This window comes from Calypte anna, chromosome 9 (genome assembly GCF_003957555.1).
Source record: "Calypte anna isolate BGI_N300 chromosome 9, bCalAnn1_v1.p, whole genome shotgun sequence".
Lineage (NCBI taxonomy): Eukaryota > Metazoa > Chordata > Aves > Apodiformes > Trochilidae > Calypte > Calypte anna.
In genome coordinates this window covers 14,255,865-14,327,651 of record NC_044255.1, presented here as the reverse complement: position 1 = coordinate 14,327,651, position 71,787 = coordinate 14,255,865, and the positions used below count along the sequence as shown (strand labels likewise).

Genomic DNA, 71,787 nt, shown 5'->3' with positions numbered 1-71,787 from the left:
GGAGAAGGGTTCTGGCTCTCCCCATAAGGAGCCTTTAGTCCCCTGTGACCATGGACGCGGCTGCATTGCCTCAATTCAAAGGTGTGCATCTATTCTGATGTGCTGCCACCTGAAGTAACAAAAGCAATCCACAGGAAAATGTGTAGGAACTTGGCTAGGATGCAGGAATCTCCTAGCTCCAACTATTCACTCCATAGGAACCACCAGAGCCAGAAGGAGTTCCTCTGTATTTAGTAAAGCTCAACGCATTTCTCTCTAGGAAGTTTCTCTGTCCTTGGTTTCATGAAGATTTGTAGCATCCATCCATAGCATCCTGAGGCAGGGATAGGCTGAGTGAAACTGGGAAGTAAATTAGAGAGAATGGATATGAAGGGCAGTTAGAAGCTGCATGAGAAAGCAAACCATCTCTTTTCTGGCTTAATTTCTCCCTGATACAAATGTAAAGAGGCCTTTTTTCCAACACACTGAGCCTTAGCCACAGCTTTGGATTTGCTAAAGAATCAGTTTGTGAAGAATCAGGAACATACAAAAAATATATTAGTGAGGTATTTAGCACGAATATGAGCAAATTAAATCAACTGTGGGACTATGGGATGACCCCACCCAAACCCACATGTGTTCTATAGGTCCCGGAAACAAAACTGAGGGCTCAAATAGCATCATTGTAATAGAGTGAGCTCTCTTTTTTTGAAACATTTAATGATAAATGTTTAAACAGCTGCCCTCATAGGATTCAGGGAAGGAGAGCAGTAAGTTATTGTCTCGTATTAAAGCCACAACTGGACCTTGGCCAGAGCTGAAGAATTCATAGGTGACTTGGGTACATTTTTCATGCATTTTGCTGAATCCCCTGCATGGCGTAACTTTCTCTGTGGGAGATTTAGCCAAACAGTCTGAAGAAAAGAAAGAAATGTGGACAAACCAGCTTCTGTGATTTATTGCCTCAAAGCCATTCAGTAGAGATTGTCCCAGCTGGTAATAAACTACATATTTCCTACTTCAGTCGAGGGGAACAAGAGTACTGGATGCACATTTTGCCCAGATAGAGATCTCTGCTCTTAAATTTATCTCACACACTTAAGACAAATGAATAGTAGTGTCAGTATTATCCTGTGCTTAATTTCTTCTTTATTTTTTTGTTGTAGTTCTCTTCTCCCCCTGTTTTCTGCATCATTTGAGGATGGATGAAATTTACAGAAAGAGAAAAGGCTCATCTCTTATTCTCCAAGATAGGAAGTTTCTTACGTTAGCCTTATATGCAGCTGCAGGGTTGATAAAGCTCATAAATCAATAATCTTGGAGACCAAGGTAGAGTAAACCTTATTCTTCTCATATCCTTAGTAACCTTAATGCCTCATTTGGTGTGATTCTAGAGAATACAAATACTCAAGGAATACTAAGTTGTTGTTTTTTTCCCTCAGCAAGGCTAACTATTCTTTCCTTCTTAAATGTGGACAGACATTACAGATTCATTAATTAAAACCATTGTGAAGACCTAAGTATAGACCATTGCTTCAGTTCAGACCAGGAGTTTGCTTTGGGAGTAGATAGATTTGCATTGTGGTGCCATCTTAAGGATGTTTGAATTAGTGTTTCCCTGGATGAAATTTATCTGGAAAATGTGCTTCCTTTTTCCATTCTGGTTACTACTGGGAAATCAATCCCTAGAGCCAAACTCTGGGTGACATGAATTAAAAGGGGAGAAAAAACCCAACCAAATAAACCAAACCAATCAACAAGCCAAATCAATCCAACCACAAAATGCGTTTTTTGTGTATGTCAAGTCCTCAGCAAAAGATTTCCTGGTCTGTGATTCTGCTTCTCTTTAATCCTGCCTACTTGCTAATGCAGACATAGTCTTAGAAAATCTACAGATGATCCTCAGTGAATTTGAAGGCTTCATGGCTAAGCAATTTCAGCATAAACCACAAAGAAAAAGTGAGAAATATAACGTGAAATTCAACATTTTGTTGTGACAGATAGGAACTCCTTAAAATAGGAGTGGTCTTTCAAAATTTTTGTGTAAATAAGTCTTACTTGTACAACATGCTAAATTTGGTGAGGCTGGGGAGCCCTCTTTGAAAAGGGAGCAAACCCAAGTTTCCTCTATTGGATCTCTATGTGCTGCAGAACTTCTAGAGTAGTTTTGCATTGTGCTGATTTTCATGCCAAAGCATATTTTCCACTGGGAAGAGACCCCTGGATTGAGAAAACCTTTTATTATGCTTTTACCCTCTGGGGTGCAATCCTGCCCACCTGCAGCACCAGCATCCAAGCACTCCTGCTGGCTTGTCCTTCAGCCCTGGGGTCAAGAACCCACTGAGCATCCCATGAGTGCAAATCCCTGTCTCCTCATCTCCCATGCCATTTTCCTCTGCTCCCTCTTCAGATGGCCATAATGAAATCATTCATCAGAGCTGCTTGCAGGACAGCAGCTGTAGCATTACAGGGGCAGAGGGTTGCAGTGTGTGGGAGGCTGTGCTGTTGGGAAAGGAATTAAGGGTTCCTCACCATCACACCTGGGGAGCTGTGCACCAGCCTTGCACTCTCACCTGAGTGTATGAGCTTGGCTTTTTTTTTCTAGTGACAAAGAAATAAGTGAAATCAACTGAGACTGGTTCTTTTGAAAGGGAGAGAAGAGAAAGTGAGCAAGACAAGCTGACACATGTCTGATCCTCACGAAGCTGCTGTGCAGGCTGTTGGACAGCTGGTGACTGCCAAAGAGAATGTCCTGGTCCCAGCTGAGTCAGAGGATGTGGAAGTGAAACAGCAGACACTATCCCTGCCACCTCACTACCTGTGACAATTCAATATCTTCTAGAAGAGAGCTGGCCAACAATTCTGTACAGGTGTTGCCAAGATCTCTGAGTTCAGAGTGGCAGATTGTGAAATGTTTCTTGGTTTATTCCTTGGGGCTTTCCATAGAACAACTGAATACAAACTTCTTTCTCTTCCTCTCTCAGATGCATTGACGCAGGTGCTGACACCCGATGTCAACTACCATTTCAGTAATAAGAGAATTGCTTTATCCTCAATTTTTTTATTCATGAGCAACCAAGTAACAACCATGAATACTTAGAAGAAGGTTTGTGGTGGTGCTGATTATCAGAGCATAATTTGATGTCTAGTTCTGCTATGGTTTTTTTGTTAAAATATGTTGTAACTTAAAAAAGTAAATTCTGGAAGAGGTCAACAGTTCTGCTCTTAAGCCAAAAGTCTCTTTTTGGCTGAAAGTTTGTTTCAGTTAAGGTATGTTACTTCTTCAATAACCTAGGGTTTCAACTGTTCTTTTTTTCAGGACTTGTAAGGAAATTAATTTTAAGGAAATTACAGAAATTAAGTTCATTTTTTGAATCTGTGAGGCCTGATACACTGAATTGCTGTTCCATCAGCACTCAAGGAACCCATGCTCTACCCTTTCTGGTATAATCCTCATAGATCAACAAACCTAACTGCAGTTGTTTTTTGGTAGACTTTGGGGATCAAACCTTTTACAGTCTCAGAAGAAGCTTTGCCCTCTTGTTGTCCATACTTTTACCAGGCATCTTTGGACACAGATTTCATGGATGGAAAACTAATTCTGTCTGTATCAATCAGCCAAGTTTCCTTGCAGATGCAAGAATAATGTGTGGAAGTTCCTTAAAAACTTGAAAGCCAGTGTACAGCTTTGGAATTTAAGGGTAAATTTAAATTTAGCAAAAATAAGCAACTCAGTGAATATGAATAGTCTTGGCCCCTGTTTTGCAGCTTATGCACAGCTTCTGCAAATACCCAGGTCTATAACTGACTGAAAGGAGAAACACATCTTGCAACACCCACAGCTTCTGCAGCATGGGTAGTTTCCAAAAGGGGTTTCCCACCTGAGCTCCTTGCTCATCTGTCTTCATCCTGTGAAGAGGTTACAGCACCATGCTGGCCATGATTTTCTTTCATAACAGGTGCTGATAATACTTTATTTTGCAAATGAGGCATTTCATGAGCTATCATGAAAATAAAGAACTATTACAGCTGAGGAGGGATGAAATGGAAAGAAAGGGCAAAGAATGACTTTGCAGACAAATCTTCCACACTATTGAATTTTTGCTGGCACAGTAAAAAACAAACACCAGAAAAGTCATGCTTCAGTTCTCCACCATTGCATTATCTTTTTGCTTTTCTTTTGCTTGTGCAAAATACCTACAAGTATGCTGCCCCCTTGCAACAACCTCCTTGAAAATTAAGTGTACATTTCAAAGACTGTATACAATATAATGCTTTGTGTTTGTCTTGGAGAAATATTTCTTGGGTGGAAAGGAAAAAGGAATTTAAGTAGCTAGTAGTAAGCAAAAATTGCCACCACTGCTTGGTCAAAACTCATTGAAAGCAAGGATATGTCCTGACTGTGCCAGACAGGGGTTGCATCTTATGACCTTAGAAGAGAGCTGAAGCTCTTGACAGGACATTGCAAAATAAAACATCCCCAAGACCTGTCAGCCCCAATCCAGAGGTGGGTAAATTCACACCTGTGTGTGTGACACTGCCACAGACATTACGCTGAGGACTGGCTCCTCAGCATCTGTCCCCTGACATGCACAGGGTCTTGGGTGCCCTGTGGCACAACTGTGCCTGGTGAGGCTGTTACTAGCTGGCTTGAAGTGTGCTGTGTCTACACATGGAGCAGCAGTGAAAATATCTTATTATCTGATAACTTTCCCCTCCTATTCCCCCTGCTTTGACATCTTTGTGCTCTCAAAACATCCATGAGTCCGAAAATGTTGGTATTGCATGTGTACAGATGGGCACCCAAGGCCCAGAGAGAACTGGAGACTGCTCAAGTATTGCTGCCAGTTTGTGTTACAACTTGCTCCACAAAAGTTACTGAAGTTATTACTGAGGAAAGAAGGTTTTTTCATTCACAAACTGGCAAATTGATGTTAAGTCACTTTTTTTTTTCTTTGTTCCCCACTTGAACCCAACATTTCCAAACAGGACTTCTGGTGAGCTGGCAGGAGAAATAGTGGTAAACTCATCTCCTAAGTGATGTGCTCAACTTGCTCTACATTCCGCAAGCAAATGGGGTAAGACAGATGATTTGGGTTGCCTTTTGTTGGTTGAACAGAGTACAGATGAGATGTTTAGCTCAAATAAGTGGGTAGGACTGAATTTCCTTAGTATATATTTATTCTGTCCTCATTTCTTCTCATTTGGTTTCAGGTGCCAAAGCATGATGATGAATATATGAAGGTCTTGGAAAATTAAAATCAGATGTGTATCTTTTTGTAAGCTGAGACTTACTTACCACTTATGAAAGGGAACTCTAAGTCTAGTGTAAATAGCTATCAGCCTGCTTCTGTTTGTTTTTCAGTTGAATCATTTAAGTGTGCTATGCCTCATGTTTTAAAATAATACTTAAGCTGAGTTGATGCCAGGCTGCATCTTACTTCTCTCTGAAGACATCTAAGCAGCAAGTATTCAGGAGAATAGGACAGGCACTCAACTCTGGTGTTGTCCAAAGTTTCAATGTGCCATTCACCCGGTGTTCTGCCACTTTAGATTAAGTGTCTTGCTTGGACTCTAAAGTAACCACCATAGAAGTTCCTTTTCTTTCCAAGCTGCCATAATTCTCTGTCAGTTAGCAGTTGCTGAGCATATTTTGCATTTAATTTAATAAACTAGGCTTTGCTAAAGCCAGGACTTGAATTCTTCCATCTGCAATCAGAGAAGACAGATGAGTTTCTGCAAGTTTATTTGAAGCCTCAGTTTCATGTAGCCCTATTGAAATAAAAATAAATTTTAAACATGCAGAAGAGCATATATAAAGAAGAGGTACTGACAAAAGACATACTTTTGTTTGGCTTAAAATAATTTCTGGGAAAGGCTAATTTGGCAGAATGTTAATGCTAATTTCTCATTATTTGTGTGACTTTCTGCAGCACATTCTGAAAGCTTTTCTCTTTTTGATTGTGGCCTGAAGCTGTCAGAATGGAACATTTAAGGAGAAGTTGTAATTTCAGCATATATTAAATTCTGAAATGTCTTCCCTTGAATCAAGTAAAAAAGTAAATTACTATTTCATTTTGAAAGAGCACTTGGAAATAAAAAATAGAAGCACTGAATTTTAAAAATATTAGAAAAAACCCATCATTCTGTTCTTGGCTTCACTGTTTTTTCATGGAGATGAAAACAACATTTTGGTTGACCAGCAGCTCAGTCAAAATCTCCCTTTTAGCTGTCTTTGTGCTCCTCTTCTGTGCAAGACATGCTCAACAGAATGTACAGGAACAAGAACAAAAGCAGCATCTTGATCTGGAAGAGCCGATATCCTGGGTCCCTATTCTGAAAGATATGCAGCTCCAGGCATCACATTGCTCCCTTTTCTGACACACATTAGCAAGAGCTGCAAGCTGACACAATGATAGATCTTGCCCAGGGACCTCTGATTTTAGGTGTTTATTGCTTGCTTCCATAGGGAACAAACAGAGGAAGAGATAGCTGATGAAATAAAAATTGCTCAGTGCAAAACCAATTAAAAATACATATTCCATTCCAGGTACAATAAGTGTTTGATGTCATTGTGGTCAAGAACATCACAAAGTGCATAAGAAGTCTTGGATTGGGTATGATTAGATAGGTATGTCTGGGCATATATACACACATGTATCCCCAGAGTTATCAAAACTAATTCTAATGTGTGTAATATTAAACATTCTGCCACTGTGTTTGTACCACAAAGATATTTAGGCCCTACTATCTCCTTAGGATCTATTCCCATTGAAATCTAGGCGCCTATGTAGGATGGTGTGATGTATAGAATCACAGAAGTGGTTTTGTTGGAAAAGAGCCTTAGGATCATTGAGTCCAACATCCAACTGTTGACACAGCATTGCAAAACCCACCCCTGAACCCTGTCCCTAACATCACATCTACATGGCTTTCATATACCTCCAGGGATGATGACTTCAGCACTTCCCTGGGCAGCCAGTTCTAGCGCCTGACAAACCTTTCAGAAAAGAATTTTTTCCTAAGATCCAATCTAAACTTCTCCTGGCACAACTTGAGGCAATTTCCTCCTGGTTTTGTCACTTGTTACTTGGGAGAAGAGACACCAACTGCCACTGTGTTACAGCCTCCATTCAGGTCATTGTAGAGAGCAATAAGGTCTCCCTCAGCCTCCTTTTTTCCAGACTATGCAATTGCAGTTCCTTCATCTGCTCCTGATAAAACACTCTAGACCCTTGACCAGCTTCACTGCTCTTCATATGCACTATTCCAGCTCAATCGGCCATGAGTGCTGCAGATCCAAGCAGTGGTCTGCACAGCCAGTTTCAGTGCTCCTGGACATGAAAATGTATAAGCACAAACCTGGCACAGCCCATGGCTCATATCTGGGAGGATGAGGAGGGCCAGGCTGCCTACTCTGGCATCTTGCCCCATGGCAGCAGGTTCCAGTGGAGTCCGGTACCTGGAACTTGCCAGGGATTGTATCAACATATCCAAGTTGCAAGTTTAGATGCCATTGGGAACAAGTGAGTCAATGTAGGGAGCAAAAAAGGATCTGATAAAGTCTTTGTTAAAGACTTGTTCCAGTTCTAATTAATCACATTCAATAACAATTCAATTAGTGCCATGAGTTAAAAATTACCAAGGTAGCTGAGATGGACAGATTTAGGGCTGAGACAAAAATAGGTTGGCAGGAATGAGAGGCATTGAATAGGCAATGATCTCCTGGGACATTTCTGGAAATCATTCATGGCCATTTTCCATGCCTTCATTCTCCAAATGTCTCTAGTATTGCTTTCCTTCTTGACTTAGGCCTTCCACAGTATTTCTCCCACACATTCTCTCGTGAGTGAGCGTGGAGACTCCTGACTGGTACAACCATGGTGATGCAGTCAGTGAATCAGGCTGGAGCTCTCTGAGAAACTCAGTCCCACCCCATTAAGAGATCTCTGGGCATGTAACAAAAAGACACATGCTGAAGGAAGCCCTGGAAAGGCTGATGAAGGCAAAACAATGAACAAAAGGAACATAATTACACAGGATCAGTCACTGAAAGTCTACTCGAAAGCTGCCTTGAGGAGTAGATTCCACAACAGCTGAGAGTGTTCCTGGACATTTCTTCTTGGCTTGTGGAGTCAGTTTAGCTTTGCTCTGGCAGTGCCATCACACAGATTCTTTTCTCAGCTTCCAACGTTTCACTTAATTTCTAGAATCAAGAGATTCGAGAACTGTTTAAAAAAAAGTTTCTTTATCTGAATTCAAATTTCACTGCTTAAACAACATTTAACTGGAGTTTAGACAGTGACCTTTGTACTCAGTGCATCTCCACATGGCCCTTCATCAGCCAGTCAGAATATTGACCTGTCATCTCATTTTGTATTAACAAGTATGAACAAGTTCCAGTTGAAATCAACCAGAATAATATATATAATACTTGGTAAATGGTTAGTGAACAAAAATTAATCAGAGCTTTTTTTCCCATATGTTGCCAACTGAGAGAGAGATGGGGCAGTGCTAGTGGTGAGGCTGATAGGCAACATAGGTGTAAGTGCTGAAATGGGCTCTGGAGAGGAAAGTAGTGGCAAAAAAACTCCTCAAGCCAGCAGCCAAATGCTCAGTGGGAATGATTTCTTCAGCACACAGTGCCTCTGTGCTCCTAATACAAGAGGTACTGATGTGGTGTTGCTTGATGATCCAAAGTCCACTCAAATAACTGGAAAGGAGCTTTCTATTAATTTCTTTGAGCTTTCTACTTGTCTTACAGAGGCAACTGCTTACTTGTTCAAGGCACAGCTGCATAAGCATCTCTCTAGGTTGGGTTAAAGTGCTAAAGGCTAGGCCAACAAGCAAGCAAGAGGCTGCAGAAACCCTCAGCTATCCTTTCCAGCAGCTAACAGCACGGCTGTCAGGGGTGCAATCAGTCTGTAAAATGGTGCTTCTAACTGTGGCTTGGGGCCCTGATGGCACTAATTGCTCTCAATTGCCCTGCTCAGCCCTGGGCCTCCACCCACATTCCCTGCTGGTAGACACAGGGATATTATTTAAGATCAGTCCTGGTCCTTAAGTTCTGGGTTGCGCTGGTCTGCAGCCTGGCAGTGCTTCATCCCTTCATCCAGACCTCCTTGTGTTTCCTGGACCATCCCTGGAGCTGCCTGGCCATCCCTGGATTTGACCTGTGGATTGGCTTTCTGGTTTGACTTCAAACCTGGCTCATGGCTCCAGCTTTCTCCAGAGATCTGGATTCTCAGCTGAACCTCGCTGCAGTGCTCGGGGCTTGTGGATGGGGTGCTGCTAAGCAGCAAATATGCTTTGATGCCTTGGACGCAGAGCCCTGCAGTAGCTGAAGTTCTCACATCTACTGCTTTGGCTGTGGAAATGTCCAGGCAGTCTTTGAAGTGGGTAAGTGTACTAAAGATACAACTTCCATTTCAGGAAGTTGTTTGTTGTGACGGAAGCAGGGAAGGAGCAGGAGCCATTCCTGTCGCCTGTACACACTGCTGTGAGAGGCCATGGCTGCAGCAGCCTCCTCTCAGCTACCACCTCCTCCGTCTGCTCCTCAGCTGGATGTGCTGCCCCTAACAGGACTCTGTCTTCACTGGACAAGCCTTGGAAGAGGGATAATGAGGTCTGTGACCCTTCAAGATGTCAGCAGCACATGACTAGGCTTAACCAAGACCCCATAGTATGCCAAGTTTATAAACTCTTCTTGGCAAGGAGGTTTGGTTTTTTTTTTTGGGTTTGTTTTTTTTTTTTTTTTAGTGTGTATGGAGCACTTACCTTTGTGTGGTCTTGGTCACATTTCCAGTAGTGTAAACACTAGAGTAATATCCAAGCTGCAGATGCTTTTGTTTTGCTTTTCATAAGCTCACATACCAGAGAGAGCTGGAATACAGGAGTTACCAAGAATAGACCCTATTCTAAAGTTGATGCTGTTGTCACTGGCAAAGAGACTGGCAGTATGCAAAGGTGGGTGAGGTGTGTTGGCAGATAATAAAATTATTGCTCTTGGGAGTAAATAGCTAGGATTGTCTCTGGGAATGCCTTAAGAATTGCTTAACCCACAGTACATGTCATGCTTGTTGAAAATACTTAGAGCTATTTGTTACCTCAGGAGGAATTTGCTTTCTTCACAGTCATTATAAATATTTTTCAAACCTAACCCATGTCACCAAGCCTGTCACCAAGCTTAGTTAGCTCAGCCCAGCCAGACAGGCTAAACTGTTTGGTGGGTTTTGGGAATCTGTGTTTCTGATGCATATTAGAGGGTCAAGGGAGCTAGTGAAACAAGTAAACCACAGCCTGCCACCAAAATTTGAGAATAAAATTCAATAAGTGAATGTTGGGTGGTGATGTCAGTAGGGACCATGGTAGCTACCATTCCTTATGAAGATGGTTCTAGCACTTGCATTGATTTGAGTGGGAAAAACACAGTGGTGGTGTAGGAACAGAACCCAGTTACTGCAGGACATGCTTGTCAATTTTCTTGTTCTTGGAAGAGCTTGGGGTTTGAACTACTTTTATTTTCAATATCTATTTTGTCACATGATTTAGAAGTGTTATTTTGAGGGAAAATTCCTTCAAATAAAACTATTGTGCTTTGAGACAAGTCCAGAGCCTTTGCTGTGCAAACACCAGAGATCAGAGTGCCAGCATCCCCCTTGCCTGAGCTGCAGCAGCCTGTGTACTGCTTATACTGTTCAGCTGGGATTTGAACCCCCATGTCTGACTGTTCAAAATAAGCTGGTTAAAATGCTCTGAGGGAGTAGAACAAGATTGGGGACTGGAGGCCTCAAGGGAGAAGAATGAACGCTGGGTCTTGGAGTGGCCTCTTGTCTTTGGTAACAATTCCCATGGGGGGATTATAGCTCTGTTCAGTGTCTTCCCTCAGGCAGTGCTTGCTTAGATGTCCTCAGGATCCCAATCTCCACAGCAGCAAACAGCCCAATAGCTAAATCTGTACTGTCTGAGCAAGTTGCTTTGTAAGGGAAGCCACATTCTTTCATGAGCTGCTGCCTTATCTCCCTCTTCCTTTCCTGATTTCTTCCTGTTTTCTCCTCTGACTTCTCTTTTCTTTCCCTCCACACCCACCTAATCCTTATTTTTAACTTGAACTTTTTTACTACATAGAAGTTGAAATTCTGTAACATATGGGTACTTAGTGCAAGCCACCTGCACACATTCAGTGTCCTCTATGCAGTCCATGAACAGTATGTTTGACAGCCTTGGTTTAAACACTCTGTAATCATGAAGTGCAAATATGAGGGTGAGACTTGCTAAAACATAGTGGAAACCCTAAATTGCTCTGTATGATTCCTCTCCTTCCTGTTAATGTTGTTTATTTTTATACATTCAGGGGAGCCTCCTGGACTTCCTTGAAGCTGCAGCTGGATTAATCCTCTGGATTAATCTCAGCCATATCAACTTGCTCCATTTCATGCTGCGATTTTCCTAGCACCTAGCACTGTCTCTAGGACACAGCTCTTTGCTTCCATGTGTTTTTCTTGACCTAGCACATGCAGAGCAAAATACCAATATGACAGATGTTAACATTTTAGACCTAATAATTAAGTGTGTGGAATTTGGTCTTACAGCATTTTTGTGCACAATTTATGCAGTGCAACCTAAACCTGTAAATACAACAATGGTAGTAGCAGACAGTCATAATTTAGTGTCAGTAAATGGTGTTTTGTAAGCACTGTCCTGGCAAGACATCCTCTTATGCCAGCAATTTCCCCCTTACTAATTTTTGCTACTTGTGTTTTCATTGTGAATGATCCACTAACTAGTTCACCAAGGCAGAATTGAACAAGAAAAATATTTCTCTTGCTCAGGGAATAAGTTGAAAAAAGCCAGAATAATTTTTACCTGGGTCTCACTGCTACTCACTCTCTAAAGATGTTATCACAACTGGCTCTTTGGACTGTACAGCTTGTAGAAGGGGCACATAGGTGATTTGATCCATTCCTTCTCTCTAATACAAGTGATTCAAAGTCTATGATTTTACTTTTTTTTTTTTTTTTTTTTTTTTTTAATCAGCTTTTACTAGATGCAAAAGCATATTACAGTGATGGGTAAGATGTGTGTTGAACAGCTTAATAGAAACATGGGCTCTGAGGCTTAAACAATGGCATCCACCCCAACAGATCAGATTAGCTTGCTGATCAGTTGTTTCCAGTCAAATCTGGATGCAACCTTTTCTTGGGACACTGGTAAAGGAACCACTGTATGTGTCCACCCTACAAATAAATTAGTTTTAACTGTATGGATCTCATTACAAGTTTTATAGGTCTTGGATACAAATGCTAATTCAGAAAAGGAGGTAAAAAGAAGTATAGTTGAAGACTGACATATGTATAAATATATAGAGAGACAAGCCTAATTTGCTTGTGGCTGCCACATGGCTAAAATGAATAATTTTAGATTAATCAATCTAAAATTATTTTCATTAAAAATTGACTCTATAAACAAATTTACCTATATATTTGGATAATCCACTTCTTTGTCTTCTAAAGAGCTTGAACAAATAAGGAGTCCAAAGTGAGTAGGGATTTATTAGGCTGCTTGCTTATAAAGCAGGGATATAGTACTAGGTATCACTCAGCCTCAAGGCTCAGAAAACATATGAATCTTTGAAAACATGCCATGCAAAAAGATCTTGTCATCCTGATCTTAACTAGGTCACATGCAAAGCCATTGCAAAGAAGAGATGAGAAACAGTCTGCAGTTCACATTACCTAAAGAAATGGGAAAAGAGCAGCCAGGGTGAGACTACCAAAGACTTTCAGCACTCTCATAGTAGCATGTGATGAATAACAATTCTTCAGCAGCAATGTGCATTGTTTGGTAGGCAAAAAATAAACAAACAACAACCAAACAAAAAACCCAGAAGTGAGGGATTAAAGAATGGTGGTTTTGTCTGCATGAGCAGGCTCCTCACTGGCTGTGTGTGGTGGTGCTTCAGAGAAAAGACTCCTGAGCCATCTCCAGAGAGCTCTGGGCAAATGGGGCAGTGTGAGAAGTATCTGGGAAAGCATGAGCAAAATGCCCACGTTGTGCTGCTCTGGACTTACAGACCACCCCAGTGTCCTCAGAGCATCTCTCTGGCACTGTCTCACTCTTGACTCAGGTGTATTTCTGCAAGAGGAGCAGGGAACTTGGCTACTGCAAATACCTCCTGCTGTGTTGTTTGTGGTTTTCCTTCTTTAGCCTACTAGATTTTATTCTCTCTGGTTAAGCTTGTTTATGTTCACTGCTCTTTTCTTGTTCTGTTTTAAATTCACAGTTAAACCCTCCAGCTTGTTTAACTAAAGGCTGAAGGGAGCAGAGCTTGGGAATTGGCCAAAAATTGTCCAAATTATTATAGATTCAAGAGGTGTGACCTGTGTAAATACTCAACTGCTTCCCCATTGTGGTGTGACTCATGGCCACAAGGCAGGTGCTCCCCAGCAGAGGTGTAGGTGAGCAGAGGGCATCCAGACTTCTTTGTCCTCTGATCTGCAGGGAGAGCTAGCCAAAAGTTCTGTAGATATTTTCTGGAATTCTGGAGGAATTTTTGTGTGTGTTTAACTGAGCTGCAGATGAAATTTCTCAGAATGCTGTATTCAAGATGAGAAAATACTGAGAAAGCTGATTTGAGCAATGCTCTTCTACAATGATTTGGAGAAAATTCTCAGCTTAGACAAAGGAGCTTTACTTTGTGCAGATGACTCCAAAATCAGAAAGGACCAGGGAGATGGGGAATTGCTTCACATCCTGGTCTGATTGACAATCCAGCCAGAATCTGATTGACAGTGAACACAGCTTCTATCTATGTGCCTTTTTGGTGCATAAACATAAAATTTCAGCTTACCTGGAGTGCCAGCTCTGAATACTGGGGCAAAAGGTGCCCACTCAGATCACCGTAAGCTGTGGAGTGTGTATATGTCAAACCTCTTTTGCATCTGGATCAGAAATATATGGTATGTTAATGCAAGTATGGTTAATTGAATACAGATTTCCAGCATTCATTAGCCTGGCTCCAAAGATTGAAGTTTGTTTGAGGATACTGATCTGGAAGAGATCAGACTGTAACTAGAGTGAATATTAGAGGCTTTTACTTTATTAAATATTTCCTTTATTAAGAGGGTGCTTAAAATTATTGAGAACAATTTTAATATAACTAAAGTTATTTAATTTTAGAGGAAGTGCTTGTAGTATAAATGCCATTTAAGAGGTTTCAGAGAGTTTTCTTTTCCTAGTAACTTCAAATTTAAGATTTCTCAGAGAATTACGTTTCTGAGCAGCTGTTGTAGCTGAATGGTAAATACCAGATAGTTGCTTTCATACCCTTCCTGAACACTCGTTCATCTCTGCAGCCAAACCAGAGTTGCAGTGGTGATTTATCTTGTACCTCTGTGCCATGTATTAGCAAGAAAATACACTACACCCTTCTGACCAGAAGATGGCAATGAGAAATGAGGTTTTAAACTATTTCTTATGTCAGGCGTTGTACAGTGATGCTTCTAGCTTATCACAGTGTATTTGTCAAAGCCTTCCAGCCAGTTTTTTTAATAATTAAAAGAAAGCATCTTCACCTCTACACAGATGAGCTATCAGTCAGCTCTGTCCAAGAACATCCAGCAGTGGGGAATGTAGGCTGCAGTTTAAAATCAATTTTCCTGTTATTGCTTTTTCATACCTGGTTTCTATGGACTGCACAGTGGCTGAACAGTTCAGAAATGTTCTGTAGCTGAGTTTTAAGGACATGAGGAAGACCTGACAGGTGAAGCTTCACCTGAGCATGGGGGTCTCAGTGTACCTACCCCCTTAGGGCTTGAGCTGACTGGTTTCCCAGGTGTTTACTGGGAGTTTTTAGTACTGCGGGGGATAATTTCTAGAAAATTTTTATTTTTGAAGTTTGATTCAGTAGGAATGTAGCAGTTTTAACACAAAGTTCATTGGCAGAGTTTCCTCAGCACAACTGAAAAAAAAGTTTTATGGTGACCCTTCAGGAGCTGTGTGCTTGGGAGACCTATTGCTCACTTGCCTCAGGACATCAGAGCTGTACCCTGAGCAGCTCTGAACCTGGTGTGGCAGCTCTGACTCCATCACAAGGTGTAACCCCCTGACCACGTTGTGCTGCGTTTCTTTTGCTTATAGTCCCCTCCTGGAAAGCCCTCAATCCCTGTTGCAGGAAAGGAACTACTGGGAGTCTTCGAAACTCTTTCCCACTGAGCTGTTAGGATTGTTTTTATCACTGACTCCTCATACACATCAGGAGTAGCAGAGTGGAGCTGGCTGAGGCATATTCACAGTGGTATAGGAGAAAATCTCTCTCCTCCTTTAGTATTTATATGCTAGATTGCAAACTGTGTGTAACCTATACATAGATATGTTGCATGGGTTTTATAGTAGGGTGCTGAAACTGATCAGTTCTACTGACCTGAGTGAATTATCAGTTTTTTCAGACTTTCTCATCAAGTCTGTTTCCAGTAGGACAATGGACAGCAGCACAGCCCTTGATCACTGAAGAGATTTAACAGTAAAAGTAATTTCACCAAGGGGAGAAAGTCAGAAGTTGGTGTCAGAGCCAGGCTGAGAGTGTGTCTTACTCATTTCCTTGTCTCTTGAGATAAAGAGCCCATACCCACCATTTCACAGTCCTCCTCAGGCTGTTTTTTGGTTCTTCCCCACCCACACAAGGTGGCTAGCTCCTGGACCTGCTGTTCTGCACTTCATTTTTGGGAGACGACAGTATTTGGGGCAAGGGAGCAAGTCTGGGGTGTGTTTTGCCTGGTGATGGCAATTTGTGTGCCCATTCTTATTTCCTTGTTTGTGCTCATTTCAGCTGTTATAATGAAGAATCTCCAGTATCCTCTGCTGTTCTTTAACAGCTCAACCAGATTTAGTGTCAACAAGGAAGCAGTTAATCAAAGGCTGCTGGTGTAAATGAGCAGATCCAAGGCAACACAATTAATGCCCATGTCTCCATGAGTGTCCCTGGCCTGCTGTTTGCCTTTCCTTGATTTTGCATTAACCTGGCACTGCCATCCTCCTGCTCTATTGGCTGTGATCACAACTCCAGCATTTTATGGGACTTCATACATGGAAATTCCTGTGTGTATCATTTTCTCTACTTGCTCTTGTCATTTGCCAGAGCTGTGAATCAGATTTCTTTGAGGACAGTCTGCAGGGGCTATGTCCCCAGTGGGAAAACACTGGTTAAATTATCTAAGGGGTTTTTTTTTGGTTTGTTTTTTTTTTCTTTTGTGGGATGTATTTTGCCATCTTGATTCGTGTTCAGGTGGGTTTGACTGCAGTGCGCTATGACAGGATGCAGCAAGAAGAGGTTCAATCTCCTGTCACTCCGGGTCTAGAATTATTCTGTCAGTGATTTAGCAACCTGTGCTAGCATTCCAGAACTGTGGATGCAACACACAATCATTGATTGCGGTGAGGGCTCACCAACAGGATGATGGGTGCAGGGCAGAAGCTGAGCATTTACTGCTTTACCTGGTCCCTCTGTGTCAGAGACAAGGACGCCCATTACCCCTGCCTGTTCTCTGGCACCACAGAGCTCTGTGATGGGAGTAGGGATAACTGTTGGAAAATAATGTAAAATCAGGGGCTTGTGTTCAATATCCTGTGTCCTTCTGTGCAGACAAGGATTGTGCCTGATCTTTGACCTTGGTGGCATATTTTAGCTGCAGGCTGTGTGCTAGTGAACTGTTACTCTCCTGGCGTATTTCAGGCTGCAGTGAGGAGGCAAATCTGATCTGAAAATTTCTCTGTTAAAGAAGTAAGCAAGCCCAGACATAAGTGCAGAACACACTCAAAGGTTTTTTGGACAGAAATAAACCATAGAAGGATAAAATCAGTACTGCCATCCCCTAATTTTTTCTATTTCTCTCTGGTTTCTGCTTCTTTATGGCTTATATACCTCATTCCAGCCTTTCACATGCAAAATATTTTGGCAATAGGCAAAGAATCCAATCTGACATTAGTCTGTCTAGCAGGGCACTTGCTGTGGCTACTTAAAGTTGAGTCTGCAGAAGTGACTGTCTGGGAATTCATCTGTCCAAGGCATGCACAGAGAAGCATCTGGGGTGGATGCTATCTTCAGGTTTGGTTTTTGCTTTGTTTTGTTTTCTTTTTTTGAAAGAAGAGATGTGTCAAACAATCAAATCTATTTTACACCATGACAAGAAATAAATCAAGGCTCTGATATTTTAAGCAGTAGGCTGTGCAACATTCATAAAAGAAGAATAGGACTTATGCCAGGCATGCTGGTTATTCATCATCTTCTCCATCAGTTTAGTCAGTCTCAGGTATTCAAGTTGTACTTTTCCTCCTCTTATTTCTTAGTAAGCATGACTTTATTTTCTAGGGAATGCAGAAATAAGAATAGAGAATGAACATAATGATGACAAATGGTTGCTTTGGCCTTCTATGGGAAGACTGTGATAACCCAGGTCTAGTCTTTGTGTGTTCCCTCTGCCTCATGGTTTGAGTTCACTGAGGTGGCCCTGGGCTGGCAAACCTCCAAATTGGCGTGTGTCTGACATTGTTCAGCAGGAACACTCTGTGCAGACCTAGGCATGCTCCTCTCCTTGGCATCAGAGGGTAGAAAACAAAAGACCTTGGTCCCAAGTTTGTTGGCCTCCTTTATCTTTAAAAAGCTGTTTCAATCCCAAGACCCCAGATCATTGGTACTATCTGGCAAATCCCTTTTCATTTGCCATAGACAGCTGGCTTGCTTGGAGGTGATGAGTGATGCTTCCCTATTGTGAGCTGGTTATGAGCGTAGATGAAAAGCTGAACATCAATAAATCACTAATTATTGCCATCCTGTCTACCTCCTTATTCAACTTAAGCATAATTTTGGTGCAAAACAATTCCACTGGGGTTTCTGTGGAGCTTGATCTCCCATGTGACAGTCTGCAATTGATGGTTCTGTTTTCCTTGTTCCATCTTGGACTTCAAAGTTGAGGAAAGCTTTCTAGAAAAATTTCGGCACAAGTATTTTCCATGAGAAAATGCAGTTCTCAAAAACTTAAGATACTTAAAGAAATAACACTGATTCTGAGGAGATTTCCACTTCAGACAGAAAATTCATCACAAGTATGTTCTACTTAAAAGTCTTTGACACAAACCTACTTAATTTTCCTTTTCCAGTGTTTTTTTTCAAAGTTAAAAAAAAAAAAAAAGGCTACAATGTCAGTGCTTGACAAAATGGAACTACCAGTTTTTGGCTTAGCTTTAGGGTGAATTAGTCAAACTGTAGTTGTAGAGTTTATCAGACTTCTCAGGTTGATTCAAGAGATATATTGGAGTGGAACTGGACATCAATCTCTTACTGCTGATTTTTAACCAGGTTTCAAGTTAGATTGTAAAACTGCTATTAGTTAGCCTGAACACAAGTCTCTACTTCTGAGTAAAAAGCTGGAGTTGGTCATCAAGATCTTTTTCTGGTCATGAAACCATGAGGGAGTGTGAGAGTGGGAATGACTAATGGAACTATTGTCAGAATAATTATTTGCCAATATTAATAACAGCTTGATAATTCATTACAATTAAGTGTAATGAATGAAAGACAGTGTGAGAAATGCTGGTTGTGACCTGTCTTCCTCTTACTTCATCACCTGTTAAGTAAACCTACTACATCTGCTACAGCAGCAACCTCAGAACCATCTCCTGGAGCCTGAGGCTCTGGGAAGGATGGATGCTTGTGTCCAAAGTGGTGCTTGTGACCATGCAACTGAGCCCCTGTGCTGAGATGTTTCTCTCCTTAGGTTTCCATCTGGAATTTCTCTTCTGAAATGCAGTGGTGTAAATTTGTGATGAACTTGGCCTACCATGCAGAGAGCAAGCATGGATACAGCATCCTAAGGGGACTTCTGCTCCTGAGCAAAAACTCTCTGTGATCTGGGCCAAATGACATTCCACGGTACTCTAAAAGTTGCTGCACTATGGAGTCTTTACACAGACTTTTTACAAAGGGATGACCTTAAGTTCCTGCCCTGGGACTCTGAACCATGAAACAATCTCAAGAGGGCTTGCATCCATGCTTAGCTAGAAGTCTGTTAGAAATAGTGTGAGAGGAGAGGCTTCTGCTTGTACAGGCATTGTCCAGTGTTGGGCCTATTGGTTGGGTGACCAGCCAGGAAGTATTAAGTAAAATCTAAGAAGCTGGTGCCTCTGATCTGTGTTAATGGGCAAGAGGCAATTATTCCACTCATATTAAACATTAAACATGAAAGAATTGCATTAAAATGCCATAGGAGAAAGAAACTAATTGACTTTTTTTGATCTGTTGGTGTTGCTTCTAGAAGATTTGACCCTGGCATGTGTCTGACTTAGTGCACCCGGTTATATTTTAAACAGTAGGGCTTTATTTATCCATTTGAAAGGGAATGAATATGCAGCTGGGGTTAATACAGAAACCACCACAAATGACTGTCCTTCGAGATGCCATGGGGAAGGGTTAGAATGGATAGCTGCAGTTTCCGGATTTTTCTCCCAGGTGCCTTTGGGCAGATGGAAGAAAGTGTGATGTTCTAAGGAAAAATCCATAACCTTATACAGGAAAAAGGGAAGCGATACATCATGCTCTAGCTAGTGATAGCTGGTCCAAAGCAGGTAAGGGCTGACTGATTTTTTTAATGAAGAGACAGATGGTCAAGTGTGGATTTAGAATCACTGAAATATTAATAGTCTAAGATAGAAAGAGACCTTCAGAGGTTTCCTGGTCTAACTTCCAGCTCAAAGCAGGGGCAACTTCAAAGTTGAATCAGGTTGCTTAGGGTCTTGTCCAGCCACCTGCTGACTGTCTTGAAGGATGGACATCACCTACCTGTGTTGTTGCTGAAGTGTTTGCTTTTATTATGAATAATTTTGTCCTTATCTAGTAATATATCTATCCTAGGTTGCCTCTGCTTAACATGAAGACAATGGAAAGAAGAAGGTAAAAAATAAATGTATCTGAGGGTTTTCTAAAAGGGACCACTGAGGAGAGGAAAGAAGACTGAGTGAATATTTGTGCTCAGGAGATAGGCTTTAGCTGCAGAGTAAATAAGAACTGAATGGAAAGATGTTTCTGTTACAGCTAGAACAAAAAGAGCTTAAGACACCAAGAAAGCCAAAGTAAAATAATAACCAGATTCTCCTCACTATTTATTCCCCTTTATTCTCTCTAAGCATTATTTAATCTCCTTCAGTTCCCTGTCTCTTGGTTTCCTGTTACCTTAAAGTCAGATAAGAGAGGTAAGCTCTGCAACTGCTTTCTCCACTTCAGGGTCTGCTTGGGAAGGCAATGGGCTTCCAGCTGCCTTGGACAAGCATGGTTTGCTGATCCTATGGGCTAGTGGCCAGTACATTTGCTTTGTTAGTTGTAGCCTCTGTTGGGATGCAAAGAGTGCCAGCCAGATTTCATTAATTCCACCATCAGTAGGTCTGAATTCATTGCCACTAATACAATGCCTTTTTCTATGTCCTGTGCCAGGGGTATTTTTTTTTTGACACCATGTGTGACCTCCTGTTATTTTTCCACAAACGTTGGCAGGCACAACACAGCTGGCAGAGAAAAACAGCACAGTGTGTCACAAACTGCTGAGTGCATCCATGCTGAAATGAACAGCCAATTCCAGAGTGGGCTGAAAATTAAATCAATAATAAATAAAAATATTACTCCCCTTTACTCCAGCTTTTACTGCTTCTTCCCTTTGTACCTGTTCTTGCCTAACCCAGACATAGGCATCAGCAAGACCAAGGCTCTTTTTGCTTTTTACAGGAGTATTTCACCTGTTCAAACAATATACTCTAAATAATGGTTATGGTAAATGTTTGGTGTTTCCCTCCCTGGGTAACCTGCTTTTCTCAGCCTCTGTGTTTTTTTGGAGTTCTGTGCCTCTTCTCCCTGTTGCTGTGGAGGAGCAGAGCAGAGTGAAGTGCTGCAGTTAGTCACAGGCAGACTGAGCTTTTCTAGTGACAGAAGTAGTTGTGAAGGTTTTACCTGATGGGATGTTGTGTGGTGTTGCAGAACCAGCCCACTGCTGTTGTCCCAGAACTCTTCCTGTTGTGACTCACTCAGCCCAAAGGTCTGCAGCTGAGGGTGGCTGATGGGCTCCAGCTCTGTCCCTCAGAGAGAATACAGCACCAGCACATTTGGTCTGCAGTCTTCTGATGGGTTTTTACTTAACAGCTCTCAGTTATGGTGCAATTAACTTGACCTCTCCTAGGGTGCCCATGGTAGAATGCAAGCACTTGTGGATTCATACTGGGACACCCTCTGCACTCTGTCAGATCCATAGGTATGTTTTATGTGCTCTGTATGGTGATTTGGGCTTGAGAATCTGGAGATATGTTCCCTTGCCAACGTGTCTTTCAAGAAGACAAGGCAAAAAGAAATAGCTTCAATACAACTGTCCTGCAAGCCTGCTTCTGCAGAGAATGGTCACTTTATTGGCACCAAAGAGAGCATTTTAAGCTGATGAGAAAATGCAATAGTCTGATTTACTTGGATGCTTCAGTGTTTCTTTGACTTTAGCCAAAGGAGGCCACAAGGAGGGTAGAGAAAACCAAAATATAATGCTGCACAAGACTTGTTTGTATGCACTGGAGCTTGCAGATACTTGCTAAACTTGTACCTGCATGTAGGCCAAGGGGAAAAGGAGGGCAGTAAAGGGAATTTTCTTTCTAATCAGCCCTTGCAGAGACACATTAACTTCCACTCTCAGCAGCTCCAAGTGAGGCCAAGCAGCTTGTAAAGATTTTGAGAAAAGTGTGTGTGTCTTACTCCTGCCTTCTCTGCAGTCATGCTCTCTTACAGAAGACTTCAACTGTTCCAGGCCCTCTGACTCATCCTCCTCTTCCTCCCCATGGGAACCTGCCTGGAGAGATGGGGCTTACTGGGTACCATTGGTGAGATGAAGTATCCTGCGAGCATGGAGGATAAACCCCAATTTATAAGAGGACGGAAATAACCCCATTTCTTGTTTTTTTGTGCGTAAGCCTTGTTTTCCTCTCTGCTGAAGTGCCAGTTCCAGAGCAAAATAACAAGTAAGTAGAGGCCCTGAGTGAGGTGGCCTGAGGGATTGACGCACTGTTTGTTGATAGAGTTAGACACACTTTTCTGCTAGGAGCACCATACTCCTGCTCTTTCTTCTGAAGATGGCTACTCTGTTGGCTCCTTGGTGTCCATTTCAAGCCTGCAGCAAAGCTCTGTAAGCTATTGGAGTGACATTAATTGCTTCTCTGACTGACGTGTTTTGATGACAGAGGATGGAACAAGCAGAAATGAGGATGTGATACACCAGCCAGCAGTAGTACTTGCTGCCTCTTAGAAAGGGGAAAGAGCTGACCTATCATCCTGGCTCCAGAACTGGCACAAAGGCTTTTACATCAGAGAGCCAAAGAGGGGATGTTGCAGGAGGAGTTTACTGGAGAATGGTGACAGTGCCTCTGTCCCTGGTGTCTGCTGCTAAAGCTGCATGTGAGCCCATGTGCTTAAAATTATTCTCACAGAAGAAGCCATGACCTTGGAGACTTTGACTGTGTATTTGCAACACATCTAAGGAATGAAATACAAGAGGAATCATGTCAGGAGCACAGTGATACACTTCTGGAGTAGCAGCACACAGAATGGCTTCACCTGTGGCAGCTCCTGGATCTTTATTTCAGCACAGAGCATGCAAACCTGAATCACAAGGGCTGACTGGTCTTGTGCCCCTTCATGCTACTGCCTCTATACTCAGACCTACCTGATCATCTATTCTGGAAAATAAATTAGACCAGAATCCAGTAACCACTCCTTTTGTTTGCTTCCTGTGTCATTAATATCTAAGGATTTATTCAATTTCACCTGCTCTTCCAGCTCTTTTATTTGTTCTGGCCACATTTTCTGGAGAACTAGTCCAAAAGTTGAGTCACTGGTAGCCTTTCCCTTCCCAGCTGATATAGTAAAAATGTCTGGAAGAGCTGCACAATTCTGGAGTTGTGGTATACTGCTGGTTTTCCCCTCTGAATTCTGAATTAAATTAGGATTTATTTTACAGGAAATTTTAGGTAGTGTCTGCCTGTGTTCACAGCTCAGACAGCTTTTTGGGTGTAGCCCAGTAGTCTGAATAGCCTGTGATTTACTGCCACCGACGGAATGAAACAGAATCACTCTCTCTGATTTATATCCTCTATTGTAGTTAAATATTTACACAGTATCAAGATCTTAGTAATTGAATGGCTAACAGATAGGCAGCAAATGTTTATATACCTCTGAAATGGCCACAGGGCCATTGAGGTAATGGTATTTCATTCTGATAAAAGGTCTTTTAGTAAGAAGAATATTAAAGCTCTTTCAGCTCTGTTTTGTTCTTGGGGGTAGTACTAACTCATGCTGATTTTGGTGAGTTAGTTCCATTTTTACAGATTGCAAAAGTGACTCATTTGTTTCAGAAAATTCTTTCATTGAAATGAAGCAATTGTTGTGGAGGAACATGGCATCTTTCACACAGCAGTACTGTTGATTACTTCATGTAAGGGAAGGAAAAATACCATGCTAGTATCAATCTTTGAAGGAAACTGAAGTTGGCAGGTTTAAACCATACTCACCAGTATTAAACCAGAGCTTCTCCATTCACTTGCAGAAGGGTATTGTTAAATATTTCATGACCCATAGGTAATCAGAATTAGCCCTGTTTCCTGAAGCAAGAAGGGATCCTGTAGTTTCTACTTGTTCTGTTTAGTTCTATGTCCAAATGAGGGAACTGAGATTCAAAGTAGGTAGAGCAGGTATAACAGAGTGACAACTCCTGAGCTCCATTTTTACTGGTTTACAGTAATATTCAGAGCTTGTTATTGAGCTGACCTGAGTTACACTATTTCCAGGTTAGGATTTTGTCTAGGACTGCCAGGAATGTGTATTTTTCAGAAGATTACTTCTGTTTTGGAACAGTGTGGTTTTATCTGCAAAAAATCTACGCAGAAACTTTCTATTTACGTATGTTTTCTTTTTCTTTTTCTTTTTTTTCTTTTTTTTTTTTCTCCATCATTTGACTTTGAGATATTTTTGTGCTACTATATTTGAAATGGGACTGAATGGGCAAAGAATAGGAGAGCAGCAGCAAGGCAGGTTTTTTATTTTCTCTCTCTTCATTACTAAAACTAATTTTAGCATATGGCAGGGGGGGTTGGACTAGATGATCTTTCGAGGTCCCTTCCAACCCCTAGGATTCTGTGATTCTGTGATTCTGTGATCTATCAGCCATGTAATTCCAGAGTAAATGTTGGGAAAAGAGTGTGGAAATACTATATATTTCAGGTCCCACTTATAACAAGGAGGCTTGGAAAAAAGTTTTAGAAAAGAAGTGGCTATTTATGATCTTAGTCAGAGGAAACAAAAACAGAATTCACTACAGAGTGGTTAAGATTTTGGATACAATTTCTAACATAAGAGACCATATTGCTGTCTGGGGATAGTTTACATAGTCCTATAACATACAGAGTAAAGATTATTTTAATTCCTTAGTAACAAATGTTTCTGTCGTATCAAGCTTAATGCCTGGAGTTTGATGCACAATAAAATATGCTATGCTTCAGAGGCTGCAAGGGATGTTAATTCTCAGAGTTCATTGGGATTTCTTGGTTTATATGTCTTAGGTGGGAGTAAGTTGATAATCTTTCTTCTGTGTTTGGAATGAAGTGTAGCTCATAACACTGGTAAGGGAAACTTTCCAGCAGAAACTTTCTTTACATGCAGTGATATCTATAGCTGTATCTATATCTGTATCTATCTCTATATATGCATATAAGCTCTCCAGGCAGAACTTAACAGCAGCCTTGCAGTACCTGAGGGGGAGACCTACAAGGAAGCTGGGGAGACACTTTTTACAGGGGCTTTTAGTGATAGGAAGAGGGGCAACAGTTTGAAAAAGAGGGTAGATTTATATTAGATATTCAGAAGAAAGTCTTCACTGTGAGACACTGGAAGAGTTTATCCAGGGAAGTTGCAGATGCCCCCCTCCCTGGATGTGTCCAAAACCAGGTTGGATGGGGCTTGGAGCATCCTGGTCTTAGTAGGAGGTGTCCCTTTGCGTGGCAGTGGGGGTCGGAATTATATGATCTTTAAGGTCCCTTCCATCCCAAACCATTCCATGATGAAAGAATGGTCACTCCTCTAACCAAAGGCCCATCATGAGTGACAGGGTCCTTTGAGCACGGGTATTTGCTGGTAACTGGACAGGGCTGTTCCTGCCGCCTTAGATCGTGTGGATTACACAAATTCTGGGTCAGAAATCGCAGGGTCTCTTGTGGGGCACACTTCCATGCCCTCCCTGTTGCTCGGGTGCCCCACCGGGCTCAGGGATCGGGGCGGAGCGGCCGCGGGAGGGGTGGTGCCGGTGCCGGTTCAGCACCTTGGCCAGGGCCGGCGGGCGGAGCCCGACCGCACCTCAGAGCTCCGCGATAGAGCAGCCTCAGCTCTAGCCCAGAGCTGGGAAAGCTTGGATCTCATTCCCGAAGGTAGGAATGCACAGCCCTCAGCTGCACATCCGAGGCCGCAGCTGCCTGGAGGCTGCTTCTTGCACAGCTGGAACATCTGGGGTATGGGCTGCACAAGTGGTCTGACAGATGTGCTTTTAGACCTTCAGTCTGCACAGCTGGAGGCCAGGATTCCTACTCTGCATTTCAGCTTGTCCAATATCCTACACTGTGCCCCTGAAAGTGTCACAGTGTCACAGTGTCTGCTTTTCCAGGTGGAAAATGATGTGAGGGCACCAGTCAGTAGCTGACTGAATGTGACCCAGCAGTATGCGCAGGTGGCTAAGAAGGCCAATGCTACCCTGGCCTCTATCAGAAATAGTGTGGCTAGCAGGACTAGGGAAGTGATCATCCCTCTTTACTTGGCACTGGTGCAGCCACACCCTGAATCCTGTGTTCAGTTTTGGGCCTCACTACAAGGACATCAAGTTTCTGCAGTGTGTCCCAAGAAGGTCAACAAAACTAGAGGGTCTAGAGAAGAAGTCTTATGAGGAGCAGCTGAGGGAACTGGGGTTGCATAGTCTGGAGAAAAGGAAGCTCAGGGGAGAACTTGTCAACTCTTTACAATTACTTGGTTACAGGGAGGTGGGTGTTGGTCTCTTCCCTCAAGTACAAGGGATAGAACAAGAGGAAATGGCCTCAGGTTGCACTAGGGGAGGTTTAGTTTGGATATCACGAAAAAAAATCTATACTGAAAGGGTTGACAGGCACTGGAACAGGCAGTTGCCCAGGGAAGTGGCGGAGTCACCATCTCTGAAGGTGTTTAAAGGCATGTAGATGTGGTGCTAGGGACATGGTTCAGTGGTGGACTTGGCATTGCTGACTTAACATTTGGACTTTATCTTAAAGGTCTTTTCCAAACAAAATGATTCTGTGATTTTATATGGCTCCCACACTCCAAATTCCTGGCTTTGTGATCATTTAATAGGGAATAATGTGGTAGAAGATGATGTTCATCAAAACACTGTTCAGTAGATTTAGATATTTAGAGTGTGTTTTTTGAGACAACTGGCAGCTTCTGAGGCAGTTGTTGGGAGTTTCAGGTAACCATACCTGTACAACAACTACAGTTTCTGGGCTTTCTTTTGGTTTGTTTGGGTTTGTTTTTTTTAATCAGGAAAAAAACATCAGACTCCCAGATCTCCACACCTCTACTGATTTGTATAATCTGTTGCTTGTGCACCATTATTATACTGATTTCCTTAGGCTGCACTGTGTGTAAATATTTAGCCTTGAAATAATTCAGTGATGCACATCTAATGAAGCAGAGCAATGAGTGAAGAGATGGAATTTTAGGTGAATCACAGCTCATTTCACGAATTATTTATAGAGTGCTCTCTCTTTATGACGGGATGGCCAGGTTCCTGGCAACAAGCCAAACTGTTTATGAATCATCTAATAGAGTTATTGTGGCTACTAGAGGAGGGCAAAAGAGATTAAGGAAGGCTCACTTTGTATCTTCATAAGCAATAAACACACATTCCAATGAAAAATAGATCTCTCTGGTCCCAGCTTTTGCATGGTTACTAATAAACCCGTCCATGATCAGAAAGGAAGGTTAATAAGTAACACAGCTTTACTTTTGGTGTCAAGTACGGCTGATTAAATTGAGGTTTGCATGCTGTACTTAGGCTTTTCTCTCTTCACTTCAGTCTCTTTGTGCAACACCTCAGTGCCATTTTACAATTCATCATTTCAGAGTTGAGATCAGGATGTCCTGGATCAGGATGCTCAGCTGCCTAAGAAGAAGGTGTAAGACTATTAAGTGATAGATGCAATAATAACAGAAGCACAATGCTTCCATGTCCTAGCCATTGTGTAGCTCAGAATCTATTTTTGAGTATAAAAAAAAAACGGATCACTGCAACGCTGTGCAAACCCAGACCAAAACGAGCATACCTTTGGCTGTTACATCTTTACCTCTGTTATGATCAAAAATTGCACTTTCTTGTGTGTACACTTACACTTGCAGGAAATATAGATCCCTTTCAGTCCTCCGGAGAGATGTGTAGGTGCCGGGTGTGGGGCTGTGCAGTGTGAGCTACAGCTGAAGTGGGCAGAAAAATTGCATCAATTAGATGTTAAGTTTTATTAGACATGACTTAATGAAACTCGTAAAATTGGCATTTACATATAATCATGGCCTTCTTAAATCACAAAACTCATGGACATAAACATATTAAGTGTTAAATTAACTTTGACTTCTATTAGCATACCTTTAAAAACATGGATTGTTTTAAAGTGTGCAGCTGCATGAGTTACAGTTGCATAATATAGCAAACAAACTTCAAATAAAAAAAATAAAACACATGTTAATACAAAATGGATATTTACAGAAAATGAAGTTCACCACTGGGCAAAGAACCTCTTGGGGCTTCTCGGCCATTCTGTTTGTACTTCCCCACCCCAGAGGTGTATGTGCCTAGCACTGATCCTTGCCAAGAGGGAATTTCTCACACAGCTCTCGGAAGCAAAAAAATCATGTTTTCTTTCTTGTTAAATTGCTATGAACTGGTCCAGAGGTGGATTCCATAGAAACCAAAGCTCAGAAACAAAGTGCAATACCAGAAGCAATGCCTTGAACTTCTGCCTCCCACTCCTCTACTCCAGCTGCCTGATTTGTTTTTGAAGTTATAAGAATGGCAGCAAGATGAAACTCTTCTTCTCTGTTCTCTCCTTGCTACAAGAGAAGGTTCAACCACCACTTTGTTACTACTGAAACATTGACATTGTACCAAAGGTCTGGCACTTTAGTTTTGGCTCTCTGCAGCAATTTAGAAGTGTGGAAAGGAAACGTCAAACAGGTGGAAAGCTCGCTCTTTCTCTTTAGAGAAATAATAGAAAAAAAGGATTTAGTATTTGTTGATGGCACAGATGTGCTTGTTATTGCTGCTGACTCCGTAGCACTGAAACACCCAAGTCATAGCATTCAACAGTCTTGGAAACCACAGACAAATCTTTCTCTACTTACATTTTTCAGCTGCTTCAAAGATGTGGCTCCTTCAGCTGCTTTGTGTGCAGTCCTCTGGCCACAATGTTTATTTCTCTGCATCTTGTTCATCCCTCAGAGCATCCCTCACCAGGGTCTCTTGTCACATACTCGTGTTCAAGTTAGGTATTTTCTGTGCTGCTACAAGCACCACTAAAAACTCCAGTGGCAGGAGTATATTCTTCAGTGCTGCTTTATACAGCAGAGCAAGAGGAGATAGGTAGAAAAATGCCTTGAGAAAGAAATTAATTGATTTAAAGACAGGATTGTTTCTTCTGCTTTCACTGCAAACCAGAAAAGTGTTACAGAAAGAGAGGTCTTGTCTAAAAAGTGTTCACGTGGCCATGTTTTTACCAGTGACAATGAGACCCCCAAATAACTTTTTTTCCATGTGCGTTGTTTGTTTTGGGAGTTTTGTTGTTTGTTTTTAAATCCAATGCAATAATGCCTCCAGTAAATGCTTTCAAATTTCTTCTTCCAGAGGTCTGCCCTGTCTTAAAAGTTTTTTAAAATTTAAAATACTTCCAGGAAATCATTACTGCTCCTTATGAAGTATCCCACATACTGCAACTCTAAGAGGCTACTTAGAATATATTTTTATCCTCTAAAAATAAAAGAATATCTAATTTTCTGGAGGGAAAAAAAAAAAAAGGCCACTAGATAGAAATCCTCAAATGCCATTATTTTTACTTACATGTAAGTACTTCCTTAAAGAAAGTCACTGGGACTGCTCTGAAAGCAAGAATAACCAACTCGCTCTATTTCCAATTCTTAGACACCAAAATACTCTAAAACAGGGGAAAAAATAGTAACAAAAAAAATTGTTGATGAGCTTCCTTCATGTCAGTTGGCTTTGTGTCATTATTATTGTTAATAGAGGTCCTGTGCAGTGCTAGAGCAACTCCGCTCCGGAGACTTTTTCTAAAGCATTCTCAAGGTAGAGATGATCACAGCTATAGGTCACCACTTCCTGACAGAGATGTGGGGAGGCAAGAGTTGATGTTGAAGGTTGTGGTTACCAAAAATTCACACTGACCACTAAGTGTCTCTGCCTTCCTAAACCAGGAGAAACATTCCCCATGGGACATCAGGTTAGGGAAGAGGTGGAGGAAGTAGCCCTGACTCTGTTCTGATGTTGATTGCAGATAAATCTCTGAGTGCTCAGAAAGATCAGGACAAAGAGGTGAAGAAGTTTTTCCCTAGGAAAAAAAATCTCCAGTTTCACAAATGCCTCTCATAGCATTGCAGAAAAGCCCCACTGAAGCCACAGAAATTGCTTATGAAGCTAGGAGTGGCTTCCTTTTATAAAGGCTTCCAACATCTAGCAGGTAAACATAGAAAAAAATCCATTAAAAGGCTAGCAGGATGCTGCAGGCAAGTGGGAGGCATCCTTTGCAGAGCTGAAGTTCTCTGAGTGTAAATTATCCACAAGTGAGAAAATTTCTGACACTAATACACTGAGCCAGAGCCTTGGCTGGTGATGGCAGTGTCATTACAGCACCTCAAATTCTAGTTTCTCTCTTTTAAAACACAGTGTAGTAAACACAGTCTCTTAAAATTCCCTGAACTTCTGAGATCACTTGTAATTCAGTAGCCTCCAGGCAACAAAAGAAGATTCTGTTTATTTTGAGGCATCATCAAAGAATGTGACATCACCATGTGACTGGAGGTGGGCCAGCCTAGTGTAGCACATTAACCAAATACCCATGGTTGCCTTAATCCAAGGAAATCTGTGTAGAGAGAGACAAATCACTTAGAAACTGGTGAGCCTAAGCTTCCAACCTATGCCTCCTTTGTCATCTGTGGTTATCTGTCAGAGAGGTGCTATTTCCAAACTTTGTTCCCAAAATGCTTTCCATTTTGTTATCTGTGGGACTGATCATCAAAAGTGAAAGCACTCCGGCCTGGAAACTACCAGTTAACATGAAAAGCTGATGACAGAAAACAATAGAGCAAATAAGAGCCATTATCTCAACATAGATACAAAAGAAATTGATCCAATCTGTACATCTGGCCTGGAGCAGATAATTGTCCAAGTGCAACCTGGACCCACATCTGTGAAAACCTGGGAAGGTAGGAGGAGTGGGTAGGTGACACAGTAGCATTTAACAGAGCCCAGAAGGGCTCATTTCTGATGCCTGAACCTGTTTCAAGCACAAGATGAAGCATCTCTTTCTGACATCCCCTACAGTCAATGCTTGAGGCAAGGTGCCTCATTCAGCCTGCTTGGGCACCCAGGTGAATCTCCATCCCCCATCATCCCCCCTGCACACAAAGGCCTGTCCTTGGTGGAAGGTGTGTGTTCTCACGTTGCGGTGAGGACTCAGAGATGTTGTGAAGGCCACTTCTGTTTTGTTGGGTGAAAAGTCACCAGTTAAATAAGGCAACTCAGGGGCCGGGAGGGAGGAAAGGCTTGGTGCTGAGGAGACACATGGTGCTGAAGAAAACTGAGGAACGAAGGGGGAATCCTCACTCTGTGGATGGGTACTACTGTTAGCTGGAGGCACGTGGCTGCAGGTAAATGTTGATGCTGCTCCTTCACTGTGGTCATAGTCTGCTGATTCACCAGGGCTCAGGCAGTATGTGTCTTTTCCAAGGTCTGAGGACAGGGCACTGTAGTTAGCTGAAGTTTCATCTATGGTGTTGACATCTTTTAAACCTAAAGTCTGCAAGACCCAGCTGTCCACAGCTGGGCTGGGCTGCTCTTCACAGGCAGTGAATTCATTGAAGAGGTTCCTTCTAGCTTTGGAAGCATGAGGAGTGTCCAGAGGAACAAAGCAGTGGTCTTCTTTTAATCTCCTCTTGGTGCTTTTGACAGTAGCACAGGTTTTTTGACCATGGCAGGATAGCAGTTTCTATTAAAAAAAAAAAAAAAAAAAAAAGTTACAGAAAAGATTAAAATCTGGTTTTCTAGTTACCTGGAAGCAACCTGTTTCTCTCAGACTGACTGTTACTACTGTCTTTATAAAAGCTACTTTTCTTCCACTTTGTGCTTAAAGATTTGGATTTGAGGAAGTATTTTGTATTTTTACAGTCTCTGCAACAACCCAGACCCTGAAAGAGAAGAATTTGACACTGTCAATGACATAAGAGCTCCTGCCTGGCTGTACAGCACTGCTCTGTGCTGCTTCTGCCAGCAGCACTTGGCAGGTGAGTGGGCTATGGGGGGGACATGGCAGAGTGACAAAGAGAGAGGATGCAAAGGTAAGTGATGCTGGGGCAGGTGTGATCCTGGCCAGGGAGTGCCTAGAGCAGCAGACTTGAGTAGCTTTGATCTTATTAATCTACCACAGTTGCCATTATCCCAGGACAAGGGATGCCTTCAGGCATCCAGGGATGGCCACAGGAAGGCAGAAATAAAAAGGAAGCTGCCTGCCATGTTGTGAATTCACTCCTCAGTCATCTACTGTAGCTGAGCCATCTCCCACTGGACTCCCCTCCACAGGACACAGAGGGGTGCCCAATGAAGGAGAACTTTTCTCCTGCCAGGTCTGGACATGAGAAAGGGGATACACTACACTGTAAACTAGAAATAGGATTTAAAAGGAAAGTCTTTACAGGCTTTTCTCCTTGTGCCCAATCTACAGAGCTGAACAAATAATTAATGGTTCATTTTCATGGGTAAGGCTGGAATAGTAAAATATGTCTTTAAGCTGACAAGAAGCAATTATCTTTACCATCTTTTGTACAAGAGACAGCGAATCAAAATATTTAATTAAAAACCACTTCATACGTAGTTTAATAAGATGTTTCATCCAACTTGAAGTGTTTAATTTTGTATTTCACCTTTAAGAAAACACACAATGTATTAATTTTAAAAAATTAAAAATAGATCACTATTTTTACTTGATTAGAGAAATGTATCATTGGAAGATGACAAAATAGGCAAGACCAAAAAAAAAAAAAAAAAAAAAAGGGGGGGGGAAAGTACATCTTACCTAAAGCGATAACTGTCAGAACAGTCACATGCAAGAAATAAATGTTCAATTTTGAATTTTTCACTGAAAAAAAATATTGGATGAAATAATTTTACCTTGCTAATAAACTTAACTTACTTACAGATAACTTATAAACTGAACTTAATTATACCATGGGCTACACTCTCTCCATAGTCAGAACCTGATAGGATGTCATTTCTGGGGAAAAACGTCACCTTAGATTAACAACCAGCAACTTGGCAACTCTGAAGTGGAACAGATCTCATACTGCAGGTTGTCTACACTCTTAGACTTTCCATATTATTTTAACAGCATGTGCCTATTCAACCCATTTCTTCTGCACATCTATACAACAGCTTTTAACACAATACCTTGGCTTTTTCTTCTAAACACTTAATCAGGGCTGAATTCAGGTATTGTCGGAGGTTATTATTTTCTTCATGTAACCTAGCAAGTTCCTCTTCCTTCTGAAGCAAAGCATCTTGAAGCTGTGGAATAGAGATATTGATGAATAGATGTTGACTCTGTAACTTAAGAGCAATTGCCCTGTGGTACAGGCTGCTTGGATTTGATGATCTGGGTGTTTGCTTTGTGAACTCAACCTACCCCTCCAGCTTGTTTTCTCTGTAAATCTAAGTGGCATGACTGTTCAGTTCTCACTTTTGACTTCCTTTATGCTTTAGTGAGTGTTTGAGATAAGATTATTCTGAAAAAACCAAACCTGTAACCACAGAATAGTAACAGAAAATAGTTATAGGTAACCCTGTGAACAGCCAGAAACAGTCATGGGCATGACAGCAGCTGCTGGATCTCCTGAGCTCTTACTGCTGTAAGCATCCCTTTGCATCCTCCCCCCATTTTTATTTATAGTTGGCTGGTGGGGAAAAGAAGAAGAAGGAGCTCTGCAGACTAACAGTTTATGGGGATAGATTGCAGAAGGAAGGTGCAACTGCCATTCCATGCAGTGTTGCTCAGTGGTGCAGTGGTGCTCAGGGATCCCTTCAATCCTGGACTCTACTGTGCCAGTCCCAGTACATTGAGCTGAAATAAGCACTTGACCCAAGAGGTGAATAGGTAGGTTTTGATTAGCAGCCTGTTAAGACTTTTCATGGGAAGTGTAAGTATTTGCAGAGAGGTCAATGCCTCATGATAATAGCTCTAGAGGCTTCTTTAGAGAGGCAAAGGATCTTCCGCCAAGACTCCTGGGCATCTGCTGACCACAGGCTGAAACAAGCCAAAGGAAAATGTCTAAATTTGATTCCAGGGACCTTGAAGTGACTAGATTAATTTGCATTGACTTCACTGTAACAAAATATAATTCCATGTATTTGATCAGAGTGATCTGTCTTGGGTTCCTTCACTCAAACACCTGTTTGAGTTTCTCCCACCCCTTGATGGGATTTATGAAAAAGAAGAATTAAAAAAAAAAAAAAAATAAAAAGCAAGAAGGAAATGCTTCTTAGTCAAAATGGTTGATCTTCCATGTAAGTAGGCAATTCTGATGGAATCATTTCTCATGAAGATAATCCTGGTGGACTCTGGAGGACACACATTTCTAGGCAACAGTATGAGGATATGCATCATCAGAGCCTGAGGGACTCCATGTTCATGCCCCTGGTCTTTTCCAGCACCAAAGCAGGTGCAATATGCTGGGAGAGGGGAGAGGTGAGTAAGGAAAACCCACAACAGTTGTTCCAGCTTCACAGGACAACACTGAGAAGACAAATTCTTCAATCAAAGAACAAAACACACCCAAACGAAGAGTTTTGCCACCGTTTCCCTCGTCCGAGCCAGTGACAGGGACATGTGCCCAGAAGCAACCCAGAAGGTGAGATCCATAATAAAAAGTTATGGAACGTCGCGGGGGTGGAGGGGTGGGAAACCGAAGTTGCGGGAGGAGCACGAAGCCTTTACCTGCTTGTTTCTGTAGAGCTGGGAGGACAGCTGGTCCGCCTGCCACACCGCTTCCTGGGCACCGAGCTGCGGGGTGCAAAACTGGCCTGAGGGCGAGCAGACCCGAGGGGTTATTAGCCCGCTCCCCACCTCGCCCTCTCCCCGCCTCGCCCTCTTCCCGCCTCCCCGCCGGCGGCGGGCTCGCACTTACCGGGCGGTCGGGGCTCCCGCCGGTCCTGGCTGTGCGGCGGCGGCGGCTCCGCTGAGCAGACGGCGGCCCAAATCTCCTTGGAAACCCCGGTGGGGGCGGACCAGGGGCAGGCGCAGCCCGCGCCCCCGGCCAAGTCCGGCTCCGGGCACGGCCGGCCGGTGCTCTGCGGAGGCAAGGGGCCGTGGCCATGGGGTGACCGGCAGACGGTTCCCTCCCGCCCTCCCAGACCCCGAGCGAGGCGGTGTCAGCCCCGCTACGGCCCCGACGCATCCCGGTGGGAAGCATCCCGGCGCTGCGGGCTGCGGGCCGGTCCCTGCTGGGCGGGGACTCGGTCCCCTCCGGCCGGGGTGCGCTCAGGTATTTGTCCTAGGGCGGCCCCCCAGCCTCGGGCGGACCTGCCTATCCCCGGGGGAGATCCCGGCCCCGGTCCGGCTGCCCCTCCCGCACCCCGCCCGGTGGCACCGCACCGTCCCGCTACCTCGGCTGGGCAGTGCTGCCCCGCCGCAGCCCCTCGCAGCAAAGGGGCTCCCAACGGAGGTGTGTGCCGGGAAGGTGGCTGAGTTTCCTGCCATTCCTTGGGAAATAGTAAGATCCTGAGTTGTTTTAAGGCGAAGGGAGGACCTGGGCTGTTCTCGCCCTGTTCGTTCCTCCCACCTTGGGGGTTTGATCCAGCTCTAAGGCTGCACAAAGCCAACAGTCACCTCCAGCCTGCCCGCGCTCTCTTCTGCCCCTGCAGTTCTTCTGCTGGGGTCCCAGACCGCACAGCAGCGAAGCCTGCGGTTGTCTCTGGGTTCACCCCTTTTCCTTCCTCCAGACAAGCCCCATCTGCAGCAGCTCTAAATCTCTGCAAGGCAACGGCAGAGCTTGGAGCCTCAAGCAGGGAATCTGCTCGCCCATGGGAAGGCGCAGCAGCAGGGACTGCTCTGGCAGGTAGAGCAGAGCCCTCTTCCTTCCCCATCTGAAAAGCGGGCACAAAACCTCCTGCCAGCCCCCAGGGCAAGGAGACCACTGGCTTCTCCTTTCCTGCCTCCAGGTCGGGAGAAAGGAAAGAGCACTTACCATGTTAGTGGCAGGACGAAATGCAGGTCGTGGGAGCACGTTTCTGTTAAAGCCCCAGCGAGGTTTAAATGGCTCTGAAGGAGGGGGAGAGGGGGGAAACCGGGGAGGCGAGTTTAATCTAAAGGAGCTCCCAGTGACGCCTCAGAGCTCTCCTGAAACCCAGCAATCTGATTTGGTGTAAAGCTGTCAAACTTGTGACGTGAATAAACAGCAAAGTTGCTGAAATCAAAGTCATTCTGGCCCCACAAATCAACACAAGGAAGGAGGGAAAAGAAAAGAAGGAGAGGGGAAAAAAAAAAAAAGCCTCCACACACTTAAGGACTGCACTGAACCGGTGTGTCTGAGTTTCACTCCTGAAAATGAGCAGGGAACCAGGGAAGCATCCCACATGTTCAGAGCAGGGCTGCTGGTGTTGCTGGAAAGTCTTTTTGTTTTGCTGTTTTCAAGGTTTGTTTGCAGTTGTAAAATCCAGCAGGAAGTAAGTTTGTCCAACATGCCTGGCTGAGGGAGTGGGTTTTCCACAGCTTCTCAGGGGTGCGTTGGAGCAAAAATGATTCAGGGCACTTCTGTGGAGAGTTCTAAGGAGGGAAGTGCAGATTTCAAAATAATACAGCCTGCATTTACAAGCTCATCTGAGTGTCTTATGTTTTTTGGAGTTAATTTCCTGTCAAGCCACAGGCTATAATAAATTTCACGATATAAGTGCTGTGATAGTGGGGTAAAATTTACTATCAGATAGGGTAATGTTGCAGAGCCATGCACAAATGTGTGGAAGACAGAGATCATCTGCATATGGTGACTTCTAAATCACATCACATTTCCACAGCAATTAAAATCCTTGGATAAGCTTGAGGGGTTCTTTTTCTCAGAAAATATCAGACCAAACAACTTTTCACTGAGGGTCTGTCTTTGAATAGTGTACGGAATTGTGAGAATAAGGCTAATAGAGCAGTTGTCTAGTCAGGATACTGCCACGGCAGAGCTGTTGGGGGAGGAAACCCCACCTGCCTGTGGACACACTGCAGCCCACAGGGTGAGGCTGGGCCAGAGGCAGGCCAGGCTGGCATGGAGAATAATCCTTCATTTCTGTTCTGGAGGATGCTCTGTGCCATTACCCCATCAGCAAGGCTCAAGGACAATACAAACCAAGAGGACTATTTACCATTCAGTCTTTTATTGCTTTTCTTCAACTTTTATTTTCCTAGGTTGCTGCCCAAGGTAAAGTGGCAGCTATGTCAAAATCACTGTCACCACTCACCAAGGTGATGATTTTTTTTCCCAGAAGAGATGTTTTAAAAAGGTCTCAGGCCCCTAATCCACACCACTCCCAGCCTTGGGTCATCCTTTAGCTTTCCTAAACCCCAGCTCTGCATTTAACTCCTGTGATAAACCCCACTCTTCAGGTGCCATCCCGTACCCTGTGTATAGAGGGATCAGTTAGTGAGCAAGAAACACAACCTCTGTTAAGACATGCAACAAGCACCAAGGCCACCGCAGCCCTCCTTGGTTTGGTTTAATCCCTTTGTCCTTCACTGAGCTGCCTCAGGGTGCTCCCGGGGTGCTGTGGTAGTGGTGATTCCCTCACCCCGGGCATGCACCCCAGACAAGGGGCCTGGGAAGTGCCCGCGGGAAGCGAGTAGCGCCGGGGCGGGCCCGGGAGAGGCTGCAGCTCCGGGGCTGCTGGCACCTGGCAGGAGAGGCTCTGGGCCGAGCCTCCGCAGCGCCGAGGGGAGGCGGGCGGGCCCAGGGCAACGTGAAGGAGGCCTCAGGACCCGAAGCAATCCCGTGCGAGGGTCAAGACCCGCCCGGAGCCCGCCCGCCCGGCCCCGGCAGCCGCTGCAGACACCGAAGCCTCGGACCGGGGCCTTCGCCATCTTGGAGCTGCCTCGGGGGCGCCGGAGCGCCGGGCTCGGCCATTGGGGCAGGCGAGAGGGTGCAGTGACGTCATCACCCCGCGCAATCCCCTCGCTCGTCTCTTAGGGGAGAGGGGGCAGGCACGGGGAGGGGGCAGCTGAGTGTCTGAGAGCGTTCCCGGGGGGGAGCGGCGAGGGGACAATTTGTCCTTCCCACTTAGAGTGCGTGTGGGGGGAAGCATTGCAGGTTAATGGCTGCTCTCAGTGCCCTTTGCCTGGCACAGTGCTGGTGTCTGTCTGTTTCCTCTTGGCAGAGCTCTATAAGTCAGGCATGCTATTTGCCTCTGAGAATTGGTGGGAGGAGTACTGGTGTGATCTTGGGAGTGAAAAGCAGCTATGGAGAAAACCCATGGTCACTCCATTGTTTCCACAGAACCGGTGTCGTGTTGGTTTGGGTCTGACAGTGCTTTGTGTTCTGAGCGCCCACAGGTTGTCAACTCACAGTACCAAGGTTGCTGTGCTGGGGAGGGAAACGGTGTACATGGTAACAGCCCACCAAATCAGAGCCCAAGAGCCTCGTAGGTTTGGGGAGGTGACTTTTGTGTGACCTTTTGTCAAGGAAAGAGAAATGCTGCTGGTGTCTAGGAGAGAAAGAGCTAATTTTGCAAAATCATACATGGACATCACACACGATGATAGAACATCATCAAGTCATGGTGGCAATTACACATTGATGGGTAGTGTAAAAGAAAATGCAGCATAATCATCTGCTAATTCTTTTCATCTGAGGCAGTGTCTTTCAGAGCTCTTACTGCTTGTTGCAGTTAATGATGCCCTTTAATTGGAAACACAGTTCAGGGATGAAATGTTTCTCAAGACCACAGTATTGCTTAACTAGGGATAGGATTGTTTTTCTGAAGTTTTGAGAACACTCTAATATGTGTTGTGGTGTTTGTGTGTCCTTTGTGCTTATAATTTCTTCTGTAATTTCAATGATTTTTCTTGTTTAAATGACAGTGATGAAGGTAGTCCTTCAGATTAAAACAAAACCAACCAAACAAACCTAACAAAAACAAAACCACAACAAACTTGATTTCTCTGGTTTAACTATTTTTTTTTTTTAGTGTAGAAATGGCCTTAAAATTGCTTTTTGACCGTTGTGAACTGGGTCTCAAAAGAGATGATAACACAGAAGAAAAATAATAGTATATACAAATAGTTTAACTTCTGTGTTGGATTTACTAATGTGTGTGCTGCTTTGTATGCCAGTGCCTGTGTGGATGTCCAGACCCAGGCCAGGGTCCTTTTCACTTTTTCTGCCATATTTTTCTGCCATACTACTACTACTGCCACTACTGCTACAGTAGGACGGTTAGTGTAGCAGTGGAGAAACAGAGGCTCAAATAATAACTCCAGATATTAACCTGCAGTCAGGTACACACAAATATCTGTCATTTGCATGAATCTCTGATTCACACTAAAGGTGTGATTAATTAAGCCTGATGAGACTCATTTGGAAGAATGCTTCTGAATTGAATTGTAAGCAGATACAGGTTCTGGTTGTTCTCTGATCAGTCATCCTTCTTGAACACAGGACTAAAAGGCACTTCCCAAATCCAGTCCCCTGCTGTTGAGACATTCTTAAACTTTTCAATCTCCTTCTTAAAACTAATTAGGTTATTTTCCTTATGTTATTCCCACTGTGAGGCTACACCATACACTGAGCCCTGATGGCTCAGAGACTTTCTAGTTTCCAGTCTGAATGTATTCATAGCAGGTATAATCCCTTTTGTCCTCGTGCCAACATCTTGCTTTAGCTTAGACAGTTCTTCTCCCTCCACAGAGTTTATCCTTGATGTCTTTGCAGAATGCTGTCATTTATTGTCTTTTTCTTTTTAGGTCAAATAAGGCAGGTGCTTTTACAATCTTCCCCTGACATAAACATCTCAGGAATTCATCTCAGAGAATATTTCAGCAGACCTTAGCTCACTTTTCAGATGGATGATCAAAATTACTCAGACTGCTGTGCAGTGCAGCAATGTTTTAAAGAAAAGCATTGGTAAATCTTTTTCTTTTATTTCTTTCTGGTACCTATTAGGGTAATGCTTACCCCAACTCTCACACCAGTTACCAGTTTTCAAATCATCATCAGCTGGCAGCAAATACACCTGGGGGCTTCATTTGTTATAAAATGCAGTTATTCAAACTGAGCCTCCAGTGCTGTTGGGCTTTAGCTCTTCTGTGTTGTTGTTGTGTAGTTTTTAGGAGCAAGCAAATGAAGAACATGACTTCAAGATAGAAAAACTGCATTAGACCCTTGTGAGTTTGTTCCCAATTTCTCCCAGTGAGGGTGATGAGTCAGTGGATGGAGCCCATCCTACCTGGACACAAACCTTGTGGTGGCTTCAATGCTTTCTTCTAGTGTGAAATGAAGGTATGCAGTGCATTTATGTATATGTGATTTTGTTTCTGTGGTTTCTGGTACATGCGGGGTGAGATTTATCCTCAATAGTTTCCTAGAAGGAAATTTAATATTACAAGAAGTGAATTGCCTGTGTTGAGAAGAGGTGTTTTGATTTTGTTTTCAAGGAAATGAGTTGAAGTTTAGTGGCAGTATGGAAAAGGAAAATATTTTATAGCTATCTAGAAACTTAATATGAGTAATGTATATTATCTGATGGATTTGTATGTGCATGGTACTATGTAGGTTCAAATTAAATAATGAAAATCCAAGCTCATTTCTACCATGTTCAGTTAATCTTGAAGGGATTTGAAACTATTTATGGAGTTTTAGAAAATGTTTTAAGGTGCTGAGAAGTTCTACTCCTCCAGATTTGTGGTCATCTTTGAGATTTATCTTCTAATAATCAACTGTGCAAGGAACTCATTGTCTTCGCATGGGGACGTTAAAGTTTTGAAGGGATGGTATTTATTGGATGTGATTAATGCTGAATAGGAAAATAGTATTACAGCCGTATCATGTTTTCTGGTATAAATGGAGTTTTGTAGATTTACAGCAATGCTTTGTATTTATCTGAAAAATTTAAAGCTTTATACATAGGTAATGACACTTAGGTATAGAATATCCTTGCACATGAAATATGTAAGGAATCTGTTTTAATAACATGTGCCATGTTGTGTGCACAAATGGTCACTCATCTGTCATTACCCCTGCTCAGTTAACAGCTAATCTTGGTCCTCTCCTGTGGATGTAAGTGGTGTTTCACAAGGGGCAGAAGATCCTTGCTTATAAACAACAATCTATGCTTGTTTTGTGTAACCATTTTTCTGTTCTCCTGACCCTCTGAGAAGCATTTAACTCTCCTCTCGTAGTCAGACCTCATTCTTAATCACAGTGGATGGGTTTTCCATAGCTTGAAATTCCAGTTTATTTTGCCCCCAGATACAAGAATGAGGAATCATGTTCTGAAATGGAAAGATAAATGGAAAAAGTGCTGGGTGTATGTAGTAGAGTACGTGTATAGGATTTAGTGCTACAGAAGACACACAAGGTATTGAGAGTGAGAGCATTGTGGCGTTAAAATAACAATACTTCTTATAATTCTAGAGTTTTCTTTAGAATATTTTCCTTAATTCTACTGGGTATAATGGTCCTCTTTCTGAAGAGGATACTAATTGTACTGGTTTACTGTCCTATGGACTTGTCATCTCAGAGCCAATCCCAGTCCCTGTGTATTGCAGATGTCTTGCCCTTTTCTTTTGAGCAGCTGTAATTGTGTCACTTGGATTTTACATTTCTATAATAAAAAATGTACTCACATAGACTCTGGCCAAGTGAGCCCCTTTGTTCTTGCCTGTGTCAACTGAGCTCCACAAGAGAAATAGTAACCACGAACAGAAAACTTTTCCTGAATTTTGGGTCTAATTGGATGGGACTTTTAACATAAACCTTGATGTGGTTGTGGTACCAAAACGTATTTTTCATCTGGTTTCAGCAGCATGCTACTTCTGTGTTGATGTTCCTCCATCCAGAGTTTATCACCAAAGGGAGTTGCCATACTGCTGTGAAGTGACCTTTTCATCACAGAACAGGGATTCAGCTGTGTAACCAAAGGCAGTGGGGTAGCCCATGTGTGACAGTTGCTAGAAACAGTTTCTCTTCACTATGAGTATTGACCATCATTGTATGGGGAAGTTGCTGAGTCTATGAGAAAGATCAGTGTGCTAGGAAGCCATGTTCTTCTCCATGGTATTTTCTATTGAAATCAAAGTATTTCGCAAGGAGATCTGCCAGAAAAGTTTAGCTCACAGATTTTATGCAAATTAGGATGAATTTTCATGGGACCACGTGGAGAACTGAATGGGGCTCTATGTCTAATCAGCCACTGATAGATGAATCTGTCTGCTTCATAACCTGGCCTGTGAGGTCCTCCAGTGTGCACCATGCTGCAAATACCTAAGTGCTGGGCTTCACCTATTTAATAGTCCTTTTCCTTTTGGCTGGTGCTCAAGAGCTGGCAGTCTGGCTCCCCTCCATCTCTCCTTGGGTGTAGAGCTGGGCACTTTCCATTCTTGGCTGGCAGTTGGGAGCTTTGGCAGAGATCTCTGGTCTGAGTAAATATATGTGAGGGCATCTCTCACTGCAGAGCTGTATGGCATTGCCTTCCCTAATCAATAATGAGAGATCCTAGGATGTGTGGAAATGTGTTTGGGGTCAGAAGGTGAAGGATGTTGTCACGAGCTGAGAAAGATGTCAGGGGTTTTGTGCACACTATTCAAAGGCTGAGTTAAAACAGTCTCTAGGGAGATACTCTAGTAAAGCAACTCTGTCTGTATACAGAAAAATTCCAGCTCCTAGTCCATGCAGGTAGTGTTCGATGAACTGGTGATGAAAAGGAATTAGTTGGCTGGTAATTCATCTAAAAGATTGGCAGAGGATTTTATAGGCTTACACCAGAGCTGGCTGGAGACAATAATCTCTTTTCTCGAAGAATGCTGAGGTCCTGACGCCCAGCTCGTTGGAATGAAACCTGAATGCTTTTTAATTCTCTGTGAGAGATTTTTTTTCCTTCTTTGGTTTTTGTTTTTAGGAAGGAACAAAATGTTTCATTGTGATTTTGTCAATGATTTTGATATAATGGATTAAAAGAGTAAATGTCTTCCAAATCCCAAAGCTTTTTAAAAGAAGAATTCCATTCAGAACACATCAGAGCTGTTTTCTCCCCTGAATTTTTGCTGAAATTTAATTTTAAGTGAAAGTTTACACACTTTAATGCCACCATGGCTTCCCTTGCAGCAATGATATTCAGTGGAGAATAATTGCAACAGATTTTTTTTGTTGTTGTTCCATTATACTTTATGCTATCCTGGAGGTGAAAAGGGCAGGGGGGAGGTTTACATCCACTTGGCAGCCCTGTGCTGTGCCAAAGTAGTGTAAAAAGGCCTCTGAATAATAAACAAGTGAAATCTTTGGTTTTTAACTGCCCCTAGATGAGAGAGCAGGACACATCGATGCCTTACTGTAATTTTACAATTGCATTGCAGACTAACAGTACTGCAGGGAAAGAAATAAGAGGTGGGTAAAGTGCAACAGAGAAGGCTTCAGAGAGGGGACTTGGTCTCTTAGTTCAAGGTTCTTGTGTCCTGGTCTCATGATGGGACTGAAAGGAACAGAAACTTGCATGACAGCTCTTGAGCTGCCCAGAAGCTCCAGTAGGTTCTTTTTTTTTCCAGTCAGGCAGGAATGAGACCTCTTGCCATCCACAGAACCTGCAATCACCGCTTTGTCATCCACGGCTGGCACTGAAGCTCAGCAGCCTCCTGACGTGCACACTGGGACCCTCGTTGGCTCAGGTCAACATTGACTTCCCTCTTAGAGATGGAAAGGTGTACTGCTGTTTGAAAAGCAGAATGTTCATCTGAAGTGAATTAATTGAATCTGGGGTGTTATTATTAGCTGTTGGATCATTTGTGATACCTCAAATTTCAAGGAAGTTCAGTGATAGGGCTTAGGCCCATCTGCAACCTCCATCACCTGGAAGATAGAAATCTACAAGAAGAGTCTGGCAAGCATCAGGCACAAAGGAGCTGTGGCCCTGAGAACAAACTGCTTCACCAGGAAACTGGAAAGCTCTATAGAGTTTATTTCAGCATTGGCTGCTGTCCTGCAAAGTGACCCCTTGCAATTAATCTCTTGTATACCAGCTTACCCCAAATGTGTGAAGAGGAGGAAACTACGTTTGATACTAGGTTAGACTGAGGAATAGCTCACTGAAAATGTTGGCAGTTTTGTTTGCAAGAGTAACACTGTCTGTAGAATTCTCTCTTTCAAACATGTGGCTTGGTGCTGGGAACTGAATGGGATGGCTTATTTCTGAAGTGTTCAGTAGATGGACACTAGAGGGCTGGCAATCATCCCCACATCTAATCCCACCGCTGCACATCAGTACGGTTGTTAGTGTAGGTCGGGGAGCCTTAATTCTTACAACTGGATTTAAGTTTTTAGGGAAAAACTGAGCCATCTAGAGGTTTAAATTTCTGCTTGTCCTCCATGTCGGATGGTGCTGTGTGAGCAAGTTGTGATATTTCCAAATACTAAAGCTGGCAGAAAGGCTAGCTTGTTTTGGGGACATCTGGGGAGCAGCATGCAATTACCTTTCATTCATTCACTGAGCACAATTGTTCACCAGATTATTTCCCTTGATAAGTCCTGGTCTGTAGGTGGGGATTTTTATTTATTTATTTATTTTTCCCACAGCTTATACTCTTTCACCAACGTTTTTCAAACCCAAAAGAATTTTGCCGAGTGATGTAAATCTGTGTATTTGCCCTCACTGGAGCAATGCTGCTGTCAGCCTGTTTTTGAATCAAAATGAAAAAAACTTTTTTTTATGTCAAAATCAATATTGTCTTTGTAAAAGAGTTAAAATGGCATAAATCATACTCCCTGAGTCTTGAGACAAACTACAGAATATATATATATATGTTCCCAGGAGGATAATAACACTTCCTTCACCTTACAGCAACATTTTTTTTCATGTGCATCTGTAACCAAATAGAAGTTACCAATAGGAGCGCTGCAGATAAACAAGCAGATAAACTTCAGATAAACCTCCAGGCAGATGGGATGGTTTCACCAGCACTTAACAACAAGCATTACAGCATTTGGTTGTGGGTTCTATTCAGGTTGCCTGGGGAACTCTGTGTTCCCCTCACACATGGTTTGAGGATGTTAGGATAGACAGGCTCTGGATTTGCTGTTGGTCACTTGTGTCGTGGGTCCCTTTCTAGAAGTCTTTAGCACTCTCCATTGCCTTTACAGAGTCTGGCTTCATGCCAGGCAGGGTGACTATTACCATGTGCTTTTCTAAATCAGGAGGAATATCTAATCTTGGTCTGGTACCTACAAGCTGAAAACACAGGAGCTTTATTCGTGCTACAGGTCTGGACTATCACTGCTAATTTGCTCTTTTTACTCCTTTACTCTTTAAAAAAACCAAACAAACAAAACACAAAACAAAGCAACAAACAACAGAACACACACACAGAATCCAACAAAAACCCACACCAAAGAAAAAACAACCAGCAACCCAAACTCTCAAAATTATAGATTTTGTTACAACTCTATCTTCTGTGGTTTGAAGTGGAACAGTGAGCGCAGGTGACTTGCCACATACTCTCCGGGAGATGGAGTCACTCTCAGGATATAACCCAGTCACTGTTTGCTCAAGTACACAGTGCAGCGTGCTCACCTTGAGACACTGTTTCCAGCCATCCTGTCTTGCCTTGTCCTGGTGGCTCTTGCTCCACTTTGGTAGGCCTTTACCTAAAAGTATGTTGGACTGGTTTAAGAAAAGACATATCACTGGATCCCCTCTTCAGCATGTAACAAGAAACCTTCCACCACAGCATTGGGGAATAAGTAAAATGGCTTTGCAGGTTAATATGCTGTCAAGAACCAGCCTTGCAGCAATGGGTTAAGCAGGGCCATCCCTGTAGGCTCTCACTCACTGGATTTTTTTTTTCTTTTAGTTGACCTGTTAGGATTTTTCCCTCTCCTCCCACCCCTTCCTCTTCTGTCTCTTGCTTTCTTTCTCTTTTTTCTTTTTCTTGAGTCTCTTTTGATTTCATGCTGGCTTTTTAAATTGAGGATAAAGTTAATTCACCACACAATGCCGCAGCTGGAATGAAACACAGCCAGTTGCCCGTGTGGAGGGGAGGGCTCTGTGCTGGCTGGGGGTGGCTCTCATTGCATCTCCTAAGGCCACTACGGGCTGTCGCTGATTTATTGATACTGCCTCTAGCCACAAAGCAAGAAGTTAACTAATTATGAACATATGGTTCAACTCATGCTTGACTCAGCAGCCACCTTGTTAGCCTGGAGCTGGCTAGGTGTTCAGAGCAGAAGAGGAAAGTTTTGGGTGGAAGGTGTGGTCCAAAGTCCCACTGACAAGCCAGAAGGAGACTTGATTGATCCTAATCTATCCTTTTTGTTAGGAGGCAGCATGCTGCTGTCAGGAACAGCTTGGTAATAACAGATTTGTGGCCTCTAAGTCTTGTGGTTATAGTCAGCACGTGACGCTTGGTCGGCTCCTTGCGTGCTCTGCACTTAATTGGTCTCAATGGTGGGGTCTGAAATGAGATGGTAGTTCAAGGTGCAACACATGCTATACCTGCAATCACAGCCTGTGAGCTGCTGCACAGATGTCAGCTTTTTACCACTGAGCTTGCCATTGGGGACCCAGAGGGCCTGCACAGAAAGGGACAAGGGATGTCTGAGAGGTCCCTGCAGATTTTCAAGGTTTAGTATGGAATTAATTAGAGGGAAATTTAGAGAGAGAGTGTGACTGGTAGAGGAACAAGGAGGGAGACACACAGAACTTGTTAGGAAGTTCATCAAGGTGGATTGCAATTCCATGTACATTGAGTAGTCAGCATGCCTAGTCTGGGCACAGGAGAGTATTTAATGGGAATTGATACCAGTTAAAGGAGGGAGGAGGGTGTCTCTTTCTGCCCATCTGTTGGTCTTTCACAAGTGAATTGGGCTACAACACAGGATTCAAAATGGTGTAGTTAGAAGCTGGTTTTCTCATGGGCATACATGGTCTCCAGGAAGAGCAGGCTTATTGCTGTCTGGATGTTTATAGCTTAAAACAGTTTTGGTGTTCTCATAGTTTGCTTAATGGGAAATGCTGAGCATAGAGAGGTAGCAATTTCAGTAATAAGCAGTGGAAAGGGCTTCAGGGATGAGTTATTTGACACAGCCAACAGGTTATTTTATTACTATCTAAACAGAGAAAAAGTGAGCAGTAAAGGCTACCTATATACTAGGTTGCGTCAACAGAGCCACAGTTAGCAGGTTGAGAGAGATGGTCAGTGACCTCTATTAAGCATTAGTGAAACTGCATCTGAAGTACTGCATCTAGTTTTGGCTTTAGTGGTAGAAAAAAGGTGTTGACAAACTGGAGACAGTAGCAGGAGTGCTGCCAAGTTTTCATAAATTGCCTGTGCCAGATTCTGGGCATTGTGATAAATTTGAAAAAGACCCTTAGTTTTTCTGAGACCAGGCTGCAGCTAGAGCACAGCCCAGCACCTGGGACAGAGTGACAGAGCTCACTTTTCTTTATGCTCTGCGATGCTGTCTGGCTCACAGCTCCTGTGTCAAACCACGATGCACATGGCAATTGTCATTGTCAGTCCTATAATGCAATGAGGTAGAATAGATCTTTAGTGTGTAGAATAGATCTTTACACAATGGTTTAGCATATAATTCAGACACACCGAGAGCTTTTCTTAGCAGAGACTCTGCTTTAAGCTGTGGTCATATGGTTAGAGTAGAAGTTGCTTTTGGAGCTGAATAATTGCCTATTCCTCAGCTATTTCTTATCACCTCCTGCGAGAGGATGCTGCAGCTCTAGATGAGTTGGAGTTCAAACACAGGAGACCACTGTGAGAGCTCATGCTGCTGCTGAAGGGGGTTTGAGCTCACCTGGCTGACAACACTACTGCAGGTTGGAAGCACTGATGTGATTTGTACTATGGATTCAGGCTATTGAGATGTAATCTGTGGTTAACAGTCTTTTAGAGGAGGGGAGAGAGAAATTCTGAGGCTATGGAAGCTGTTGTTACAGTAGATTTCTGACCAAAGCCTTGGTTTGTGGGGACCTGCTCCAGCTGAAAGCTCTGCCTCCTGTGTATATTGTATATTCCTATGTAAATAGGAATAGTTGCTTCTTACTGAGATCCCTGTGCCACATTTCAGGTGCAATATATACATTAGACAAAGAACAGAGACTAAGTGTTGAGGCTTAAATTATCTATACTCTAACAGTATGAGGGAGAGATCTGAAGGAAAGTTGCACTTCAGCCCAACATAACGTGTTATTAGCATGTCTGCGTGGTGCACAGCAGCTTTGGAGGAAATAAGAACCAGAATTTGGTGCTTCCCTGTTTCTCTTGGGATCCATCTCCAGTGTTCTTTACCCACCAAAGCTGCAAAGGACAGTGGAGACCTTCTTAAGGCAGTGTCAGCATTCCTCACTGCAAAAAACAGCCACTGTTTTTGTCTGTAGCAAGAGTAGATTATTTCAGAAGACAAGACCATGTTCATGAAAATTCAAAGGAATTAGGCTCAAGTTTGAAAATGTCTGGATCAGCCAGTGGTTTTGTACCTAAGTTAGAAAGGGAGCTGGGGATGAAGGTTAGGATTAGGTCATGATCCAAAAATCCTGAATACTCAGGAACATCTGAATTTCAAGTCCAATCTTGGATGCTGCCAACAGGATGTCCCAGGTGTCAAGTTAGGAGTAGTTTTTACTTGAGTTTGAAGTTGTGGCTCCAGAGCACACTTGTACCCGAGTACAAGCAGTTATTTGGTTTAGCTGGTGCAAAATGGAAATTGGGTAGCGATGATCAGTTTTCTGGGCACCTTATTTTCTCTGGAGTTGACAGAAGGGAAAAAAGTCTCGGCAGAACTTGTAGTGCCAACTAATGAGACCTGCACATACAGTTCAAAGGCAGAGACACTCCATGGTGAGTCTGCAAAGTGAAAACCTGTCTTCTCATGTAGTAACACTGTGTTTCTGCTTGACTGTGTGGGGGACTTGCAGCTTCTTTACTATATGAGTTAATAAAATGGCTTGTTTCCTGGTGCAGATGTTGCACAAACCTTGCTACACCTGTAATTTTATACCAAAAGCTTGTTTCTTTGTGTGAGAAAGCTTTATATCACTATAGACAAACTCTCTCGGCAGATTTCTGAACAGAATTCAACCATGTTTCCCTATCTGCTGATTTCCTTTGGCTTCCCAGCTGAAACCCAGCTTGTAGCAGTTGCCATGACACTCCTGTTTTCATATCAATTGCTGCTCCCTTTCCCGCCAAACACAGATGTAGCCATTAGGATGACTTGCATCCTGCTGCAAGCAATATGTCCCCTCTTTAATCTACAAAGGTATTGTTTAAAGGGCTCTGAAGATTTTGAACACACTGGCCTGGCAGGGGGACTTTCAACTTCCCCTCCCTTATGGGCGCAACAGCCTGTGTTTGTAAACAGAGCCTTGGAGGAGTACTGGGAGCCACTGGAGGACTGTCAGGTAGTTAATTGGATGTCAGCTCCCTGCCGGGGTGCAGGCTAATGAGACATCCTCTGTAAAGAGTATGGCTCTGAGAGAAAGGCAAAGAATTGGGCAGCAATAATCACGTCTACAGAGAAACCCAGAGCCTGCCTGATGGGTAAATGCAGAGCAGCATTTGGGGACGTAGGGCTTCCCTGTTTGGATTATCTAGAAGAGATTAAGTGGGTTCCGAGTTTGTAAAGCTGAGATATTATTACTGATGCGTGTGTTTCAACATGTGCTCACATGCATGGGCAGTGGACTAGTATGCAATATAAACTCTTTCAGTCTGTATGTTTTGGTTGGCTTTTATTTCTGGGAAAGCCATAATCATCTTCTAAAAGTAAAGAAATCCATATGATATGTAATGGAGAGTTTACAGCAGGAAATGGCAAAAAGGAAAAATAGAAGAAACACTACTTCAATCACTCCTTCAAACGAGGACAGTATTTCTTTCTTGTGAAAAGATAAGTTAAAGATTAAGTTCTTTTTGCTGAAAACTCTCTTCTAAAATGATTTCCACTGATGTCCTTATCTTAAAAGATGTGAAGTTTTTTTGAAATTAACATATTGTATATAATTTCATTTTATTTCAAAGAACATTTTGTTTGAAAATCTTTATCAGTGTAGTTACATAAATAAATAGAGTTATCTTTTTCAAGAAGGGAAACACAAATGAGAGAAGGGTTGGATGTTAGTGTTAAGTTGTACAAAAAAAGTGTATGTTACCATTTAAACCTGTTTTTTTGCCAGAGGAAAACCTAATAAGAGAGATTTAATCAGACATACAAAGAAAGTTAATAGAGATGTTAAGAATCATAGAAAAGTTTGCTTTAAAAATCCTGGGAAGTCACTGGACCTGTCTATATGCCCTGAAATGAGCTGCTCTTTACCTAAGCTATGCCTGATGGGTGTTTGCCTAGCCAGCTCTTAAAAAAAAGGATGGAAGATCCCTTGCCAACCAATTCCAACATTACACTGTTCTTACCTACACAGATTTGTCTTTTAAACTGTTCTTGTTGCAATTTATGTCTGCTTCATGTCCTGCGTTCCTTGAACATAAGATTAATCCCTCTTCTTCTGGCAACCTTTTACATATTTGATACCTTTCTTAAATCTTCTTCAGAGACTGTAACACATGATTTTCTTCTACTTTCATGATATCCAAATCACTGATCTTTCTAATGTCTCCTCACAGGAGTTTCTGTATTTGCTATTTATTTACTGAACAAGAGGGGGGTGGAAAGGAAAAGTAAAAAAGGACCTGCTGCAAAGAGGATTTGTTAGCCAGAAGAACTTTGATAGGTAGGAGCTACCTGATAAATAGAGCATCAGCAAAGTGGAGATGGTGCTGGATCCAGCCAAGCCACAGCTGTCATCCTAAAGTTTCTACATGTCTCAGTTCTGTGTGGCCCACCCTCACCTTGTCCTCTACAGCACATAAGCAGTGTGCACCATGATCCTATTATAAGTGATGGCAGTAGCACCAGGAAGACCTGTATGCCTCAGTGCTCTTAAGTCATTCAAAAATGGCAATTCATACGGGCTGAGAGCCAACTGAGTAAATGAGGTATTGGCTTCCCTCCAGATTAACGCAACATGTGAGATTTTATCAGTGCTCCTCTGAGGTTTGCAGTCTAGGCAAAAAAGCAAATAGGCCAAGTGGTGTTTTCCTTGATCTACAGTTATCTGTAGATACAATCCAGAACTGTTCTGAGGCAGTGAAGGAAATACTTCATCTAGTTTCTCGAACTGCTGAAATATTGGATAGTGGCCTGGAATGATGGGACTTTATGGACAGAGAAACTCTTGTTTTAAAGGCTCTGGCAATCACAGGGACTCCTGTTTGTCCTGGACTCCTGTTTATGCCTTGTAGTGAGGGGACAAGAGGAAATAGTTTAAAACTTGAAGCGGGAAGATTTAGGTTAGACGTTAGGAAAAAAAATCTTTAATTTGAGGATGGTAAGACACTGGAACAAGTTGCCTTAGGAAGCTGTAGCTGCCCCGTGCCTGGAAGTGTTCAAGGCCCTGAACAAGCTGGTCTAGTAGAAGGTGTCCCTGCCTATGCCCATTGCAACTAGATGATCTTTAAGGTCCCTTCAGCTTTAGACATTCTATGATTCTAACAGCATGGCTGTTTTATAGATAAAAATTCCTAATGAGCCAATATATAAAAGAGAAAAGATAGCTTGGGGAATAGTGTCGTTCCAGTTACTCAAGGGATGAAGAAGCTCTTGTCACCTCCTTCCAGAGCAAGAGAGAGTCTCACTGGGTGAATAACAGTGTATTTACCTGGCTACTGCTCATGCTAGATCTGATCTGTGGAACAAAATCGAAAGTCTGTCAATCCTGAACCAAATTAAAACAGAATTATGAGAATTAATGTGATTTATAAATGCAGGTTAAGCACACTAATTACAGTCAGCTGCTGGGATAGTGGAATCCAGTAGCACTGAGCTTAGGAATTAAGTTGAATATACAATTAATAGGAGCTTATATTAAAGACATTAGTAGCGTTACAAAAGCTTTGTAACAACAGAGTGTGACCCAGCCTTGGGCACAGACAATGGGGTTTTGTGTGCTATAATTAACACACACAAAACCTCCCCATTAACTCAACAGTTTTCTGATTGTTCTTTAAAGAACTGAGCGCTGCAAAGCACTCTTGGTCCATCAGAGATAGGTACTGTACAGTCTGTATGGAAGTGTCCAGGATCTTAATGTTGTTTCTCTGAGATACCTGACAGAAATAATTTACCTGTAAGGTCAAACTCTGTCCTCACACTGCTTGTGGATGCCAGAACCAGCACACAGAGTTACAACCAGCCCTCTGAAGAGCTGCTTCTCCTTTTTCTTCTCCTTACTCACCTGAAACAAGTGGATCTCAGTGCAGAGAAATATTTTGACCTGTTGCAGGGCCTGAGAGTTAAGGGAGAGGAGCAAATGCAAAAGGAGGGAGAAGGAATTTTCTTATACATGAGCTAAAGTATTAGAAGAAATCTTGCATTGAATTTAAGACCAATATGTCAGCATTTGTGATCTGTGAAAGCTGGCATCTTTGAGATCACTCTGCAGATCTAGGATAGAGCTGGAGAAAGGTTGGACAAATTGATGGTAACAAGCTGCAGATGTTGTGTAAAGAACAGATCTATGTAGGACATCTAAACCTAAGGAAGGGGAGAAGAGCAGAACTTGAGGACTAATAGAAAGCCCTTTAGAGGCAAGTAACAGTTCATTTGCTTTGAGTCCCACATGCAGCTTAAAATTCAGATGAAACTTTGGAGGCACTTTATCCATGTGACTAAGGTGACATCTTATGGTTAAGGATGAGAAGAAAGATTGATGTTCACCATCAGTCCAGGCAATGTCTAGATTGGCTCACTCATGGCATTCCAAGTGCAGCTGATCTCTGGGACAGGGCTGGCAGGTGCACTGGGGCAATGAAGGACATGGCAGTACCCTCTTGTTTCTAGGTTTTAAGGTATACAGACTTCAGAGCTACTCCCTTCATCCACTAAAGACTGATTTCTCCTTCATCTCACTAGGATACATGTGATAAGATTCTTTCCCACTAAGCAGAACTTCCTTTCTGCTGAAATATAGTAAAACGCTTGATGGGGTTTCTCTGTGCTAGGACAAACTTCTCTGAAACTTGGTAGCTGTATACTGAGAGAAGCACACAGTACTTCTGCCCAGCCACTGAATTCTTTTCAAGTGCTGAAGTACAAGACAATCTATTCTTAACTGGAAGTCTCAGGGGAGAACCATTTTTGGTTGGGCCCCTTTCAGGTACGGTGACACTACTTCTAATTTTAAAAAGTAGCCTTCTCTACCACTCAGGATTCAAAATTTTGTCACGTGCAGAAAAATTCCGTATTTCCAAATGGCTGCATAGAAGATCAGAATCACTGGTTGAAAATAATTTCTCCTTGCTTCCTTTCTGTTCTATTAACTACGCAGTCTGTGCTGGAGCTTTTTATAAAACGTGCATTACTCATGGGTCTGACTATCCTGCAGTGCACTAAAACAAAGTACAAATGACATCTGTCAGGTTTGATTTGTTCTGGTGCTTAAGTTTGAGGAAGAATAGCTCTCACTTGTGATGGGAAGTTTTGAGTAACTCCCTTGGTGTTAAACTGTCTTGCAATTTGTTACAGTCAGTAAAGAGAAGTGCTCTTTGCTGAGGCTAAAATAGAAGTCCTACTAATGCACTAATCACTGATACTAAACACAAAGTCAACACTTCCAGATGTTCTTCAGCTGCAGATTCCTTGTGACTAGAAAAGTAAATGACTGAGGAGTCACTCTGCTCTTGGATTCTCTCCTGGGCATCCTCTACTGCCTGCAGAAGATGGGCTGTAGAGCTAAATGGTCTACTGGTGCTGTTGTATTCATAAAGATTAATTAACTTTCCTCCCTTCTCTTTAAAATAAGGACAGATTATCCATCTGTGTTGCTTAGTTTGTCCAATGTTTGCCAGTTCTTATTCTAAACGTGATGATGATTAATATTATCTGGGGTTTTATTGCCAGTTAGAAAAGATAAATAAAATGTTCCAGCCTAGGCAATGGTTTGCTGTCTTATTGTAAACTTGAAATGTCAAAAAAGTTAAAACAAATTCTGAGTGATGCTTTGGCAATTAAATTAGAACGTATAATTACATTTGCTTCTTATTTTGGTCTATCTTATGAATCTGCTCCTGGTTGTCTTTTACTGTGTCCCTCTGTGCCACCTGGTTCTTAGCTGTCTGTCACACTATACTTCTTGCCCAGTGCCACACTCTGTACTGGAGATGCAAAGGCTTTCTTCTGTGCTGTTTTTATAATATGTGGCTTGTTTCCTCCTTATTTTTCCTCTTTAATATAAAATAATAATTAAAGCAACACCAGAGAACAAAAGGTAGAATTAGTAAAAACTTAGAGGTTTGGACAGCAAGAGAATTAGTAAAAGTTATTTGACAGATGGTTTGCATGAAGTATAAGCAAATAAATTTTTCTTATTTTGCTTAGAGTTGTAGGGGAAACAATGCTTGTCTAGGCCCTAATTTGCATTAACTGTTTACTTGAAGAGTGTATATTTTAAATATCCATATATACACCTGTGTCTGTATATACATATACACCCAATCTGTTTTATCACACACTTGTGTGCACTCCTGTTGTGTATGTCTAGATAGATTTCATACACATGATCTGACCATCTGATTGTTGCCATTGTGCTTTGGAGTATGTTTTTAAAAATAATTTCCTGCCACATTCCTGACTGTATTTGTAGGCTGAGTTTATCCTCTTCCCTGCTGGTCCATGATCTGCCCCTAGGTTACTAACAACCCCAACAGACAGCCTGGCTCATGCTACCTGCTGCTTAGATGCAGATTAACTCCCTACCAGCCATATGGACTACCCACTTCACAAATTCCTCTCCTTTTGGTTTCTGCTCTCAGAAAAGTTAATGGACAGTTTGCTGGTAAAGAAAATGTAAAACAAAAGCCCAAACTTGTGACATGATCACCTGGGCTTAACACAACTGGCCCCTCCATCTGGGATTTGTGCATATAAAGCAGAGTACGGTGCTGTGTGCAATGCTGGTTAACACTGGTGACTTTCCCTTATGGCATAGGCACTTGCTTGCAGCACAATGGAATCAGACAAAGGCATTATGCTTATATTGCACACATGACCATAAAGAACTTTATATTCTCAAAAAGACCCTGATTGTGGGGTTGGGCTTTAATCAGCAGCGGCTCTTGTGCTTGTTCCCTAAGAGTTATTAGGCTGACAGACCATGTTGCAAAGTGACTTTCACAGTGAGTTTACAAGATGTATATTTGGAGAGGGGTGGGTGTGAGGCCACAAAACCAGAGATCTTTCAGGAGATTAAGGTGCTGTGACATAAATAAGGAAAAGGTTAGGAGAAGGTCTGTTTTATGTTACCAATGTTGCATGTCAAGATTTTATCAGAAAACTGAACCCTTTAATGTCAAGTGCTGACTTAGGGTGTCTGTCCTAAATATTATTTACTGTGTTTTAGGAGTGGGGAGCCAGGATGCTCAGGAATCAGTGGGCTGAGTCTCAGGAGTGCTCAGGGCCAGTGCTAGCAACTTGATTGGTGTCCTCTGCCCCTTCCCTGTGGCTGGACCTGTTGTGCCTATGGATCCTGTCCAGACTGAGTGGGCATCAAGAATGAGTCCTGACTGACCCTGCTTGGGTATCTGGCTGTCTGGGGCAGATGAAGATGTCTAAACAAGATGGTAACGTTAGTTTGTGCCCCCCAAAATGGGCTGTGCTGTCTGAGACACAAGTGAAACTTGCCTTGAGCCACTTCAGGCCATCGCTAGTCACAAAACATCCTTCTATCCTCAAGTCATTCTTTTGTTTAAGACTTATATAAGTACGTCAGATTGTCATTTACTACTCTTGCTTGGATATTTATTTTTGCTAAAAGTTTGATCCTTAATTTAACCCTGGAGTTAACACTTACTTTGCATCCTGGTTTGCAAGCATTAGCCCATAAAATCTTTATGTTCCTTTGGAAAAGGACTAAATGGTTATGGAAATGGAAGGGCTTAAGTTAGCTCATTGATATGCAACAGTATAATTGGCATATCTGCTGTGACTGTTCTGGGTTGCCTTTCTAAGTGCATCTGGAAGACTTTATTTTTTTAACATTTTGGCAAATAGGAATTTAAAGCTTCAGGAAAAATCAAGTGAAAAATACAACATAAGGTAAATTGTTTAAATGGAGATTATTTTTTTATTTAACTTTTTTTCTAATATTATGTGACTTTTAATTAGGAAATGTAATTATTTTTACACTCTCTTTGACTTTCCCATGTGTATTGTTCCACAGAAATTCAAAGCTAATTTATTGGGCCTGATCCAGCACTTTAGGCTATTTCTGTCATTCGTTCCGAAAATTTTAACATTTTTTTAAATGCCCTCAATTTTTCAATCATTGGGAAGAAAGCAACCAGAAGTAATTGAAAATGAAGATCAATAAATTATGGCTTCTCCAGAGACAGAATGTAAATTATGACTGAATAAAAGAAGTTGCTGAAGTAGAGTTCTTATTTTTCAAATGATTGAGGGGTATTCATCAATAGATTTCTAGTGTTTCTTTTTTTAAAAAAAAAAATTCTTTCCAAATACCACACCTTAGATTTATTCTCTTACTGAACATCTTTAGAAGAGGAATGCATCATGTATGAGAAATACTGAAAGAAAAAAAAAACCCAAACCTTTGGGAGCTTCACATCAGATGCTTTATCAGTTTGCCTGATGCTTTGATTCCTGCCTTGAGCTGTAGTTGCTACTGTAAACTCTTGTAACATGAAATTAAATCCAGAATCTCTGCTTTTATTTAAATGGGATTTCTAAGTTATTTTTGAAAAATCATGATTGTTCTGAAAGTGTATGTACATTTATATGCTATGTTTTGTAATCTCACTGCCTTTAAATTATCTGTACAGTTAGAGACAAGTCTTCCTCCTCATTTTAGGCAGGCTGGTAACAGAGAAATGAGATTAAAAGGGTGATCTGGGTCCCAGGTGGATTAATTGAATGGTTCTTCTGGAGGTGCTGATGCTTAGTCTTACTTGTATAGAGATGGGTAGAGCTGGGTTCCTAAATGTTTGTGGAAATACAGCTTCCCTATTTGCAGACTCTGGACACAGTATGTCAGTCTCTGCAGCTGGATGGATTTACTTGTGTGAATGGAGAGAAGGATCCTGACTTTTGTTCCTCTGAACGTCATGATGAAAATCCCTCACTTTTTGTCTCAAAACCAGATAAATTACTAAAATCATAGAATGGCTTAGGGTTGGGAGGGACCTTGAAGATCATCTGGTTCCAACTCCCTGCAATGGTTGGCACTGTCCTTTGGCTTCCTGGTCTTGAGTGAAAATGGTATCACATTCACATGCACGTTGGTCTTGCATGGCTGTTCTGGATGTCTGAGGAAGCAGGGCAGAGGCAGGTGTGAGCGCAAGATAGTCTTGGAAAGAGGTAATACACTTTTCTATCTTGAGCCTTTGGGATATGGGAATTTTTTAGTTCAAGGTGCCAGTCTGCAGTGTTGCTCTGCAGTAGCACCCAGAGCTGCTCAAGAGCAGTGATTTATCTGCTTATTCCACAAGACAAGCAGGGCATGAGGAGGGCTTCGCTGCTGTTTGCAGTGCACTGCATAGCTTACCTGCACTCCTAGCTGACTGATGGCATGATCAGAGGAGTTGACACTTGAGCAGTTGTAAGGTCTCTGACTCTTTGATAATACACGTTCAGCTTGAGTCCTCTGCCCCATCCTTGTGTAATGAAAATTTCTCAGCAGGATGGTGGCTTGTTGTGTGGCCCCAGATCCTTGGGAGGGAAGGGGCAAGGGGGGAGGAGGAGATTTCTGTATCAGCAAATACTTTGGAAGTGGATACAGGATATTTAGTGAGCACGTGCAAGCTGCCATGAGAGCAACAGGGAACCAAAGTCTTAATGAAACCCTTTGACAGGAGGGTAAGGCTGGCATGGTCACTGGTGCTTAGCACTGGTACAGACGCCAGCCAGGCCCTGCTAAAATAATCCTCTTAGGGAAAGAGAGTAGAAAGTGCTTCCATCTGCTGCATGTTCTCATTGGATTGTGGCAGTTGCTGTGTCCATGTCTTCTACATTTTTCCCTGTCTTCTGTCTTGGAGGCTTCTCAGGAGATCTTTAGGAAGGGAGAAGCACCGAAAGTTGTAGCGTTCTTCATTTGGACATGCCTGTAACCATGGATATAGGAAGGAGATGAATTGGTCCACCTCCTAGGAATCACTGAATATGGACTGACAGTCCTTACAGCTGCCTTCCTGCCTCTGAACATTTATGCTTCATTCCTCCTGAGTTTCTTCTCTAATGCTGGATCACACTGCTTTTCTCTTGATACATTTGCCTTCTCAGAGATCTCATGTAGGGTCACTCTGCTTTCCGTAATCTGTCTTCTAAAGTTCTGATGATATTTTTTTTATCTCTTGGGACTGATCAGTTGCTGAGATCAATATCTGAGGATACTTCAGAACTGATACCAAAGTCCTGGATTCAGCCACCCATGTTTTCATGAAGGGAAGGAAGCTCTGATATAGTCTGAATTTTGCTAATCATAATCTGAAACAAATAGCTTCACTTATAAAAAATTAATTACAAAATCAGATTTCCCACTAGATTTGAAGAGTCTGAGCAGAGGTTGTTTTTTGCCATGATGAAACACAGATCTGGGGTGATATTTGGTGCCTCTGGACTCTCAAAGGAATGTGTAATACCCAAAACCCATGGGCAATGGTTTGCTATCTTCAATCTCAAAGGCCAGGTGTCTCTGCATCTTCAGAGAAAGTCAAATTTTCACACACTGTTTCTGCATCTATTACTGATTTTTATTTTTTATGTTTTGGACAATTTTTGCCACATACTTCGTGGCATTAAAGTTTTTAGACTAATGGCATAGAACATCTGTGGTGCTCTGTGTTATTGCCATCCTAGGTGAAACTGGTCTTTGTCATGTGGGTTTTGGTCTTTGTTCTGGTCAGGTCAGGTAGAGGAGCAGCATGTTTATTTCAATATTAAGTTGTCAGCAGATTATAGCAATATATTTTAAGGAAAAAGAGGTTCCTGAACATTATTAGGTCTTTAGTTTGGGATTAAGAGGTTTTAAGACAGATTTAATTAAACAGAACAGGGACACTTTTATGAACCTGAAGTTGGGGTTAATTCACTCCCCTGATGTGCTCCATTTCTTGATTACACAAAGATGAAACAAATTCCATGTCCTGCTTGGGGAGCCCTGGATGGGAATGTGAAGTTTCATCTCCAGACAGTTCAGCGCCCTGTTGGTGAGGCCGTGATTAATAACCATGTCAGGGGACTCTTGGTGATGAAATGAAATGAAATTGAGCCATGTCTGACAGTGAGCCAGTGTCACACAGGGTGATTTCATGAAGATGGTGGCCCTGGCTGAATGGATCTGGTAAAAGAGGCCCTTCAGGGTTGCAGCAAGATGGGAAAAGGAGAGAGTGGAATTTAAAAATTCTTGGGCATTCACAATTAAGGGAACAAGAGATTAGTGATTATTTAAATTTGTCTTTGTGCTTGACATCTCTTGGACTGTGATGAAGGTGTTTGGATGTTTCACCTTTTCAGTAAAGTTGTGAAATGAGTTGGATGCAATTAGAGTTGACCTCAACTGCTACCATCACAGTAACCAAACACAGACTCTGTCTGGAGTTGTCTTGAATTTCTGATGGATTTTCACTATGTGCTTCCCACTTTTGCTTATTTCTGGACCCTGTGGCTCAGTGCTCAAGTGGTTCAAGATTTACAGATAAGAGCACTCCTTGTGTTACAACTGGTGAGTTTTTCCTCTTTAAATCCGTGTTCATCAGACACAAACCTTGTGCTTGTGAGTTTCGTGACATGTGCAGTAAAAAAATTAATCAGGAGATTTTTTTTTTTCTGTAGAAATGAATGAATGCATCTGGATATTTGGAGATCTTGCAGTGAATTTTGTTTTGTTGAATTGTGTTTATAGAGCTTTAAACCCAAAGGGGGAGCACCTTGCCACTGACACCATATAGCTCTCAGTTTTCTCAGTTCTGTCCACAATGAGGTTTTGTATGTGGTTAAGACATCCTCTCCTGATTTTGGGCTCCTATGGGAAGGGGTCACTGTGTGTGAGAGAGTTCTGGTGTTTAACCAGTGTTATTTTTGTTTTCACCTTCTTTCCATTTCCAACTGTTGAAATGAAGACCCTGTATGTACCTGGAGCTGGAAATACGGCATCCACAAGACTCCTGTTCTCATCCCAGTGGTCTCTTTTTGGCAGACTGAACAGGTTGATTTTGCTCCATCTTTGCCAGGTCTCAGTCCCCTGTGTCTTTAACTAGCTGGTGGTGCTTTTATACTTAATCCACTAGTGTCTCCCCATAACCATAGCCCCCCTCTTTTTACAGAGTGCCCTCTTTCTCTCCACATATCTTTAACATTAACATACTTCTCTTTTCTCCCAAAAGTGTAGGAGGAATTTATGTGAGTTTCTTGCTCACTATGTCCTCCAATTCCTTCTCAGCACCTCTGCTGTCAAGAGTGTTGTACTCTGCTTCAATTTTTGCATATGCAGTTAGTAAAATTAATTCTGTCTGAATAGGCCCAGCTCCCAGGGGGGTTTAGATCAATCTATAATGTTTATTACTAAGGGAGATTGGAGCTTGTATGTGTCATATCAGATTATTGATAAAAAACTGAGTAGTACTTAACCAGTCCTCAGCTCTGAAGGATGCTAGTGTGTCCTTGAGTAAGATTTCATTGCCAGAACTTGGGGCAGTGAACTCTTTGCAGACACATCAGTCAGCACTTGAACTGCTTTTTGCTGCATTCTGTCTCTTTGAGATTTATTCCTCTAGTTTCTAGGTTTGAACTAAGTCATACCGCAAGTCTCAGACTTGAAAAAAAGGTGGTTCTCAATCCAAATATACCACGAGTGTTGACCAGATGAAGAAGAGTTGGTTCCCTGTAGGTCTGTACCTGAAATGTACAGCTAAACACTTTTTTTTTTTTTTTTTTTTTAAGTTTTAAATCCTCTGTGTGAACTGGAAGCAGATGAAGATGCAAACCAAGTTTCTGTACCCTTTGCAACTGTTTTCTCATTCAGTTTTTCAAGACTTCAGTATAAATCTGATAGGAATTCCTGCTGTGGGCAATCACAGCTGAACACTGAGTCAAGGGATACAAATGTGGTCCAGATTTTTAAAATCTTATTTTAGAAGTCCTCTACAGTTAATACACCATAAATCTAATAACGATGTTTTCAGTCAGATTGCTTGATACACACAGTATTCAAGTTGGGAAGGAGTCAGAATTTGGCTTTGTGTAGTATTCTGAATGCAGTTTGGAACAGACTTGATTTTCTCCTTGGTTTGTTTTTTGTTGTTGTTGTTTCTAGAATACCAAACAGCTTGTTTGTAGCAAAGTTGCAGCACTCTTGACATGCAGATCTGGACTCCGGCCTGCAGACAGTTAAGGAAGGGAAATAATGCCACCTTATGTCCCAATTTGTCACTGCCGAGCCTGGTGTTTGGTTCAAGTCAAATGCATGAGGAGTCGGGAGTGTTGCAGACTGATTTCTTGCTGCTTTCTGAAGTTATTTCTACTTGGTCAGAATATGAGATGAATGTGAAATTCTTGGTGTGTTGGTAGAGATTTAGCTCCTCTGGCAGCCCCAAAGCGCTAACGTTGAACCCTGTGAATGTGATATTACAAGTCTTCAAAGCTGTGAATATTTACATGAAACGCTTCCTGGGTTATTATTAGATGAGATAGAAGTTATAAATGTGAAACAGCTTAGGCAAGTGTTGGTGGTTTGAAAATTTGCACAAAAAAAAAAAAAAATTTTTTTAAAATAAATGACACTGAAAGTGGAACTGTTGGAAATGTGTATTTACAGGCTGTAGACTTCCTTTTGCTTTTGACTGTTGCTTTGTATTTCTGCTACTTGAATTTTTTTAAATATAATTATCTGATATTTAGTAGGAATGTAGAGGTAGTTGAAGTAGTACAGTTTGAGTATTTACATGGCCAGATTTAAATGTAATACTTAAAAATGCTCTCTGATTATTGGTTTAATCACTTGCAGGTAAAAAAGTGTGCTTTAAGAATGAATAATGCAATTCAATTTCTGGTGTGTTCTATCACGTTTAATTACTTTATTCTGACAGTGTGACAGTGTTAGCCTTTTTGTTTAAACACAGGGCAAGTGCTCACTTATCTAAATGCCTTTTCTTTAAAAGAATTACATTGTAAATTGATGTAACTTGGTTAAATATCTAAGCTTGTGGCTACAAACAGGCAGTCAGTATGGGGTCTTAATGGCTGCTCTCCTTAAATCTGGATACACTTTTGTAGTACTTCCCTAAAGATGTGGTGTTTCCATCTGTGTGAAAAGGGTTTGGAGATGTGTGAGTGCCAAATTTGTCTATAGCTCTGTCCATGCCAGCCAAAGAGATGGCAACACCAGCTCACTCAAATAGGCTTGGGATTTGCCTTTTACCAGTCACTGGGATGGAGGGTAGGGATACCCTTCTTCTGCAGCTGCAGGCAATCACCCAGCTCTTTGACAGCCAGGAAAGTTTTGTGGATTTGTTTGGTGCTTTTGTTTTTTTGCTTAGGTGTTTTTGTTTGTTTGTTTTGCTTTACTTTCTCCTCAGGGATTCTTTCCCCTTCCTACCTTTCTTTTAGTCAGAATCACAACCAACCAGCATGGGTTTTTCTTTCAGTTTTCTAGTGTGTCCCTGGTAGTGTGGGCAGATGCACACTCAGACGCGAGTTCATTTGGTCTCTCTTGGTACTGCGCAATCAACCTTACAGTTTGGAGCAGACAGGACTTATACAGTATAAGCAAAATATGTGCCTATTTTATACAGGAGGGACTTGAACTTGTGTGAGCAATTTTGCTTTATTGGTTCATGCTGCATGGGGAAGTCTTTCTGCTTGTGTATTATTTGGTTACACATTAAGAAACTTTTCAGATGCAGATGTTTGTTTGGCTGATGTTGTCCATTCACTAGATGAAAAATGGGAGTGAATCAACACAGTGTTTCTCCTGAGTTTCTAGTTGAGATTGATGTGGAGGGCAATCTGCTGATACACCATTTTGTTCAGAGAAAGAGGACATAAACCTGCCAAGTTGGTTATGCTGAAGTTATTGAAATTTACTGAAAGAAACATAAGTTGAATGTAATTTGTTCAGAAAATGGGTGGACAAATAGTGCTCCTTAAAGTTTGAGGCAAGGCTGTTCTTTCCATTGAAGGCTTCCTCACTTTTGATACAAAGGTTGCTTTCCGTATCGTTAATTTTCAGTTAGGGATATTAATTGCCATGCTGCTTTAAACAACCCCATGCTCACTCAGATAATAAAAACATTGACATTTCTATTGACAACAGAAATACAAAAAGCCTGGTACTGGAGGGTATTAAGAGCTACAGTTTTGCATGTATAAAGCCTGGAGAAAGTATGAATCTGGTGAAACAGGGATTTTGGCCTCTCAATGGGGCAGGCATGCCTTCAGTTACCTGCTACATGTGTCAGTGTAGGCAAAATGCACCATAGATTGGTGCCTGTCACCTCTTTTTATCACTACAGTAGAACTTATTAAAGATACCTGTGCAGAATCATAGCTTTAGTGCTTACCTGAATGATCATGTATGTTTCTCTGGAATCAAGGCTTTATACAGTGCTCATAATCCAACAGAGCTACAGTAGAAGCAAGCAGAGTTGCCCACTTTCCCTTTCTTTTTTTTTTTTTTCGTGCTTCATGCCTGATTTCTCACAACCTGGGGAGGAAACATGGTCCTTCCCTGCTCAAGGAGTATTTAATTTCTCTCAGCTAGTGAAAAAAAAAATCAGGTTTTGATCTTCCAGTTTTACTACAGCATGGATTTGGTTTTCCTCATACATTGATTGCATGGTAGGGAGCTGCTGTTGTCTAAGCAACTTCTTTGGACTGGAATCCTACGGAGATAAAAGAAAAAAAGAATCCACTCTCTCTCCCTCTTTTGTAATCTTGTCCCAGGGTTTTGGCATCATCTCTCTGTGTATCTGTTATGCAGTTTAGAGAACATTTTATTCTGTCTTTTCTATCTTTATGCTTTTATGGGCTCCTCCGTAGGTAACACCTCCTCCTCGGATCAAGTTCTTTTTACTTGCTTTCCTCCTGAACCCTTATCTTGACTAAATAGAGTGCTGAAATAGTTGGCAAACTTTGGGCATCTTTAATTATCATTAGCAAATTTTTGAGAACACAGTGAACAATTGATGGTCTGGTCTTCAGAGTGCCATTAAAAGAGATTAGAAAAAGCTGTTTGTGTGCGTTGTACAAATTTGTTTGTTTTCAAGTACTGAGAGTATAATGAAAACGTCCCAGCCAGGCTTAGCTGTTGCCGTAGTACCAGTCAAAGCCTGGGACCTATGAGTTGAGGCATCGTTGTTCTGGGTTACCCAGGACCTCTGGGTTACTGAAACTGGCCTTTCTGAGCAGAAGAGTTGCAGGAAAAAAAAGCTAAGTGCAGACTGACTGCCAGACCTCTCCTCAGACCTGCCCAGCAATGTCTGTGTGGCAGTTGCTAATGCATTATTCTTGTATAGAATGACCTAAATGAATTATATGAATTAATAACACACGGGGTGAATATTGCAGGTGGATAAACACGTTACCTCTAGCAAAGATCAATAACAAATGCTTTAGTTAAGAATGTGAGAAAAAATAAAATTCCCAAACATCATCAAGGAAAGTTTCAGCTGGAGGTAAAGAACGCTCAGCTTCTACTCTGATATGCAGGCAGATATAGGTGGTCTTAGTGTCTGTTTTGTTTAATATAAAAATATTCTTATTTTGCTATGTGCAAGAACTCCTCTAAACATTTGGTGTCAGTAATGTCTTATGGCTGAGGCATTTCTCTGGATAAATCTCCCAGCACCAGAGTGTGTAGTGGAAGTGTAGTGACATAAAGGCCAGAAGGACAGAGCCTTGTTGCTGGCCATAGGGCTTCTGGCTCAGTTTAAATTATTATAGGAAGCTTTTCTAGTGTCAAACAGGAGAGATGCTGGAAAAATCCTTCACACTTTGCAGAAATTCATCTGGCTTTTTCCTTTTTGTTACCCATGTGTTTTTCACAATGAATTTGTCGCTTTATTTTTGGATTCACACATGAGGTTGAAACAGTGAAGTGAATCTTGATGAAATGTCTTAAATGTCTCCCTTTCATCAAAACTGAGTGATTGTATTTCAGATACATACTCTCTTCAGGTTTCCTTGGCACACAAATATGTGCTAAACTCTAGCAAACACAAATGTGCTCACATTGAGCTTCTCAAGAACTCTGGTTTGATGTGATTTCTTGTAGTGTTTTGCTGGAAGTTTCACAGTTGTCTTGGTTGTGTGGATATCATAATTCAAGCTTTGCATTGGCATATATTTTAGTTTAAGGTGGAATTAGTGTGTGTCTGGAGAGGGTTTGCAGCTCCTCTGGCAAAATCCAGTATTGTGTTTTGCTTAGCTGAGTTGCCTGATGAGCATTGCCACAGTTTATTATATGAGGCAGGGTGGATATGCAGCAGAGATGGTTTCAGTTTACCCCTGCATAAGGTGTTAAGGGGTTTTTTTCAGCAGAGATGAGCTGAGAAATTTGTTGGCTCTAAAAATTGCCAAGTGATTTTGTATATCATTACTTGGTATTATAAACAGCACCTTAAAGACTTTACATATTAGAGGCTGAGGTTCTCCTTGCCATAAGATGTTGTAGAGGCTGAACTTTCACATGGGGTCAGGGGAAGACTAGAAAAGTTCCTGAAATCCAACTCAGGTTACTTGCCATAGGGAATACCCCTTGAAGTTTCTGGGCTGAAAATAGTTCAAGACCGGAAGAATTTAAGGGAGAAGTATCATACATCTGTGTGCTCTCATTGTTGAGGCTGGGGCACTTGCTTAGGTAGTTATTCACACTGATGCAATGAACACTGTTATATTTTATATAAAACTTATTTCTGCTAACCTGGTTTTCTCATAACCTTATGTTCTAGTTTTAGCGAATACTGAATTTTCAGAAGACTTGTATGCCCAATGTTCTGCAGCTTCAAAGGATTCATTTGGTTATGGATGGAAATATCTCAAGCTATATCCAAGTAAATCTAGATTTGATGCAAAACTTTTACTTCCTCAAAAAGTACCACACAAGTGCTAAAAATAATGTTTGTATTTATGTATGCCATGAATTATTCCTCCTCCTGTGTGGCTGCTATGCTTTGGTCCCCAAGGGAAGTTCTTGTGTGAATCCTACAGCAACAGTGAACAAAGCTGCTGTCCACAGCTCTGTGCCCTAGAAGGGCAGCAGATAAAAAATGTTAGGCATTTTTTTCAGCCACTTTGCCAGCCTAACATTCATTGATCCACTGGTTAAGCCTGATTTGAGTAGCTACCTGACTATTGCAGTGACAGATATGAGGGCACATTTCCCCTTTGCTCACCTGCTCTGCTGGCAGTGACTTCCAGCAGGAGATCTGCATAGCTGCTGGTCAGTGTGTGCCAGCTCTGCTGGGACAGCACCCGTCCTCTGGGAAACCACAGTGAGAAGGATGATAGAGGAGGAAGAACAAAATGCTGGCCTGATGGTTTGATGAGAAAATAATTTCATATATGTTTTTACTAAGTCTTCAGTGACTTCACATGGTTGACTTAGGCAGAGAAACTAACTATCAAAGTCAGGGTCAGAGGCAGAAAGAAGGATCAACCACAACAGGATGAAGTGAAGTTTTTGTCCATTCCTGCAAGTCTTTGGCCCTATCACTGCAGCAGAATTTTCCCCACAGTTTGGCAAAGCTGAGTGCCCATTTCACATGGCACTGCATGTGATGCTGTTCTTCAGTCCTTCCTCTTTTTGACCTCCTAATCAATTTTTTCCACTTTCATTTGGGAAGAAAGAAAAGGTTGGAGAGAAGGGAGAAGCAATTTCCTTTTAATTGCTTGTTTGTCCCTGTCTACTCTCCCATCCTTTCAGATTTCTCAGAGCAGGGTTGGGGAGGTGTTTTGTCTCCCCTTTCTTATTTTCACTGGTACCAATGGGGAAGAATGACATTTTCTGCTTGGATAGCAACCAATCGCTTCCCCAGGCCCCCTTGAAAAAGCTTAATTTGCTCAACTAGTGAGTATTCTGTCTTTGTTAAAAAGCCCCAGACTGGAATTTGGATTTAATCCTTCGACTCACGTTTTTCCTTCTCTCCCTGCTTTCCCCATCCCCACTTACACTTCCCAAAGTACTTTCCTCACCACTTTTTTTTTTTTTTTTTTTTTTTTTTTTAATTACCATGCTCTCAAGTTACCCTTAACTCGGGAGGAAAAAGAACAAAAAAATACACCCCAAACAAAAGCAAATGAAAAGACCCTCACCAAAGTAAATAAATAGGTAGACAGAGAAAACAGGCTGCTAGTTCATTTTCTTTTGCCTGTCCCTTAAAGCATGAGGTAATGCCAAACTATTCAGTCTGTGATGCAACTGCCTGATGGACATTCAGAGAATCCCAGCAGTGGCAAAAACAGTTTACCCAAGTGCGAGTTGGCAGTGAGGCCAATCCCTCCAACAAGAGACTATTTAAAGCCACAATGTGATGCATTTTTAACATTTTTATTCAGCACAGGACTTAATTGCTCAATGTCAAACCACCTAGACATTTGTTCCTGGGTGTTTGTGACTGGAATTGTTTGCTATCTGTGGATTGATTGTCTCAGAGCTGTTCAGTCCTCAACTGAGAGTCTGAGGCAGGAATGAGAATTTGTTCCTCTTAGTACTCGTTGTCTGAGAAGGGTCTCAGGAAGGGTTTTACCCTCTGGTCGTATTTTGCCTCTTCATTTTTCTCCAGGTGTTTGTTCCCAGCAACCTTTCTCCTTCTACCAGCTTGCTCACAAGAGGTGGTGCTGAATGGGATATGAAGATACACTTGGCTGTATTATCTTCACCTAGGAACAGGATGCTGTAACACAGATTATCTCTGAATCCTCCAGCAAGACATTTAATCTATAACAGAATGAGGAACAGCCATAGCTCCTGACCCAGAGCCACCAGGATGACTTGGCTATGCAGATGAGCTGTACACTCATTGACTTTGCAGCAACACAGCTTATCTTCAGAGCTCTTTGGCTTGCTCTTGGTCTGTGTCCCTATGGATTATTCTGTTACCACATCCACTGTAGCTATTTGATGATAGCTATTGTATATCCAGACATCTTGGTATTCCAAGTCTTGAGGTTGATTTAATTTTACTAATTAAAAAACAGTGGCAATTAAAAAATGTGCCTTATAAGACTCAAAGACATGTTTCAGCATTCTGCTGAGCTGGGGTTCTGATGTCTGCCAAATTTTTTTGACATCTTTGACAGTAGCTTTGTTCAGTTCAATGAACTTTATTTCATTAGAGCTATGCAAACAGATGAACCTTAAGCAGTGTCTTTTCAGAGCTCTCTGCACTGAGCTGGTATTTTCAGCAGCTAAATCACCAGAGTAATCCGTTCATTTACTAGTGTGGACTTTCAGGAGTCACTGTATCTTTCAGTGCCTCAGTTTCCCCACCTGCAGCAGTGATGGTTGTCTCCCTTTGTGAAGCCCTCAGAACCCACTGATGGTAGGCTCCCTGCAGGCAGGCACTGTTGTTGTGGATGCTGATCATCTGTGCACATCAGAGGTAGAAGGAGAGTCCCAGAAATCCCAGAGTTCCAGTCATGGTAGAACTCCCTCCCATCATGGCACAACATCTGGTACTTTTTGCTTAAGTATTAATTAACAAATGAGGAAATGCAGAAGCACTTAAATGATTGGCTTGGCTGGACTGTCCATTCCCTTGAGACTTCTAAGGTTTGCAGTTGTGCTTATTTCCCCCCCCTCTTGTTGTTTTTTTTTTTTTTTCTTTTTCTTTCTTTTCCATCAAGGCAATGTGTTAAATGCAGTGCCTATGTTGTCACAATATAGAACCACCCACTCCTGTATCGTGTCCTTTTGCAGCCTTTGCATAGGAAGTTACTGCAGAAACATGTTGCTGGGACATTGCACTTCATGCCATCTCGTTGCATGGCAGGAGTCCAGGCCAGCACCCGGGAGCGAGTCGATGTATGAGATTAGTTTAATCCTTTCTCAGAATCCTCTGATGGGGAGGAGAAGGACAATGACCTAGTGACAGCGTTTATTTTGTCCACAAGTTCAGCCTGAATAGGGAGGAGAAGGTGGTGGTGGTGGGGAAAGGAGAGGAAAAAAACCTTCCTGGAGTTCATTGGGTCTGGAGCAGTGCCAAGCCTGGGGGGGGGGTGGCTTGCAAATGGGGAGTGAAGAAAAAGGGGAAAAGAAGAGTGGAATGATGATTAGAAATCACAAATGAAGGAATCCCAAAGAGGGGGGAGAAGAAACTCTGAATATGTGCAGGGAGGAAAAAAATTCCTTGCCTTTTCTAAGGGTCCTATTCATAGCAGATGCATTTGCTCTGCTGCCAAGGGAAAGGGAGCTCCTTGCTCTCCTTGGGAGATACCTATTGGCTCAGCCTTGGTGAGAGACAAAGTACTGTCTCACCCATGCAGAAGTTACTTTTGCAGTCCTGTTTCTTGCAGGAATCTGTCTCCTTTTACTCCAGCCCCACTCTTACTTTCTCTCTAAGGTGGATGCATACATCTATGGCCATCTCATTGCTAAGGACAGCTTCTCCAGTCTGCTTAGCCGTGTAGAATCACAGTATGGAGGAGGACACCTTCTAATGCCTCACCTGTGCATCACTGTTAGTATGGAGATGTACCACATGAAATCACTGATTCCTAGGATCCAAATCTATGTGGGACTCCACATTCCATGAGTAGTCCTAGATATCTGGGCTGTTTGAATGTCTATGTGGTCAGTAACCACAAGCTCTCTTTGTGTGCCTGCAAATACTCTGGAAGAGCCATTCTTGCCACAGTAGGCTGGCTGGGCTGGATGTACCACAGCTCACTGTGGTAGCAGATTGTCTGAGCTCAGCTCTTCTTTTCTCTGCAAATACCCTGAATGTCATCAGTCATCAAGGGAAGAGCTAGTGGTGCAACCAAAAGGGAGAAGGTTGCATGGGTGCTATCCATAGCCTTTGCCACAGGAGACTGTTTTAGAGCTGGGAGACATTTCCTGTCATGCCTCTCGTGGGGAGCTATTTGTCATGGATTTTACATTTCTTTTTGGCAGGACAGCTGAGTCATCCTGTACACAAGACTGCAGAGACACCCAAAGAAAGTACATCTGCAGCCTTCTTGATTTTTTTTAAAATTTAATTTTATTTTTAATTCTTCCTCTTCATGTATCCTTCCAGCTACTCAAGGTCCTTTTTAAAATGGAAAAGAGCATTATAAGAAGCAGTTTTCAGGTTGGACTGCTTCACCTTAGTTCTTGAGCCTCCTCTCTCTCCCCTGCAGCTGATTCAGCCATGGGTTCTGTCTCCAGGCTTCACTGTTGGTGAATGTGGTCTTTCATTTCTAACCTGAGACTCTCTCCTTGGTTTTAAAATACACCCAGGCAAGATTCCACCTCTCACCTTCATTCTGTGGCTCCCTGGCTAACGCACATGTGTTGGACACCTCTGCCTGCTGCCTGCCAGGGACTTGGCTGGAGTGTATCAGCATCAGTACTCAGGATCTCTCCTGCCCTGGGTGACTCCTGCCTTTCTGCTTACAACTCCAGCGGGAAACCCGGGTTTTGCCGCTCTCCCAGCCACAGCTCCGACCCGGAATCCCTATTTTTCGGGAGGTGAGATCACGCAATCGGCCACGCAGAAAGCAAAGCGTTCCTTTTGCTTCCCCAGTGCTCGGGGCGGCCTGTCTGTGTGTGGGATGTGAGCCTTGGCGCTGTCACATCGTGTCACCGGAAGCATCTCTGTGTCCCTTGGGCAGCTCTTGCTTTCCCCGCCAGCGGGCCGAGAGCCCCATCTCGCGGCACAGCTCGGGCTCGCCCCGCGCCGAGCTCAGTAGCCACAGCCCTGGAGGTCACGGCCAAGGGGGCAGTGTTTTGGGTTGTTTTCTTACGTGGCCTTCAGAGGAATGATGGAGCCCGACAGCCCTGGGGAAACACACCCCTTCAGGGGCTGTGAAGGCGCAGGCTCGGGCCCCTGCAGCAGCACATGGAGGCGGGGGTGAGAAGTTCTTTCTGCAGTGTGCAAACTCTGCCGTGGCTTTTTCCTGTGTTTCCCAGTAAAGTGTATCCCTTTTTTTCTTTGAAAACATTGTGAGTGAAGAAAGAAATTAACAGACAATGTATTATCCAGGAATGCTATCAGGTAAAGGTAACAGAGACTCCAGACACTGGTGCAGAGCCCCAGGGGAGTGCAGATCTCTGTGTAATGTGTGCACAATTTTTAAATTAATTTTTTTAGTTATTTTTGTTTTAAACCAGATGCGATATTTGGACGCAAATCCAGATCTGAATTTTCTCATTGATCGTATTTCTTTTGTTCTGGGACCCTGATTTAATCTGTGGATAGAGAGACAAAAATGTGTTTCCTGGAAGCAGTCTGTGATGCTGGATCATTAAGTATCAACAGAAATGACTGAAATATCACATGTGAGTCCCTGTGGACACAGTAACAATTTTGGAAAACTGAAGCCTCCTTGCTGGAGTGCTACAAAAAGTAATTGCTTAATCTAGTAGGGTAGAATAAATATGTTTGGAAGATGGAAGTTTAATTGATATAGCTCTGTTTTCTGCTGTTCTAGTCTCAGGGTGCTGTGTATCAAGCATGCTTATCGCCTTCATTTTTGCCTCTTCTTTCAAATTATTTCTGACTACTTTTTAGCCTGTCATTGGGGCTCTCTGAGACTGATAGAGCTGCAGTGAGGTAGGATATCTGTTTAGATGGAGAACTAGAAGGGGCAAGACCCCCCTGTTGATTGCCCTTGTGTTCCTTCTGATGCTTACTTCTCACTGGCACCAGAGTCCATATATTTCCAGTTGATGCCATTTGGGACTCAGGACTACAGTAGCTGTGTAATCCCAAAGGAGGTGGTAGAGACTTTACTGCTACCAAATGAGTTCAGGTGCACTTACCCAAGAGAATCTAAACCTAGTGCCTCCAAATTCTCCATCCCCAGCCAATAGGGCCATGTAATTAAACCCAGCACATCCTACCATGACAATACAAGATCCAGTTATCCTGGCTTTTCAATTACTTCACAGGAAGCTGTCAGGAAAGAAATATTCCTGGAGCAGCCCACTAGGTCTAGAGTTT

General features: G+C 42.4%; 1 protein-coding gene across 1 annotated transcript; it reads right to left on the bottom strand.

Moving 5' to 3' along the window:
• Window positions 1-30,687: 30,687 nt before the first annotated feature.
• Window positions 30,688-37,449, bottom strand: GMNC (geminin coiled-coil domain containing). Its single transcript, XM_030456346.1, has 6 exons — window positions 37,161-37,449; window positions 35,576-35,649; window positions 34,517-34,679; window positions 34,327-34,412; window positions 32,784-32,900; window positions 30,688-31,329 (listed from the first exon to the last, which is right to left on the bottom strand). The coding sequence occupies exons 1-6, from the start codon at window positions 37,447-37,449 to the stop codon at window positions 30,688-30,690; spliced, it is 1,371 nt and encodes a 456-aa protein (XP_030312206.1).
• Window positions 37,450-71,787: the final 34,338 nt, after the last annotated feature.

What these genes read in the sequence shown, in the direction of transcription:
- GMNC (XM_030456346.1), bottom strand. Translation starts at nt 37,449, where the DNA reads ATGGCGAAGGCCCCGGTCCGAGGCTTCGGTGTCTGCAGCGGCTGCCGG. An exon ending in GTCTGGGGTGCATGCCCGGG is followed by an intron (nt 35,650 to 37,160) that starts GTGAGGGAATCA and finishes CCCCTCCTTCAG; the next exon opens with AGCCATTTAAACCTCGCTGG. An exon ending in GTTTAGAAGAAAAAGCCAAG is followed by an intron (nt 31,330 to 32,783) that starts GTATTGTGTTAA and finishes TTTTTTTAATAG; the next exon opens with AAACTGCTATCCTGCCATGG.